The sequence below is a fragment of the Aulonocara sp. 'chitande type north' Nkhata Bay genome, linkage group LG12, assembly GCF_057382095.1.
Source record: "Aulonocara sp. 'chitande type north' Nkhata Bay isolate Kocher_YH1m ecotype deep benthic linkage group LG12, A_spYH_male_GT1.1, whole genome shotgun sequence".
NCBI classification, from domain to species: Eukaryota; Metazoa; Chordata; class Actinopteri; order Cichliformes; family Cichlidae; genus Aulonocara; species Aulonocara sp. 'chitande type north' Nkhata Bay.
Window position 1 is genome coordinate 26,810,060 of NC_141355.1, and position 54,261 is coordinate 26,864,320.

At 38.4% G+C, this 54,261-nt stretch overlaps 1 protein-coding gene across 1 annotated transcript; it reads right to left on the reverse strand.

The window, feature by feature from the left end:
- Positions 1 to 359: 359 nt before the first annotated feature.
- oxct1a (3-oxoacid CoA transferase 1a) lies at positions 360 to 54,004 on the reverse strand. Its single transcript, XM_086314692.1, has 17 exons — positions 53,808 to 54,004; positions 52,685 to 52,793; positions 50,649 to 50,739; positions 47,823 to 47,958; positions 47,545 to 47,694; positions 46,959 to 47,065; positions 46,346 to 46,406; positions 34,179 to 34,286; positions 33,807 to 33,921; positions 33,276 to 33,370; positions 32,619 to 32,667; positions 32,146 to 32,218; positions 28,614 to 28,689; positions 16,602 to 16,691; positions 15,194 to 15,274; positions 1,619 to 1,720; positions 360 to 1,516 (listed from the first exon to the last, which is right to left on the reverse strand). Exons 1-17 carry the CDS (start codon positions 53,901 to 53,903, stop codon positions 1,481 to 1,483), a joined length of 1,575 nt encoding a protein of 524 aa, XP_086170818.1. The 5' UTR covers positions 53,904 to 54,004; the 3' UTR covers positions 360 to 1,480.
- Positions 54,005 to 54,261: the final 257 nt, after the last annotated feature.

A 54,261-nucleotide genomic window follows, 5' to 3' on the forward strand; every position in this document is an offset into this window, starting at 1 on the left:
TGCTTTGGTCTGACTCATGAAGGAGTGTGCTGGATTAACATCAACAGCCGGTGGCTGGAGCCCCTGTCACTTTCTTCCATTTTTCTGCTTGATGATCCAACCCAGTTGATCTCCTTGAACCCAAAAGCCTACTGGCTGAATTCGCAGGTTATGTAACGGGCCTCTGGTTATGCCAGCACCTCTCTGCCCGAGTGGAAAAATCAAATCGAGAATGTAAACATTAAGCCCACCATCCATACACACAAAGCTTTAACCTGTAGTGCGTCAAAAACTCTCGATGAGCTAAATCACTTGAAAACACATCTGCTGGTTTCAAGATTCTTATTCAAAAAGAAAGAAAAACGTAGTTTGCTTCACTCTGCACGCCAGCTTGTATTTTATTTTACACACAATTGCATCTGAACAGCAAATGTCTCTGTAAAAATTATTAAGGTTTCATGTTTTCTGGTTGAAATATCTGACAAGCCCACCTGCTTCAAAACACCTGAAGTTGAGAAAAATAGACAAGTCTACATTACGGCAGAGGTTGATAGTAAAATAATGGCTCATCATCTTCATTATTAAAAAAAAAAAAAAGACAAAACATATTCAACACTGGAAGCCTCATCTACGAACTTTTTTTTCCGTTTCATGTCACAGCACAATTTAAAACAACTCCATACATATTTGTTCTACGATAAATGAATACTCACTTGACCTATAGGACATTGGTTTTCATTCATTACATTTCAGTGAGACACAGGCATGCCTTTCAGCTTATCAATCATATTCAAGTTACAGTTGGATAATATGTAGTCGTTCAACCAAATAATAAATGGTGTCGCATATTCCACTGTTGTTCCTTCACCAATGAAGCAGGCGGGAGAGGTCTGGAGCTGATATAAAAAGTTGCAATGTTTCATATTATATATTGTGATTCTTGAATTACTGCTTGTTTCCACTTAACTGCACACCGATTGCTACTTTTAACATCTACTGTTATAGTGTCGAGAGCCAAAACACTGGAAATTGTCTCACGGTTCAAATATTTGACCTTTCTTATTTATTTCCCAGAAAATCTGATTCAAAAGAGTTTTTGCATCATTTCTTTTAAAAATAATAGTAAAGTTGGAAAAAACAAAATAATATCAATATTTTTAAAGCAATTTTCAAACTGATGATTGCGTAAAAGACTCGCGTAAGTAAAAAAAAAAAAATTAATAACTTAAATGTGTAATAGGTAACAATGCAATTTTCTTCATTCCTTCTAAGAGCACGAAAATAACAGTGTAAAGGGACTTCTGTTAATCAAATTTAGTTAATAATACAGAGGTAAATATTTGACAGCTGCATGCTGATTGCCAAGAAAACATTGGCTGAACCAGGTATGTTTTTTAAAAGCTTATTTGACCCATTTCAGGCTGTTAAATAACCTGATGTTTATCACAGAGAAATGAAGTGACAAACCAAAAACACATCTCTGAGGCCAGTGGAAGCTCCTCTAAATTTGCTGCATAGGCTTCAGGTTGGGAGACACCTAGAAAAAATTAGACAGAGGACAAGTAGAAGTTTCATGTTTAATAAACCCAAGTCCAAAAACACTTCATAGTGCTAGTAGCCTAACTGTTACATTACTCACCTCAAAATCTGTGCCAGTGCATCCCTTGATATCTTCGGGAGTAAGTCCCTCCCATATTTCTACCAGGGTCAGACCTTTTGTCTTATCGACATCAAACACAGCCTGGCAAAAAAAACGAGAGAAAGAGGATAGAAATGAGCGAGAGGAATAAGGGGGGTAAGGGAAAAAGATGGGACATTTAGAGGGAGAGAGATGAGAGAGGGTGATGAGACAAACACAAAACAGGCAGAATGAGCACTTCTGTGATAGACAGGTTTGAGCCTTATGGCGTCCGGTCACTGGGTCACAGTCAAGGATGTGGGGTCCTCATTTATCAAAAAGGACCCAGAAGAGACAACCTCCAGAAAAACACATCAGTGCCACAGGCAGAGGGCCAGAGTACCACTTTAGTGTCATCCATTCAACAGATGACAAAATAGCTGCAATTATTGGTGACACATCTAGGAAAGGCCTCAGAGAGCGGTCCTCAGCTATCTGAAGCTGGACTACTACAAAGCAGTAAGCAGTTTTATTTTAATTGGTGCATCATTTTTAACAGATTACTGTGTTATTGATTAAAATATGAATTTTGCTATAACGTTCAAAATAGTGGTTGCTGTGATGATTTTACATTGTACTTATGCACACTTGTCTACATTTAGGAATTTGTGAATGTGCACTTTGAGAATTTGTGAATAGACACATAAAAATTGATAAACAGACTCCAGGCTTCGAAACAAGCCAACACAATTTGCGCACACAGTGCACTCATAAATGAGGCCCTTGGAGATGTCAATATCTGATTGTAATGAAATACAGTAACAGCCAAAGGCATTGGCCCTGCAAAACAGAACCGAAAATAACCATGTTAAATCCCATCAAACTTACATGCCGAAGGGAAAAATACAGTAAATGTGAATATTTAAAGAAAATTTGACTAATGTTCTGTCTACCGAAAAGTAGCCAAAAGAAGACCCATTAATAGCTTTCCTTCTTTTATAAGCCAAAACCCTTTTCACACATGCACTGTAGCCAAGTTTCCAGACACTGCTCATAACAGGTGCATGCCACAAAGCTAATGAGAGTGGACATTAGCCAGTCTTTAACCTTCCAGCAAGCACAAGTCTGGATGATGTCGGATTACTGTGATGTGTAAGATCTCACCACTAGGTATCAATAGATTGTAGTCAAGTGAATTCTGTTTTCTTACCCCTCCTGTTCATCTGTCAGACAAATATGTGTCCATGTCTAAAACACATGTTAAACTTTGTCAAAGTAGTCTGATAGAAGTCTATGAGTCAATAAAAATCACTTATATCCTATAAGAGCGATACTCAGGTGAGTTGTTGAGGATATCCTGAACTTTTTTGTTGTTATTGAAAGTGGATCTAACATAGTTGGACTTGGACACTTTGTGCATAAACTCTCATTCTATATTTGGATGTATTCAAACTGGTTACTAGAAGTGAAGTGTGATTTTAAGGACCCTCAAGCCTACATAATAATAGCTTCTAACCAGGTAGTAATTTTACTTAGCAGGTTCATTGTCAGATATCTGGAGATGGAAAAGTCGAATGTCTAATCTGCTGACCAAAAGTATGACAATCAGGAATAAATCAGCATATTTATGTTTGTGTTAAAGACCTGACTTCGTTTCTGGACATGAGGTTTGAGTTTGGGAGGAACAGGTGGAAATGAGGTCGGAGAGAAAAGAATGGTGGAGGAGGCAAATTAAGAAGAGAAGAAAGACATAAATAGAGAGAAAGAGATGTACAAATGCTAAATGGTACAGTTAAAAAGAGCTATTTATAAGGTCTACCACATATGTGGCCGTATGTAGCCCATCTACATGTTTTTAAGATGGTGAGGCAACATGGTGGCTTCCACAATCTGGCGCCCACTCCTGTGTATTTTTAATAGATTAATTTATTCGTTTATGAGAAGGCATTGGTTTGTTGGAAGATATAATTACACACTAAACAATGTATATTAATGAGTAAATTTTTTTTAATTAAACAACCTAACAAAAACATATTACTGTTCTTGCTATTCTATTCTTAAGCTTTTAGGCTAACTTCATATACTTGTGCATTCTTTTGTGTGTACTACAAGCTATTTTATAAAATGTGTCAAATTTGTCTTTTCAAATTGAATGTGACATTATCGTCAGTTAGCAGACTGCAACTTCTCAACACATGTCTAAGATGACAGCTTAAGTAGGGGTTCGTACTGTACCGTTTATATGATAGCTATTAAAAACTGATGCAGGGCAAAATGCCATTATCCTATGCCACTATTTATGCAAACAACGCAAAAATACTTTATATAGACACGCACACTCTTCGAGGCTGGCCCTGTTACTTCCCTAAGCAGGGCCTGACAGACTAAGTCATATTCACATTCAGGCTAAGCCTGTCAGGACTCTCAGCTCATTAGAACTATACACACAGTAACAGGGCAGGAGGAAGATATCTCACTCCAGTATTAGCAAGACAGATGGAATGTCACAAGGAACAGGGGTCTATGGATAACACAGACACTGACATGTATCTCTAATTGTGACACATGTCGCTAGTGATTAGGGCAAATTAAAAAATTGTCAAAATGTGCCAAAGGGTATATTAAAAGATGCAGCACTAATGTACTCGTATGATAGGTGCTGTGCTATGTCAATGTGAAACTCCCTGTTTGCTTTACAATGCAAAAAAGCTTGCCACATAATGGCTTGGGTAAGCACATTTTAAAATGAACTAGGAGCTGATTTCATTTATAATAGCCACACTATACTAATGAATAACCAACCGTGCCTCCATTTGCAAAGCAGCCTTTTGTTATAAAAATGTTGAGTCACCTTTCTTCACAGTCTTCAAAGCCAGCACCATCATTAACCAGATTGATGCAAGTTAGTCATTAAGAAGCCGGTAGTCTTCCCCATGTGCTGTCTGGCGAGACGTGGGCTGAATGTCATGCAACAACACTAAGGCACACTCTCTCGGTCAGCTTAACGTTTTAGACAAATACAAGAGAAAAGGAGGAGAAATTAGCACCTGACCTTCCAACAAATAAACAACAGCTTATCCAGCATCCTGTCAATATACTGCAGCAATTACAAGAAGTAGCTTTTGAGATGTTTTCAGACAAAAGCTCACAGGAGGACCATAAAAGAATTTCAATTTGGTTGCTGAAAAATAATTGCCATCACTGGTATTGCTGTCATTAGGTAATGCCAAAGGTAATGATTTTATGCTCCCATTAAATGATTGAATAATTCAGGAGTCATTGTGTTTCATTGGTAAATGAATGGGCAATTATTGTTTTTTTACTTCCTCATTTTTAAAGAAGGATTTAACTGATAAGATGAGAAAAATACTCAAAGCTAGTGTGGAGACCTTTGTCATGGCAGCATATAAAGCAACAGTGGGAACAGAGGTGATAAGAATTACTCACACAAAATCATTGCAATAAACTCCTGTAAGTCAACTAACTGTTAAATGAAGCAAAGTAGTAAAGAGTGAAGAAGTGGCAACATGGGGTACAAAAATGATTCCAGCAGCAGAGACACAGCTTGAGGCAATCGATTTCCTACCACACTTAGCTTTAAATCATAACATCACTATTTAGGACAACACTTGAATTGCTATCCCTCCTGGACATGTTGAGCCAAGGAGGATGCTGTGTTTGTGTGAATATATGTGCTAGGTCAGCATGTGTCTGTGCGCGGAGTGTATTTGGTTTTAAAGGTTTTAGTTTCTGCTCTTATTTTAAAAACAATTTGGAGCAGAATCATGCATGAAAAGAAATCAATGGACAATAAAGTACAGATGAGCATTATCGGCTTTATTAAAGATACTATGCATTACTTATGTCCATATCTTCTATCGCCTCTTGTGATCGTCAGATTTTCTTACAGTCCACAAACAGGATTATAAAATCTTCTGGGCTAAAAAAAAAAAAGAAAAGAAAAGAAAGAAAGTCCACCTTTTTACTGGTTGGATGCGGTATTTAATTTACCCAACCAATGGTTACAGCTTACATTCAGGTCTGTAAGTATTTGGACAGTGATATAATATATAATTTTGCAAATTCTGAGTAAACTGCAGAATTTACTTCACAGGGTTTAAAAAATATTTTATGAACTATTTAGGAATAGTCCTCCAGACATTGGAGTGACAATCAGTTTCATGGCCAGTTCTCTCCTTAGATAAACACTCTTGAGGATGTAGGTGCATCATTTTCTCTAATGCAAACTCTAATGCATTTTCTCTCAAGCAATGCTTCCATAAATATGAATAGAGAAGATTTATGACAAGTTGCACAATCACAAGCAGGAAGGCCAGATTAGACTTTACCAATAAATATCGAAGAGAGTCTGCACAGTTCTGAAAAAACAAATAAATCTTTGAAGAGATTAAATTTAGATTATCTCACACCATTCTGGTAGGAAGAGAAAAGTATTCAGAGGGTTAGGAACAGCTCATGATCTGAAGCTGTCAAACATTATCTGTCAATTATAGTGGAGGCAATGTTATGGCATGAGCATGTATGGCTGCCAGTGGAAGCGTTAGTTGGTGAGGTGAATGCTGACAGAAGTAGCGGGATGAATTCTGAAGTGCACAGGGCTATATTCTCTGCTCACATTCAGCCAAATGCTCCATAACCCATAGCCCTGGTGATTCACAGGCAGTGTTGGGGAGTAACGGAATACAGGTACCGCCGTTACGTATTTAAAATACAAAATATGAGTAACTGTATTCCGTTACAGTTACCGTTTTAAAAGGTGGTATTTAGAATACAGTTACTTTGTTGAAATACAGTGGGGCAAAAAAGTATTTAGTCAGCCACCGATTGTGCAAGTTCCCCCGCTTAAAATGATGACAGAGGTCAGTAATTTGCACCAGAGGTACACTTCAACTGTGAGAGACAGAATGTGAAAAAAAAATCCATGAATTCACATGGTAGGATTTGTAAAGAATTTATTCGTAAATTAGGGTGGAAAATAAGTATTTGGTCACCTCAAACAAGGAAAATCTCTGGCTCTCACAGACCTGTAACGTCTTCTGTAAGAAGCTTTTCTGTCCCCCACTCGTTACCTGTATGAATGGCACCTGTTTGAACTCATCTGTATAAAAGACACCTGTCCACAGCCTCAAACAGTCAGACTCCAAACGCCGCCATGGCCAAGACCAAAGAGCTTTCGAAGGACACCAGGAAAAGTATTGTAGACCTGCACCAGACTGGGAAGAGTGAATCTACAATAGGCAAGCAGCTTGGTGTGAAAAAAATTAACCTAGGGAGCAATCATCAGAAAATGGAAGACATACAAGACCACTGATAATCTCCCTCGATCTGGGGCTCCACGCAAGATCTCATCCCGTGGGGTCAAAATGATCATGAGAACGGTGAGCAAAGATCCCAGAACCACACGGGGGGACCTGGTGAATGACCTGCAGAGAGCTGGGACCAAAGTAACAAAGGTCACCATCAGTAACACACTACAACGGCAGGGAATCAAATCCCGCAGTGCCAGACGTGTTCCGCTGCTGAAGCCAGTGCATGTCCAGGCCCGTCTGAAGTTTGCCAGAGAGCACATGGATGATACAGCAGAGGATTGGGAGAATGTCATGTGGTCAGATGAAACCAAAGTAGAACTTTTTGGTATAAACTCAACTCGTCGTGTTTGGAGGAAGAAGAATACTGAGTTGCATCCCAAGAACACCATACCTACTGTGAAGCATGGGGGTGGAAAGATCATGCTATGGGGCTGTTTTTCTGCCAAGGGGACAGGACGACTGATCCGTGTTAAGGACAGAATGAATGGGGCCATGTATCGTGAGATTTTGAGCCAAAACCTCCTTCCATCAGTGAGAACTTTGAAGATGAAACGAGGCTGGGTCTTCCAACATGACAATGATCCAAAACACACCGCCCGGGCAACAAAGGAGTGGCTCCGCAAGAAGCATTTGAAAGTCCTGGAGTGGCCTAGCCAGTCTCCAGACCTCAACCCCATAGAAAATCTGTGGCGGGAGTTGAAAGTCCGTGTTGCTCGGCGACAGCCCCAAAACATCACTGCTCTCGAGAAGATCTGCATGGAGGAATGGGCCAAAATACCAGCTACTGTGTGTGCAAACCTGGTAAAGACCTATAGTAAACGTTTGACCTCTGTTATTGCCAACAAAGGTTATGTTACAAAGTATTGAGTTGTATTTTTGTTATTGACCAAATACTTATTTTCCACCCTGATTTACGAATAAATTCTTGACAAATCCTACCATGTGGATTCATGGATTTTTTTTTCACATTCTGTCTCTCACAGTTGAAGTGTACCTCTGGTGCAAATTACTGACCTCTGTCATCATTTTAGGTGGGGGAACTTGCACAATCGGTGGCTGACTAAATACTTTTTTGCCCCACTGTAAATGGATTACACGGCGGTACTTTCCTGTTTCATATTGTGGCGGGTCAGGACTGTTTGGTTTTGTTTGACAGCTACGTTCTGTTGTTCCAGGCGGCAGCGTTACGGTTGCCATGGTTACAGGGTGACGCTCTCTCTCTCTCTGTGTTTCCTGGGTGAGACAGAGCTTTTTGTTGTTGTTGTTGTTGTTGTGCTAAGCTAACAGGCAGAATGCTACAGGTATAGCTCTAAAGAATGTAGCCTCATGGGCAGTGTAGTCCGTGCTGCAGGGAGAATGGACTGCCACACTCTATATGTTTCTGTGAGCGCGAGGAGGGAGAAAAAGGCGAGTGGAAAAGTCGGAGCTGTCACCGAGCAGAAACGGGAGCTGGAAGCATGTAAATATAATAATAACCACTGCAGCCAAGAAGAGTGCCTGACGAGCCCAGTTGTAAGTAAGCTATTAAGACTCGACTTACGCTGTGTTCGTGTTTATCTCCGAAACAATAAGTTCCGTTGGAGCAGCCTTTCAACGCCTCTCTTTGCCTCTCGCAAGCAAAGCTGACCCAGACAACAAAGTAAAACTATTTTTCGGCTACGAGCCGACAGGGACCCCGCCGTATTAGTCAGAGGTTCCTTTACTACGGTTCGGAGCCGTGGACCTTCAGTAATAGTAATAAATCACACAACAATAGTACAAATATGTAGTTGTAAAAAGCATGATAATATATTAGGTAATCCAAAGTATTCAGAATACGTTACACTCACTGAGTAACGTAACGGAATACGTTACAGAATACATTTTGGGGCATGTATTCTGTAATCTGTAATGGAATACATTTTAAAAGTAACCTTCCCAACACTGTTCACAGGGTAAATGCAATATGACCCGAACCTAAAAGAGGATAGAGAGACCCACAAACAAGTAGCAACAGAAAGAGGCGGCAGTAAAGGTCTAGAATTTGTTGAAGTTGACAAGTTCTAGACTTCAGGAAGTCGTCAGCTGTGAAAGTTTTTATACAAGTACTATATTAAAAACAATCCTTATATTTATAATTATATTAATTTTTTGAAATATCTTTGAGTCTCTAAACATGAGGAACTACATATACAATTGGTGTTTGCTGTTTTTAACCATTGTTATTATTATGGAGAACAATGGCAGCAGAGCAGACTATTGACCTACTTTTACAACTATTGCTGGTGAAATTATAACTTGTGAAAAAGCAAGTTTGATTATGCTGAAAATTACACCAGGAAGAAGAAACTGGTCTGGAAGACTACCAGGCATGATAGCATAACTGATCTGGTTGATCTTCTCTGCTCTGTGTGTGGTGGAGTAAAACAGGTGCATAAATAGATGCACATAAACTCACACACTTAGACTAAAACAGAGAGCAGAGGAGAAAACTAGTGCTGATGCAAATAAAAAAGTTCTATTGCTGGAAGTAAAATAAATAAAATCCCTGTTGTGTATCTTCTCTCCCTTCACCAATATTCCCGAAGATAAGAGATAGAACTGTTGCATCTATATAGTTCTCTCTACGGCACACAGTATGTGTTAGGGCAGGTGGATGGTGATACATCAACCATGTGCAATGCTAAAAGTTTTTATCCCAGATACATGGGAAAAGCAAAAGAACCAACAACAGCACAAATATAAATTAGGTCTACATTCCTGGATGTTTCAAATATTTTTTTAAACTGCTCCCAACACAGCTAACAACTAGGCTCTGCCTAATGCAGTACCATGCTGAAGCCTTCACAAGCATCTTCTAACTTGTAGCTAAGGAAGGACACCAACATCAGTTGACAGGCACAGAATACTAGATAATTCCCAGAGTACGCAAATGTTATATTGCTCAAACTTGACCACACAACATGGACAAAATTAATGCATTTGATTCAAGAGGTTTCCTTTATCTGAAAGTCACACCAAGATCACATGTTCAAATTCAAATTCAAATTCAAATTTTATTTGTCACACACACACAACCATACACAGTATGACATGGGGGTGAAATGCTTGTAGCTGTAGAGATGGACCGATCCGATATTACGTATCGGTATCGGTCCGATACTGACCTAAATTACTGGATCGGATATCGGAGAGAAATAAAAAAAATGTAATCCCATCCATTAAATATCAAAAAAGCACCTCACAAAACTTGCGACACGGCGTAACTCTCCTCCTAACCGTAGCACGTCGGAGCAGTGTGCTCACGTGATAGAGCGGCTGTGTGTATTTGTAGCCTCGCTACCAATCCGGCATTTCATCTCCGAGGAAGTGATCCCAGAGAGAAGCAAAGCAAGTGTGTAAGTTCATCTCTGAATGTTTATAAAGCATTCCCGCGTTAAGCTGAACAACCGATATATGGAGCGACTGCCTCTTCTCTCCCCCTCCGTCTCCTGCTGCTACTTCAATCATGAAACTGATCAGTGATCAGCTGATCGGCTTTTCTATCGCGAGTCCATCGCTCTTGTTTGTTTATCTCCCACTTTGCACCAGAAAGAGGAAACCAGGGGCTGAATAACAGCAGCACATTTAACCTTGATAATCTGTTGTTAGAATTTATTAAATATTACTTTCTAGACCAGGATCCTTTTCTACGCAGCTGACGGCTGGTAACTGTGCAGGGGCGGATCTAGCAAAGTTTAGCCAGGGGGGCCGATAGGGCATGAACAGGGAGAAGGGGGCACAAAGGCATACTTTTCTTTCTTATTCTCATTAAAAATGTCTAGCTTTTAATAAATATTTATCTGAATCTTACACCCAAAGTTTTAATCTGATGTAAAATGAATAGAAGTCCATTACTGTATACAGCCTGTACATACTTATAGTTATAGAATATTCACAACATACTTCATACCGTGTACATTATAACATACCATAATAGACCCATTTCTGTAATATACTTACATATCTATACTATTGCTAATATATATTGTAATATATCTATATCACTAAAGCACTTCTGGATGGATGCAAACTGCATTTCATTGCCCTGTACCTGTGCATGTGCAATGACAATAAAGTTGAATTCTATTCTATTCTATTCCATTCTATTCTATTCTCTATAGTAACTATTAAGTCTAACATACCCTAGTAAGCTATAGTACTTTTTCCTTTGGGAAGGTACCATCTGTGCAGTCTGCAGTTCTGTTGAAGAAAGATGTTGAATCTATTTAATTATTCTTGAAAAATAATTGATTTCTGTGCATTTTTTCCCCCACACTGCATCGAATTAAAGTTGATCACGTCGATTAAGCATCATGAGGTGGTGGGTGGGGGGGTGGTTCCCTTTTTTCTTTTTTTCTTTTTTCTTTTTTGCTGGGAGTTTTAGAGCCCTATTAGTTAGGTTGCTTACTCTTTAAAATACCAGAATAGGGAGGATGGAGTAGGTTTAAGTTTATTAGATTGATCAGTATTGCTGAACTATGAAATATTTTGGGTGCAGTGCATTTTTTTTTTCATACAGATATAACAGAATAGCTTTAGTGTTTTTTTGGGGGTTTTTTTAATTTTTTATTTTTAACTTGAGTATGAACTTATACAAAAAGCAGCAAGATATTAAAAAACAGTTTTATTGATTAAAAAACACACTATATCGGATTCCTATCGGTATCAGCTGATATCCAAATTTATGATATCGGTATCGGACATAAAAAAGTGGTATTGTGCCATCTCTAGTATAGACATCCTTCAAGATGTACAAATACCACACCTTGCAATGTGGGACACATTTTAAGGTCACTTAAGACTGATGTTCATTTGGTAGTTGCAGCACCTCCATCCTCACATCATCACTAATCTCACCCTCTCACAATCTGTTAGCATGTAGGCATAAGGAAAGTTGAGTTACTTTGGTATTATTTGGTCCATAAAACATAAAAAAGGAAAATTATATATAAACTTTGCTTTCATGGTTTCAGCATGGCCAAAATGTTCCATGAAATAATAATAATAATAATGGATTGGATTTATATAGCGCTTTTCAAGGCACCCAAAGCGCTTTACAATACCACTATTCATTCACTCTCGCATTCACACACTGGTGGAGGCAAGCTACGGTTGTAGCCACAGCTGCCCTGGGGCAGACTGACAGAAGTGAGGCTGCCATATCGCGCCATCGGCCCCTCTGGCCAACACCAGAAATCTAGAGATGAGGCTTGTAGAAATCTATAACATGAAGTTACACACCTCATCTACTCTAGTCTGATCTTATCAATGTGAACTCAAACAAGCCAGACTGATTTTATTTTCTTCCGTCTCAAAAGAGACAATGACGTATATAAATGTGCTGATATATGTGTGTCAAATAGGAAGGAAGTTGAGCACTGGCTGCAATTTTGCTAAGAGGAATGGATGAATGCCACCATATATTGTTTTCTTTCATTCTATTTCTGAGAATATAATACAAGAGTACTTATGTACAGAGTGAAAGAGAGAGCGGCATAAGTTAAAATGAGGAGGATGAAAAGAAGGAGGTGGTACCAGGGCTAGTGGGTCAATACAAAGAGCTTTAACCTTTATAAATGTTGACAGAAATCTGCTTGCTGAGAAATGTTGTGCAATCACAACAGCAGCCAGTCGAGCAGAAAAGAACTGGGGGTGGAAGCACGGACACACTGTCTGACTTTGCCCCTGACAGGTCATGTTTTCAATGAACAACCTCTAAAGGCAGTAACCACCAGAGGGTAACACGGAACTGACCGGAGTACATGAGGACACAAACTGCATCAACACCAAGCTCTTCTACTTACTGGAATCCCTCACTGTGCTTTTCTTCCTCAACTGCCACAGACCTTTTTCCTACTCAGCATTTATGCCACTTCCTTTCTCCTTTTTACATTCCTTTGAACTGTCATCCGTTCCTAAATTCTGTGATATCTCTATCAGATAAGCAAACGTTTTCAAATCCTTTCATCACGCACACGCCAGAGAACATAAACTATAATTAACATAATCACGTAAGAACCAACACACTCAAAAGCAAGCTCAGAGACTTATACCTCAGCTCTAATGGAAGTTTGAAATCTACCCAAGAAAATATTCCAGAAAATGACAATGGCACAATGAAGTTAACCTTTGATCTTTTGAATGTGAAATTCCATGACAACATCATCTTATCCTATTAGACACTGTGTGTAATTTGGCATAATTGGCATATTAATTGAGAAATTAACTTAACCTTTGACCTCGCAATTTAAAATCAGTTCACATCTGAGTCCATGTGAACAATTGTGCCAAAATTAAAGAAATTCCCTCCAAATGTTTCTGAAACATCATGCTCAGGAGAGTAACGCTGACCGACAGATCGATGGGCATGCTAAAAACTAATGCTTCTGTCTCAGCCTGTCGCAATAAAAGGCTGCTGATGCAGCTCAATGGCTTCCACCATCAGTTGTAGAGACCAATAGGTTCTTTGGTGCATGAGTCTGTCAGTGGAACCTGAAGAGCCTACGGACAAGAACCAGATGTCTTTGTTCTGACTGTGTGCCACCCTTTAAGCATAAGACAGGGTGCAAAATATTCAGCTGCATCAAACATTAACAGACAAGGATGAAGATTAATTAAAGATTAATTGAATTTAAAGGGAAACCCAAGCCCAAGAATGAAAATCATAAAACCATAACAAATTAAATGTTTAAAAAAAAAAAAAAAAAAAAAAATCACGTGATTGCTTATGAAAATCAATAGACTGAATTAGGGTTAAATGAACAAATTCAATTTCCATCTACTAGTGTCACTCTCTTTTATCATAGCAATGTATCTGCTGCTTCTGTTTGCTCATTTTTGAATTGTGTTCTTGTGCTTAACAAATTCATTAAACTACCACCAAACGTAAGGTTTATGCCACAGCTGCCCTAAATTAACAGGAAGGTAATTACCCAAATCCTTTTTTATGATTCTGTAAAAGTTAATGATATCTTTAATGCTAAAAGATTAGTATTATTGTTATCCATGAACTTTCTAATTTACTGTTTTACAAAAAGCTTACAAAAAACAGTAAAGCACATAATTATTTTTTGATTGATATGCCAAATTACAACAATTTACTGAAAAGAAAAAAAAAGTTTTAGCGGTTAATGTTATGCTTGATTCATTTTTGACTTCTCACTGGAGTCTAGTGTGCCAGCTCAATTTTGGGTATAAAATGTGGATTCAGTTTCTTATAGGCCTAATATATAATAGTATAATTTAATTTTTTTTAAAAATAGGTTTTGGGTAACATTTGTGTTTTCTTGTTTTTATGTTAAGCACATTTTCCAAGATCATGCAACGCATATAGCTTGTGCTTTGCGGCACAGCTTTAGTCCTTTGGTATTAGTTAGTTAGTGTGTGTGTGTTAGTGTGATGTAATGCACAGTGTAGGCACTTGTGTTTTATTCGTTAAGGACTTCTGTGTACCCCTCGTTGTTACTAATACTAATTAGCTGTGGTAGAAAAGGAATTGAAATCACTGCCTGCCAAAATGATAATCACTTATCAATGGTGAATAGTTAAATTTCATCAACACTCAGCTTCTCCTGGGAGAAGATCTTCTAGTTTACGTGTGCTTTGTGGACTTTTGTGCATTATTATTTTTTTCATTATTGCTAATGACACAAAATGTGATTCCAACCTGTGTCTGCAACACTATTTACACATAGTACATTTCTGTTCAGTCAGACATTGTATTTGACATCAGTAGAGGTGGACCTTCTTTTTACTCTGAGTAACAAGCGTGGCGTTTACAGTTGTACCTCATGACATCATCTAACAAATAGATTCTGAAATAAATCTGTGTTCAGCTGCAGTCGAGCAGGGGATTTAGATGGATTTTTGTGGGTTGACCATTCTGTGGCATTAAAAAATGAATTTTACATTATTCTATTAACATTAAAATAAATTCAAATCACAGGTATCTAATTCATATAATGCAGTATATTCCAAAACCCCAATTTTTAGAAGATATACTAAAAAACTAGTTCTACAAAACACTCTCATGTCCCCCATGTAAATCCTTTCTAGGCCAGGAGTCCTGTTCAGTCATAGCTTACTCACTTGCACCGTCTATGTAGCAAACCTTAGTAAGCAGTCGAAGTTTATGACGAACAGCTCAATCATCCATTCATCTATCCATCCACTATTCACATTTGCATCCATGGAGGCACATCTGCATCTATTATGTACATATAGAAACAAAAAGATAAAAGTGCACCTTTTCTGTGATGATCCGATCCACACATTGTTTCCCTGTCAAAGGCAGGCTGCACTTGTCCAGTATCTTGTGTTTTCCTCCCTAAAAAGAACAGGACAACATCATTGCCTTCATTTAGTATCTGGATGTTTTTGGAAGGGATCTTTTATGTTGTACATATATGTGTATATTCAGTGTTTCAGCTGGGTATGTATATTGATCCTAAAGGACATCCAGCACAAATACAGTGTGTGCCTCAGTTTCTCCATCAGACATCTTCAAGGAAAAGGAGGGAGAGAGAAAGAAAGAAGGAGAGAGGGAGAGAAAGAGAGAGAGAAGCCTCCAACGATGTCTAAGAGGCATACATCACACACCCTCTCTCACTCTCCCACTCCCCTTCCCCATCATGAATGAAAGCAGCCTTCAGGGCAGTAAATTTATGCTCACCTGCTGCACCATCTGGTCTTTAGCTGGGCGCCAGACAGAGTCCCATTAGCAAAAAACAGCATGCTTTTGTAAATGCAGAGTGTTACATTGCCCTTGCATCACATTGGTTTGGACTTTCTAAAAGTAAACCAATTCAGCTGGATTGCGTACTGCAAGTGTCAGAACCCCTGTGGGATTAGTCATCTCTTGCTGCAGTCCCGGTCTAACTATCAGCTCGTCTCAAAACACTAAGCCCAATTCTAGACTTGTATTTAAATTAACTGAAGATGAGCAAACAGGAGGTGGATTGTGTGCCTCACTAGAATGAGCCAGCCCTCTCTAGTAAAAGGATATTAAGCAATCCATTAGCAGAATTATCCTTAATCAGCCCTAGCACTCACATTCATTACTGTAGGAAGCAGATACAAGTAACGCTGGTGAAGATATAAACACGGGAAAAGGACGCTGTTAATTTAATTTCACTCACAGAAAGGAAACAAGTCTCTTGAGTGACTCGTAAAGGCAATGTTAGCTAGAAAAACCACAATAAGAGTTCATGCTAACACACCCTTAAGGCCTCAATGGTCGCTTCTATCACCTCCGCAACCTCGTCTCACAGTCACTTTAAGCCACTGCAGTATTCTCCTGAATGATAGGTGTCGCCACTCGGACAATATCGCCACATAAGCGCTGATATAGGAGGAAAATAAGTCAAAACCAGAAGTCAAGGGGGGGGGTTGCAAGTTTTTAAACTGTTAAACTGTTCTCCCTCTGTATATCTGTATATCGCTGAGCTTAAATTGGCGGTAAAAAGTGTCACGATCATACACTCGTGTCTTCAATCCAGCTCCTACTGCCAAAACGCAACACGCCAAGTTACACAAATCTAGAGGTGCACAGGCGGCTGACAAACCACAAAGATTGTGTCACACGACACGCGATTTGACTTAAAAATCACTGCGTGACACAGCGAGCATATTGGCCCAACTACATGTTTACACACCTTAGCTGAATGCTCCATGGTGACCACCACCTTAGTTCCAGCGCTTGCCACCAAATCCATGGCTCCTCCCATTCCTTTCACCATCTTACCCTGAGAATAGAAGAGAAACAAACAGACTTTAGTTATTCCATCTAATCTTGGACAAAATGATATTTTCACTTGACTGATTTTTCACAACATTAGCTAGAGAGTATAGTACAAAATTATAGTCGGTCTAATCCCTAGTTAGGATTACCAAAACATTTTACATTTAAGCTTAATTGACAATAGACCATAAAACAGCTACACATACGTTGAAAAAAAAAGAAAAAAAGGGAGAGAGAGAAAGACCATTTAGCTACATTTATCTATAGGATCACACCAGTTAGTGGCACCAATGTGTTTTATGCTGCATTCCATTTGAAGTGGGAAGCCAGAAACCCTTGATTCTGAGTTTGAAGTTTCAAATTCAAAAAAGCCCCGCAAACCCTGACTTTACAATTCAAGATGGCAGAAACTGAGAAGTAAAACCTGCAATCTGTACTACTACTGTTGTGTATTTGTGACTCTGTAAATAAGTCATAAACAAAGTACTAACACGCTCCATCTATAAATGTGCTGCATTGGTGTTTGTAAGTGCGAAAACCCTAACATTATAGTATATTGCTAGTGATGGATAAATGGCTCTACCTTCCAAGGGCGCAAAACAAAGCCTGTCTTTTCTTGCGTTCTTGACTACTACTATTGGAACGCATACCTGACTTCCAACGTAAAAGTAATGCAGCATTAGAGAAAAAGAAACAAAAGAAAAAGAAACACCAGCAGAGTACTCCAAGCCACCTTTTCTGATAGTCCCACCTACGGCATGTGTGTCCCCAGAACTCCATTTTGTATAGACTGAATCACAAAGTAAAAATAATTCTACCTTTAATAATGATGCTTCACATTTATTGAGAAAACCCAAACAAGTGCCACAAGAAAACATTGACCATTTCTTAAGCCTTTTCAGTCACGGCATAAGTAACGTTGAAAGCAGTATCAATCTGTTGAAGTGACAGCATTTTAAAATTCAGACACGGGTCACATTTATGTTAATGTTTCTAACAGTTTCATTCACACATTGCCATTTACTGACGCAATGAGTTCTTGGTATAATGCAGTGCAGATCTCTGCTGGGGAACCACGCCAAAATCTAAGGTCTGAAACCTCTAGTCACAGGCTGGTGTGCAGGTTACCTAACAAACCTCTGCCTGAGGACTGCAAATTCCATACCTGGGTTTAGAGTTGGAGGTCTGACACGTGCAGAGAACTAAGGGGCAGAGAAGGGATTAAGTATTTTAGGATTTTGCACAAGATAAAGGATTCCAGTGTGACCCTTTGAAGATATATAGGGGCTAGTTGTGCTGTAGTAATGTACTGAAAGACAGAGCAACAACAGGATTACAATGTTCTGAAGTCAGAACCAGCATAAGAATTATTCTGGTGCAGTGAATGGAGGATTCTCTCAAGACAGAATGTCTCATTAGTAGTACAGGTAAAGACTTGTGCTGTTAAAATAATTCAGCCATAACTGCTCATGACCGGTCTGTTATTTTCAACAGAAAAACACAATGACAACTGCAAGGAATGTAAGCAATGCAGAGAGCAGGAAGAAAAAACATTCTGCATTAGAACTGCACTAAACATAACTGAATGATTCTGTGCAGGAATCCAGTGTACTGAAGCTTTGTCATGTCACAATGGATATTTTCTTCAATAACAAATAAAACCAAAACCGTTTTCTTTTCTTTCTTTTTTTTTTTTTTAAAAGGTGGGAAAGAAAAATGCTAAAAAAAGGAATCTGAGATCCGCCAGCCGGGGAAAAAAAAACTGTCTTCAAGTTAAACATTGGCCACAATAAGGAAGGTTTCCGAATAAGGAAGGTTGATGTGCACATATGGCCGCAGGGTGACGGCTCAATAACTGAATTAGAATCCCATTTCCTCATCAATCATGTGTAGAGCGTGGTTTGCTTTTTGCTCAATAACCGGAGGGTATGTATGCCAAGGGTGACACATTGTAAGGATACTGTTTGCCTGTGGGAAAGGCCAGCTGGGGAGAGAAGATATTAACTGAGAACAGAAAGGAGGTTTGGGAGACAGGAGGTGGGTTAGAATATTGGATATTGAAGAGGCAGCATTTAATTTCATTTACTTGTTTGTCGTCCAATTGAAAGTGCCTGCTGTAACAGCATATCAATACCCTCAAATAAACTACCAATATCAGGTTTAATACAACTGTATCCATTTTGACTTTTAATCTCCAAACTGTCTCACCAGCTTTTTTCCTTCAGCGTTTTTATTTATTACACAGACACTTGAGATTAAACAGTGTTGTTTTTCATATAATCAATGTTAATGCACTTTATGACAGCCAGTGGGCTTAGGTGATGGGTACACAGGCCTAAGGGGATAAGACTGTCTGACCTGCTAAATGCAAAATGTGACCTTGTTGTATATAAATTGTGCAAGAAAATAAGATTTGATGTGGAAAATTAAAGAAAGGTTGATGCTCTGTTTGTCAGTGACCTATGTTGCTAGGAGGATTGGCATTTACTTCCCTCTCATTCACAGCTTTGCACGAGGTTATCTGAGCCTACTTTGATCTAAACTGCTGCATGCAGCAAAACTCAAAATTAACATGATCTGTAAGAGTGTAAAAAAAAAAAATCAAATTAATGGAGAGTTATGATGGGAAAAGCAAATCTATTCCACCCAGAAGGCTGTATTATCAAGGCATGTTGAACCTTGTGTCATGAGGCTGGCTCTTTTACTTACTTAGCACATTCACCATGTTAACAGGGGTCAGCCCAACCTTGTCTGGAACAGGTTTTCCTTAGAATTCAGTTAAAACTTGCCTCTGAAGTTCGACATTACATTAATATATATGCGTTAGGTTGACTTATGTTCCGGTAAACTGCCTAACCTTTGAGTGGCACTCGAATGTTGAACTCTCACAATAACTTGCCTCTCAATGTTAGACGTCTTAAAGACTTGTGTTTTGCAAAATCAACGCTATGAAGATGACAAAGCTACACACAGCATTGAGCCTCTGACCAGCAGATGCTGTAAAGCATACTTTCAGAACAACACCCATGGAAATATCCTCTTTTTAAGCAGCCAACAAGAGCAGAGTAATTTAGTCATTTAATTAACAAAGCTTTAATGATATTAACCTTGTTGGTCTGACTGAGGCTGGTTCCTTTTAAATTTCCTCACCACTCTTACTGTGTCCATTTGTCTGCTATAATCGTAGCACCACAGGGCCACTAGGACACTTAAAAGTATGTCAGGAAACAATTCAGTAGCAGAAACACACAAAAACACGAAACATCTCTCTTCTAAACAATGTTCAGCTCCCAAAAACCCTACAGCTGTACAACTGTATATAGAAGAGAACAACAAATTCTACATAAATGAACATAAGGAACAGACTGTGTTAGGTTTGAGATTTTTAGTAGTTCTACATTAATGGCCTAGTTCAACTGTAGATGTTATTCATCATATAAAATCCAGGCAAAATAAAAGCTACAGCAGCCAGTCAGCCTGGTTCCAAATAACACACAAGATCAGAATGTTAAATAACATGAATCTTCCTGATTGGATGTGTACAGTCATTGAGGTTGATAAAAAATTAAACAGCCAATCAAAACTGACAACTAATGTCACATGTAGGGTGATAACCAGAGACTGGTTTGAATCTAAATGTGTAAGAAAATAAAATAGACAGGAAACATGGAGAAAACCTGCCATTCATTTCCATTGCTGCATAATACTGTTTGCCCTATATGAACAAACTGACAACTCACTTGCAAGTAAGTTACAAATCTACCAGTAAGCACACATGCAGTATTTACTGTATAGTGTAGCTGAACCCGACATATTGATTTGTTTCATCCCTCAAAAGGTTTGTTGTGCGTTTCTCAAGTTACATTCAGCATGAAAAGTTTGAGAACTTCAATCCAACAACAGATGGCAGGTTATTTATCTTGTTCTTCCCAGTGCAGTGGGAACAGGCTTTACGGGAGTAGGTGGGCTAATTCATTCATTCATTTAATAATTTACTTAACAAAAGACCTGGTAAAAATATTCTAACACGAGATAGCACACAGACTCACGAAAACCATCTCACAACTATAACAATGAGTGATTAATGGTGGGGTGGAGGGTGTGGGGCTGCCGGGAGCAGTATAACTGGTGCAGAAACCTGATAAGACCTCTTAAGTTGAAGCTTTGCTAAGATGACACCTATCACAATATGTAAAAGCATAGACAATGACAGTCTATCTCACTAAACCACCGTTCAAAGTGAGCCCCAGGTGCCAGAGGACTAAGACTATTGCTGTTTAGACCAAGTATGGAACAGTTTGAAATGGCTATATATTCTATTCTAAAAAAAACTAAATAAAAAACAAAACGAAATATAATTTAATTGTACATGTAGAATGACAACAAAGGGCTATTGTATTCTATAACATTTTTACACTGTGATTTGCTGTACATTCAAAACTGTTGGTCCATCTCTCCAGGAACATGGGACAGCAGGGCATGGGACAACCTAGTACTTAATGTCATCTGTCCTGTGAAGACATTAGATTCTTCCCAAAACAGGTGTAAAAATATTACATAGTAATATTATTTTTCAACTTTGAATGATGAATTGAAAATTAATTTTAATTCTTTTTATTTTAACTCCTTATTTTTTCACTCTTTAAATGCCATTATGTTTAGATATCTCCACTGTTTTTTTATAGAAAAAAACAACAACAAATAATGTCTAAAAACTTTATTTCAAGGAGTGTTTGACTATTATTTTATTCTTTTTATTAGGCCCGGCATCAACGATTGGCAGCAACACTGATTTGAATGCATTCTTATTTTTTTCTACAGTGTCCGATATTTACAAAAACTCAACCCAACACCAACGGCTGTAAAAGTACTGCATAGTAATACTTTAAATGACAGTCTTTTAAAACTGCTTCAGCTTGAAATATAAATATAAAATATTAATTATAGCCTTTGGATTATAGCTGTATAAAGAAGAGGGACTCCAGCTGAGCTAGAGCACAGTTTGCAAATGTACAGACTGAGGTCTTTGAATCTAAGCTTCCCACATGGTGCTGCCAGCTCTTCTTTTTTTGTCCGTGCAAAAATCACTGCCCTTACATTTGCTGATGAGAGGGGCTCATCATAGCACCACCCTACAGATTTGAATTAATTAATTAATTTTTTGACCTGCAAAAACTGTCCAAAATGAGCACTGTGATGACCCACTCCACCCTGCCGTCCTTTTGGCCTCTTTGTGTGGCATGTCTCGTTTGCAGGCATTGGAGGGATGGAGTGGTTCATTCCCAATTAATGACACTGGCAACACCTGGGCCCGGTGTGCCAGTGCTCTATAAAAGCTTTCAGAGCTCAGTTGCTGGGTGGCGTTTTCCCCTGAGACATCCCTCTGGATTTTGCTTGCATTTGGTTTGGTTTTGCAAACAAACAAACTTTGCATACACAATCCTTCCAACCATGCACTCATCTACACCACTGATTGTACTGACTACACACGCCATGGTTTGTATAAGGTTTCTTTTTTTGGTTTTATTTATTTAAAATAAATAGATTTTGGACAATCCGGGTTTTTGCCATGGCTGTGTGATCCGGTTTGTGACAAGCATCCCTACATAAGCCTGCAGTTCCTCTGTGTCCATAAGCCACTAAGTGTTTCCCATGCAGGTTTGTGATGGCCACAATTTGCTGCAAGATTTCATCCATCAGCAGCAGTGCATAGCTAGTGGCAGGGTGTGTGTGTCCCAGGATCAAAACTCATCAGAACATGTATCTAGTGCCTAATGTAACTTTTTAGATACCATTTGTTACTTTTCAAATTCTATATTTATTAAGTTATGCAGGCTTGTTTGCACAACAAGGCTAAATAATTACATAAACTTTTCTGAATCTAAATAGTGGACTTTCGTAGAATTAAAAAATAAGCGTAGTGCAGGTCTATGATGATTTTTAGTGCTACTATCATCTAGTTTTTATAGTCTGTCTTGGTTAAGTCCCAAATACTCCTGATTTTGAACTGTTGTAGTCCTGTTTTAATTCCAGATCAGTTCTTGGTCTGGTTGAATTGGGGTTTAGTCCCTGTGTCTTGATACAGCCCTGACTTTGTTCTGCCTTGCTGCTTAATTAAAAAAGTAGTTTAAGGTGTCCTGCATATGTGATATATATATTTTTTTCTATATGAAGTCATTCTTTTTTGAACAAAACTCAAAACAGAGCCTAATAATCTTTCAGTCATTTCTACCCTCACTTAATTTCCTTTCGCTGCTCAGCTGTCACACAGTGGCTCAGCTATGCTACAATCCCTCCATATTGTGGCCAATCACATGCGAGGATATAGGATAATATCATTATGTGAAAAACCGAGAGGGTGAGAAACGCGACAGTCAAGTGGAGCATGCGTCTGTCCTCTCAGTAAGTGAGTGAGACAGTAGACAGTAGTGAGGAGGGCTGTGCGAAAGCAAAGACACATAAATATACCTGACACCCGTAAACGAAGCAGCATCTGGCTGCAGTTTAAAGACTTTTTTGTCTCGGTCTTGGTCTCGTCTTGGTCTCGGATTAGGCGGTCTTGACTACAAGTCTATAGAGAAGTTCACCCTGTGACTTCAACCATCTCCTCTCTTCTCTCACTTTCAGGTGAGTCCCCAGAGGAGGATGAGGCGCCATCTTTACACTCATAAATCGCCTCCTGTGTGCTGTAAAGTCTTGCATCTCCAAAACGCCTGTACTTCTAACAATGCAGTGCAACTGCATAGTCTACCTGAGGAAGAACCACATTAAATTCCAATTATTGTTTTATTTTATTTGCTGCTGAGATATCTTTGAAGATCTGAAAGGTTACTCATCATTTATTATTACTGAATTACTTTATAACACAGAGTGTGGCCTTCTAAGGGAAAAGACTTGAAGGTGAACATCACACACATGCACACACACACTCACACAATTATCCAACATCAATAGCTTCGCGCATTTATCATTTTAGCAGAAAACAGAAAAATGTAAAATTTTGGTACATGCCTTGGATAACAAAAAGAAGCGCCACCTGGGAGACAAATATAAAAACTAAAAACTGAGGGTTAGGTTATCTTAAAAGAATGAATTAGATGATGTCATGATAAATGTGTGATTAAAAAAATGCATTTTCAAAGATTTTCAATGGGGCATTTTTTGGCCTTAGGATAAAATGTGGAGGTTTTTGCATCGCTTAGGATTTTTCAGCTAATTTAAGGAACTGGGATGACAATTTTATAATAACATTTTTTTAAATGAATATCCTCTGGCAAATATGAGCCATACTAATTCAGCAAAGCCAAAATAGCATGAAAATAAAAAACGCAATGACACAAAAACCCCAGGATCATCTAAGGGCTAAGGCACGCTTGCATTTTTTTGTGTTGCCATGGCTACAGCATACAATTTTCTCATTTGTTGTGCGAGTGTTCGCTTTCTAGTCAGTGGCAGAAACACCACAGAAAATGACCCCCTTCACAATCCAAGAGTTCCCACTTACCAACTGGCTTCCTTTCTCTCCCTTCCAGTTCTCTGACAATCTCCACTGTCTGATACAAACGGCTCTCTATTTAATAACATAGCAACAGACTGCCACAAGCCTTCGTTACCCAGACAACTAATGACAAGAATCAGAGAGATGGAACTGACAGCAAGACAATGCACAGCGTGTTCAAAGCAACCGAAAAACACAACTGTTTACAGTGTATAATTGGTAAATATGCTCCAATCCACTATAAGTAATGCAATTTATTTCACTGTAAAGCTGAAATTTTAAGCAGAGAAGCCCAAGTAAAGTAAAACTTAAAAAATATATACACAAGAAGACACAGAGAGATTACAAATATCCATTAGGACATTTTTAACTTCAGTCATGTCTAAAAAGCGCTATACAAATGCAGGCCATTTATATGTCTAAGTTAAATTGTTGTTATAAATATATAAAAAAGAAAAATCTTCTTAAGCAGCTTCATTAAAGCTGCCACCAGATCTTATGAGCACTTAGGAGAGTAACTGCATTTTAATAGTAAGTAGTTTGTAATATTGCTGCACTTAGCTGCACTTATACTGAGCCTCTGGGGTTTTGGAATATATGTCTGAGGCAGCGGCTGTTTTCTCCATTTAAGCTCAACAATGATCAATTCTAATTCTGTTCTGTAAAATACAAACTTCAATGAACAAACAAAGGAAAGGATAAATCATAATCATAGGCTTTTAATAGACTCATAGTTAGTAACAAATAAAATGAATATTTTAAAAAAAATAGATAAATACAATTAAAACTTCACTTCTGACACAAGGTTCTTTTCCTACGCTGCCATTGGTTCCTTAAATTAAAAAAAGAGTTTAAAAACATCTCTGTCAAACAACCATCTTAGTTACTGTAACAAGATCGTAGTGTTCCAGACAAAATCACAATAACAAAATTACACATTTATCATTCTACCAAAGCACCTATTTTCAATATGAAGACGCAACATAACCTACCATCACTTGAGTGGGCACGTTTTTAGTAAAATAAACATATGTAGCATCACAATAAACATGAAACTGTAACTTACTCTAAACCTTATTACTCTTTCTTGAACTTATTCACATACTCAGAGAGATACAATTTATCACTTTGAGTGAGAATTCTTCTTCAACTCTATACTTATAATAATAATAATAACAGCCAAAGTTGTGCATAATAAAAAAAAATCTAATAAAAAAAATTGTTTCTCTTGCCTTATCAATTAAAAGCTATATCAATTAAACTATTTAATTTAAAAAATCCAATTAATCTTCACACTGCAGTAAAACCCAGAAAAAAACTTTCTGCAAATACTAACAGCTTTTTTGTGAGTGATTTAACTTTAAAATGTTTTTGTTGACCAGATAAATGTTTATGCTTTCGTTAACCTTTATACGATTGCCTTGAAGTGCTTGTTTATTCATTTCAGTTTTAAAGGAACGAGTAAAACTAACGACAGAGTTTGGTCAAAATAACATTGGTAAAAATAAGTAAATAAAAGAGAGACATGATTCTCAGAATGGGCTCACTGAGTGCAGCATGGTTAAGACCTTGGAGAAGCTTACAGCTGCCGTGAATACTCAGAATAACACCTCTGAGCGTATATTGGGTTACATCAAGGAGAGGTCTGCTCAGAGCAACACCTCTGCGCGAAAGCTGGATTACATCGTGGAACAGCTCACTGCAGTCGTGAGTTCTCAGAATCGGCTCTCTGAGCACAAGAATGATAAGACCACGGAGCGCAAGTTTGATAACATCATGGAGAAGCTCGCGGTTCTCCAACAGGAGATTGCGAGACCAGTGTCGGAGTGTTAAAGAACAGCTTTGAAATTCTCATGAGCTGCTCGCATAAAAGAAAAATCAACAACATCAACATCATAATGCTGATATCCCCTCGGCGCCAGCTATGGGCTCAAGGCTGGAGCCGAACGAAAACTCCCTGATAACGACTGTGTTTGACTGTTCTTCCCACTCTATGCAAGGCCACCTGGGTTGGCTGGTAGACTTTACTTAGCCTGATAGGGCGAAGGACACTGTCTCAGCTGAACTATGGACACGCACACACATACACTTACACTGATAAGCACTCACTCATCCCCCCTCCCCTTCCAATGCCTTCGATGCTTGTTGCCTCCTGGGAACACGAGGCGGGCCTGGGCCCGCGCTGGAGAGTCGGCGCAGTGGCAGGATGGCTGCTGTGTTGCCTGGGATTACTCCTTATCCCCTACCCAACCCTGTTGCTGGTCACGTGCTCTATAATGTTGTACTGTGGACATTTATGTGCTTTCTGTGCAGAGGAGTTTTTTTGTTTCCTGTTCTCATACTGTCCTCCTATAGCCCAGCATGAGTAGAGGTCTCTTTTTTTCCACTTGTACTTTCCCATTGTAGTGTACATTTCAGTGTTTTTTCTGTAATGCAACCGTTCTCTGACTTGTAACCCCATGTGATGTCTGTGTCGTGTGTGTAAGGTTGGGGGGCGGGTTCATTCCACTGCAGGGCAACCTGCCACTGCATGTGGTGAATAAAATTTGAACTTGAACTTGATTCTCATTTTGAAACCTGGAAGGATGTGCATATAACAAGAAGTATTTTGTGTATCTCCTGTGAAAGACCTCTCCATGTAGGACAACTTGATAAAGCTCTCGCAGCCAAAGATAAAATAGCACAACAAGTCCGAATCCTGTATTCTATTACCCCTTTTCACTTCATCTATTGTTTTTCCAGATGTTTCAGCCTGAGTGGAGATGTAAAAGCGTTTCAAAGCCCTCAACTGGAAAATGTTCATCTGCATTTTGCATATTAAAAGCATTTGAAATCAACATAATCTCACTGAGAGTACTGCATCCCCAACTCCTACGTAAAACATTTCCAATTTCACGCTATGCACCCATCTTTAGATAGTGAATAATTTTCATTATTACAAAGGGTTGCAAATGTAATTCTCGTCATCCATCCTTTCTAAAGAGGGGATAATGAAGATTGAAGCGTAGGTGAGGACAGAAGTATGTGTGCCAATGTTCCGCATTGTTTCGCTTTTCAAAATGTCCAGAATTACACAAGAGAACAAAATAAATAAATTCTTTGTCTATGAGCAGCTCCACTGCAGGGCTTCAAAATCTGCATAGCATACTTAATCAAGCACTGGTTAATTAGCAATTACCATGGACAAACAAGTATGAGTGAAGTGGTAAAAATTAAATTAAGTTGCAAAATTTACAAATCACCATCAACAACAGTATTCTATTCACCAAGCTGTTATGCAGTCATTTACACTGTTCAAAACAATTAAAGGAATACTCAAATGGACATCGGCTGTTGATGAATGAAATATTGAAACTCAAAATCTTTACTGATATACGTTGTTTTAGTTTGAAATGATGTAACAATGGTTAGTGGAAACCAAAGCCATCAACCCTTTGAGGGCTAGACTAAAGAGGAAAAACTAAAAAAGGAAATAACACAAGAAATTGCATGGTAAAATTGCATGTCTCCAAGACTGTGCCCGTTTCTAGTTTGTCGCTTAGAGGAGATGTGTCTATAAAATGATGTACATGCTGAAACAACTCTGCACGTACACGTCAGCACTTCAGTGCAAAAAGACAAAACAAAACAAAAAAAAACTCTGTGGCCAGGGGGCATTCTGGTCCCACATGGCAAAGAGGCTTTTAATGGGTTCTTGACCTTAGTAATCATTCCCAAGGTCTGAGGCCACTGTGGTCTTAGTACCAACTGACCTGATGTAATATCTAATAATAATGTTGTACACCCATTATGCTGCAGCACTCACAAACAAGAGAGTGAAAGGCATTTCCTCGACAGTGCAGTCTAGGCGGAGTAGTCGAACACATATCCACTGAGCTCTCAACACAGACAGCATCGTCAGAAGAACAGTTGATAAAGTAAATTAAAAATTTTGTATTGTTCGATACATATGCGTACCGAACTGAAACCACTATATCGAACGGTTCAATATTGATACAAGTATCGTTGCAAGTATTCTGAAAGAGAATTCGTAGTAGTTACATGTTTGAACTAATATTACAACAAGTAATTATTTATATAGTGATGGATTATTCAGTGTTTTAGATCTTGAAAGCCAGATAAAGACAAAGAATGAGTATGAATATGTACTATACTGACAGAAGGATGTATGTATACAGTTAGAATAATGTAACAATAAAACCGTACCACAACTTTTACATTATCAAACACCCACCTGACACAAACTCAATAAATAAAAATAATTAAATAAAATTACAAAAATATCAGTAAACCCTATCAGCAAACCCTCAACAAATTAAACATTTGGAGCACGCTCATTATACTGCTGTGCTGAACCACAGCAGGTGCTGAAGAAACAACAAATGTGGAAAAAAGTTAACAGCTGTGGGCAATCAAAAGCAAACTTACTGGGATCATCCAGTTGGCTAGATCTCCATGTTTTGACACCTGCATGGCGCCCAGCATTGTCAGGTTGATGTGACCCCTGATGAGAATGACACAACAGAAGAAGACAGCTGTCAACTCCAGAATCACTTCCACTTATGAACTCACAAATCCGCCCATCAGATATAAAATAAAACACAACAGTACTGCTAGAGTGACTCCATTTTTGTGACAAGACACCATACAAGCGTATCAGACTGATTCTCACATTAAATGCCTTCACAATAATAATCTTCCCATCTCAGCCTTTTTTTGATAGCAGTACTTGTCATAGATAAAAGGTCTGTTCCAATGTTTTATTCACATCTTTTTAAACAAACACTTATCTGCTATAGCAGGGGTCGGCAAACCTGGACACGCGTGCCACAGCTGGCACGCAAAGGGTTAACTGATGGCACGACCATAGCTGGACTGGCCATCGGGCATACCGGTGATGGTGACTTTTTGTTTTCATTGGCCGATGTTTTTGTTTTTGTTGTTGTTTTTGTAACGGTATAAACAATGAAAGGTGGTGGACTGGCCGGATGCTGGTTGATGTGTAGAAATAACTCAGTTGTTTGGTGGTGACTGTGGCGGAGCTTTTACAGAAGCCAGCAGGTGGATGAGGGAAAGGGGAGACAGGAGGAGGAGAGATCCGAGGCGGCTGCCGGTCCGAGTGTCAGGTGAACTGAACTTCAGGTAAGAAGTTATGACCTGCAGTCTATCTGAGTCAGATATAAGCCAAGTTTAGGTGGAGTTTATTTTCGTTATACTGACTTTTTACAGTTAGTTACAATAACTCGTACTAACTAGCATGACCGAGTTTCTATATAGCCAATGGCTGGGTGGGTGCTATGATGTTACTGATAGTGAACTTTATTTCATTCATAAGGTTAGTTAGTAGAGTTGCCAACTGTCCCGTAAAAAGCGGAATCGTCTCGTATTCAGAGAAAATATTACGGGTTTCGTACTTCGCATTTGTCCCGTACTTCAGCTAGAATGAAAAAAAAGACACAAAGCTTTAGTTATTTGTGTTAAACAACAGCAGCACGTTTAAGCTTGATCAGCTGTTGTTAGAATTTATTTAATATTAATTTCTAGTATCAGCTGATGTTTGCTAGAGCCACAGCTGTAAAAGCTGCTGGTCATGATATCGGCTTGGATATGTGGTGAGAGGGAAACATGAAGATGAAACCAGGAGATGTCCTTACTGAATCATCAGAGCTGAACAGGTGATGGAGAAACGGGTTTACCTTTAGGTGACATGAATGAGTTGAAGGGAAGTTATGAACTGTTTCTGAGAGACAAATAACACCAGGATCCTTTTCCAAGCAGCTGACAGCTGGTAACTGTGCAGGGGCGGATCTAGCAAAGTTTTGCCAGGGGGCCAGGTAGGGCATTAGCAAGGAAAGGGGGGCACAAAGAAATACTTTCTTATTCTCATTTAAAATGTCTAGCTTTTAAAAAATTATTATCTGAATCTTAGAACCAAAGTTTTTATCTGACGTAAAATGTATAGAAATCATACATATACCAACAAGACAGTGTACATAACTGTCACAACAGTGTTTGGTTTCATTCAAAGGCTTTATGGCTTTAATACCTGGTGGGCCGGTCTCTAGTCAAAATGCCCGGGCTGATTTTTTGTCCCAGTCCAGCCCTGGGCACGACACGCAGTGAATTAATCTGAGAAGGTGCATTAAAAAAATAAATGGCTGGGCCAGCGGTGCACATCGCAAATTAACTTTCATACACACATTAGTTGTGCTGCTTCTTAATGACGGTATCTTAGCTAACAACCCCAACTATCAGATTCAACTTGTAATTGGCTAAAAATAACTTAGCTTACCGGTGAGAGGGACACTGCTAGCTGGTAGTTTTTTCAAGCAACGTTGAAATTTCTACATTCCGACACTTTAAATTCTTCAGGAGCTGTTTGCCCAGCGCAGCATCAGCACCACGGAAATACAATGATACATCCGTAGACTCACACTCTGTGGGGATCAAAGTTTGCAGAACGACGAATGCAGCTGGAATCCATAGCTGTGCGTGTTCACTGAGCTTGCATTTTCACCTGCTGGACATCACTACCTGACAAGTTTAACTTTCTTCAGAATATTGCAGAGGCCTTATTGACAGTGTTTGGCTCTACATGTCTGTGTGAGCAGATTTTCTCTCACACAAAGAGTGTCCTCAGGTAGCCGTCTGAACGCTGGACACTCGGAGACCTGTGTCTCTGAGTGGGAGACCAGAGATCACATTAACATGTGTATCTCTGTATTAACAAACATGCCATATTGGCCCAGTTTATTTTTCTTATCATTGTTGTGAGGAGACCATAAATAGCATTTGCATTTTCTGTTGTACAGTTCATTTGCTGTTATGGAGTTCTTGTTATGGATAAAAAGTGTCTTTTTTTTGTTTCAAAATAGCTGATAACTATTTGCTGATAGCTGCCAACATCTGCGAACAAATATAATTCTATAAAGTTGGTCTATATAGTGTGTAACTGTTAGTATAGAGCGTTATTAAATTTATTGCTAATGCAATTATATGGCACACTGACTTCTGAGGAAATTTTAGATGGCACTCATCATCAGAAAGGTTGCCGACCCCTGTGCTAGAGGTACCACTATAATCCACTATATTAGCAAATTAAGTTTTACTTGTCTCTTTATGTGTGATACTTTCTTCACTAGAAGCAATCTCTGCTTCAGAATAAGGAGTTTAAAGTCCAAAGTAAAGTCCTGCAACAGGCAGTTAGGGGTATCACTAGGATGTCTACAGCTGCACGGATTAGTGCTGCTGCCTACTGTATAATCATAAAGCACTTTAATCCTTTTTGTTTCTGCAAAAGAATGTAGCAGCTCATGGTGGGTGTTGGCCACACACAAACACATACAGACTAAGAAGTGATAAAGTCTAAATGCCCAAGTGTAACATAATAAGTGTGGTGTCTGAGGTAATGTGGCTCACAGCACACCATATGTTGAGTAATTCTTTCCCAGCATATCTGCACAATAGCAGACACACTCACACATGGACAAATTTAGCGTTGTTCCATTCGGTACCTGCCAGTGTGACAGGACAGTATTATTTATGAGCAATATTGAATTCTTGCTGGGAGGACAAAAAGAATTGATACTGCAGGGAGTCTGGGTGGGCAATCACAGTGAGCTGGCAAATCAATAAGAACCGAAGACCTTGGGAATATTTGGAAGGCTGCTGTGTAGTTGTACTGATGACAGTGTTGTCCAGCATTGTGAGTCATGGTTTTGGCCTCTAGTTACAGGTGTTTGGTGCAGGTGATAAGCAAATATGAAATTATGACGACTCTAAAATTCAGTAAATAATAGATTAGAAATGATGTTTTTAAAGGTCTCACTTTATGTATACCTCCAAGCTATAAGTGACTCAATAATTTTTAAGGGACTTACGTTTAAGTCCACCACTGTTAGGCATATCTTACTTGAATTCAACAAATAAGTTTTGAAAAGCTTGTGTGTTATGGACTTACCCTCGGATCATAGCAAATGAGTCATCACTGGAAAAATACGCTGCCCCAGGGAGCACAGTGACAGTCTCCTTCCCTGCAGAAAAGCAACACAAAGCATTGCAATTCATTTATCATAGCAGTGAATTTAACACTCAACACATCAAAAAGCAACGCACTTTAGAGATGAACATGAAGACAGTAAATAACAAAGAAAAACATACAACAATGGCATTAAAAAAAATTAATGGAAGGCTGAATTCGAGAGGGAAAAACGATGCTGGATAACTGGACACTTGTCAAATGTCAACAAACAAGTATTATCTGAGTAAGTTTGTGCCAAGCATGAAGCAGGCAGGGAAAAAATGGTAAAATAAAATGCTCTTATTTTCCCTAATATTTTACCAGACCAGTTTTCATACTTAACTCTCTTAAATAAATTACCTAATTTTGTCAGAGGACGTGGGAAATTAGATGTTCATTAGGATAACCCTTACCAGCATTAATCAGGTCTGCGTCTACTGCATCCTCAGTGGGGTAGGGACCCTATAAAAAAAGAAATAAAAGGTAAAAAGAAAAAAATGCACACATGCAGGCAGGACACATGTCACTCAGCCTGACTGGCCATGGTCTTTGAAGAAAGAGGCACAATCACATTTCTCCGATTAGATGAGGCATCGATTTTCTCTGCTTTCAACAAAGAGAGCAATCTTTTGAGACTGAGGAGGTGGAGAGATCGGTACCTTTTTGAAACTGGCAGTCATAAATATAACATTGACAAATAAGAAATTACCATAGGCGCCTACATTCTGTCAACACAACTGATTGGAGAGCCACTCTATAGCAGCGGCAGCGGCAGCCTTTGTTAAAAGGCTCAGCCGGCAAATAATGAGAAAGAAAAATGGACGAAAAAAAGCGTCAAATTGCTACAATCTCTTACGTAACAATCGAAACACATTTCAAATGAGGGCCCCAACTAGGAATGATGCTGGTTAAATAAATGGCTATTCAGTTTGAAACATGCTTACTGCCACTTCAAAAAAAACGTCTCTGCAAAGAATGAAGAAATATGTAGCTCGTTAGCTTGTTTAGTCAAGATTCAAAGCGCTGAAACCTGAGGGAAGGCAAAAAAAACTAAAACGTAGGTGTCTTACCAGCCCCAGAATCCCATTTTCACTCTGGAGGTGTACAGTGATGTCTGGTTTTATAAAGTTGCTGGCCAGCATGGGGATACCAATACCAAGGTTAGCTTGTATTATTCTTTGTTAAAGACAGTAGCTTCGATATTTGTATTTCTGACAGGGGAAAAAGGTGTTAAGATTAACAAATGCATGCATTGTTTAAACAGTCACTAAACAGTCATGTTAAGTCCAAAAAACACTGAATGGTTAATCACAGATCAGTCGATCAAAAACTAAAGATGATTTCACAAGGAAGGGCAGAAGCTGTCACGATAAAATGTAACTAAAGACCACAGGGAGAAAAAAAAAAAAAAGCATAGCACATTATGTGCATCATTTATTATGCAACTTGATGATAAAGGAAGCCAAGGTAAAGCATTCTTCTGTGGCAGCTGGATACTTTTTGGTTTGGTTTTCCTGGTGGGCGTTAAAAGTAGGCCACTGCTTCACAAATGTATATGATTTTTTTATCCTCTCACTGCTTGCATTTCCATCAAAGGATACCATACATGCCATCCTCAAATTCCAGAGCAGCCCTGCGAATGATCCTCTCTCGAACAATGTCAGATTCCTTCTTTGGCTTGGGCTTCTCTTCTTGGCTTTTCCTTACTGTGCGTTTCTGGAAACATATGGAAATATAATATAATCTTGAAAAGTTCATTCTGGTTGAGTAACACGACACATGAATAAAACAACAAAGGCTATTTCTGAACAGTGAAAGAAATGGCTTGGGAAAGGTTCATCTCTACAGTTCTATCACTGCAGGATTGATCTTTTTTTCTTTTTCCATTACAATTTCATAATCCAGAATGCTTTGCATGCCTTCCAAATGTAATGTGTCTACTTCTCTGAACTCTTTAATGTATCATTTTGTACCTCAATCCTTTTTTCACAACTGGCGCCCTGGACAACCCTGTTGACATAGATGCTGGGTATGTGGATATCCTCTGCAGCAAAAGCCCCGACATCCACCACCTCTTCCACCTACACAGAGACACAGAGTGATGAGCTCTGACTTCACTTGCAAGGTGTCCCATGATCCTTGAGATTAAAGTTCGGATAAAGAAACCATGCACAGATGGAATTACACCACCAGAAAATAACCTTTGCCTACCAAGCTATGAAATTCAAAAGGTGAAATGATAAAAATCCAGTAGATATTTTCGCACTCTGCAGGCAAATCTGAAGATTTCTTCTTGATTTTTGGGTTACTATACAATTTCTTAAGGCTTTAAAAATGCAAGTACTGTAAATAAATGTAAAAACAAATGAGACAATTTAAGTTTGTTACTAATATAATTCATAATTGAGCTTCAAACATCAGTGGCGTTAATGCTGAAGAAAACATTTGTCCTAATATGGCCTCAGAGGTTTTGAAATTATTCTACTATCATGTCTTTCACAGGGAAGAGACAGTAAATATTTGTGGAAAAGTTGCATTTATTCTTCTAGCAACTCCACTGAGCCCAGTGAAAGCTGTCTGTGTACCCAAAGTCAGCTTGGCTAACAGAAAATAGGAATCGTCTGACACACCAAGCCCAGGGGATGCAGCTTGATCCTAAGATCAAAAGCAGCGAGAGTAGGGGTGTATGGAGGAGATTGTATTCATGCTGTGGGTATGCTGGCCAAACTAAAAATAGAGGTCAAAAGGAACCTTTTCACCATTACGTGGAAAACAATGGTTAGTTCCAAAAACTTTTTTCCAAGGGTTAAATTTCAGATCAGTTTATTCTGATAATATGGAATAAACCATCTCGATCATTGTCGTACTTAACATGACAGCAATATAAAAATCGTGTACATGTAGCAGGCAGTATATTGCTGACTGTGACAGAAAGTGCACCACCTTTATTTAGAAAGTGTACAGCAGCAGAAGAGGAGTATACATCTGGGATTCTTTCTGTCTGACTAACAAGACAGTGATGGAAATGGCTATTGATTTCAAAAGAGTTGGGTTATCATGACTAGGATAGGAACCTAACAACAAACCTGCTTCCTCCTCCTTGCTATAAACTGAGCCTGCAGTTACACAGGTGTTCAGGGAGACTTGTACGGCATGTGTGGGATCCATTAAGCCTTGCTGCCCATGCAGGTCTTCTCTAGGTCTTTTTGCAGTATCCATATTTACAGTAGGCTGTAGCATTAAACACTACAGTCCTAGAGATTTCAAATAAAGGACTCAAACAAAGCTGGGACTGACAAAAAGCCTTTTTTTGAGAACCAATTTTCCTTTATCAAATAGATGAGACTTCAATGGGACGGATGTGCTGTTTCTTTCTTCCAGGAGATTCTTCAAGTGGTTGAAATAATAAAATTAAAATGAAAAATGGAAAAAAATAAAAGTGTTCCCACACCTCTGGGAACCAAAGACGACTCAGCCGTGACAACATAATTCTCGCCCTCATTTCTACTTTTCAGTGCTTTACTCCTGTGTAGTTCAGAGTGTAACCTGCTCATTCTATTTACATGAGGGGCAAGCAGCCGTTCAGAGCAAATTGAATTGAATCTTTCCTTATCTCTATTTCCTCCCTCAGCACTCAGCCCTGACTGAGAGGAGTCAATGGCTGAGAGTGGATCCCATCTTAGCGTTGTCATGGATACACAGGCTTTGGTCTCTCATGAGCTAGGGCCACTCAGGACCATAAAGTGATTTTAGACTCTTTTGCTGGTTCTACTCTGGTTTATGGTAAATCTCTGATGCTCCAGAGTGGAAACGAGGCCATGCAAGATGAGACTGATGCAGCAGTCCCACACACTCACCCACATCTTTCTCTGGGGGCTTGATCTGTCTTGGTGAGAAGCATGATTTTCTTAGACATCTTCATTAAGCAAGATTGTGCTTGTCATGTTATTAAAAAAAAATGTTTTAGTCTTATGACAAGGGAAACCTGGGGGAGGAGGATTACAACAAATATCTGGGGTGTAAATTTCTAAGAATTTTAAGATGCATATGAAAACAACATCAATCCCTTAATTAGAAAAGTATATACAATTGTAAGACCCTGAAAAACAAAAAACGAAAAACAAACAAACACAGAATTCACACCCAAGAGGCTGGATTTCCTCATATTGTTTCATTGGTCTCACACATGCAAACAAACCATGTATTCAGCTCCATTTTCAATTACCCTCCCAAAGCTAAGTCAAAGCACAATAACAAGCTCATACAATTTAAATGTGCTGTGTACATAAAAAAAAAGCCTCTCTTCTTTTCATCTATGTGATGTGTCCCGGCTACACCACTGCTCAGATGTAGTTCAGACAGAAGGTTCAACGGATGTGAAAGGATAAAGCACTAAAATAAAATAATACACACACACACACACAGACACAAACACACACACAATGAGCAGGTGCGTAACACTAGCAAGCAGGCACACATGGACAGACATTGATATTCCCGTATCTGTAGAACGATTTTCACATCAATGAGAGCGGAGCGAGGCATGAAGTGAGCTGGCAGGAGGATAGAGGGAATCAAAGTGCCCTCTGGGGACGTGGCAAGCGTTTTTTCATGAGTTTGTGCTTTTTTAGGCTGTGAGCTTTGTCAAATCTCGTTAATCTCACACTGATCAGTGTGCAGTGCTATCAAATTCCTAGAATAAACCATAAACGGTGATGTGGTGCACACCCCTCGCTCTTCATTCACTAAACGACACTTGAAATACTATGCCAAGCTAATGAAATATGATAAACATTTAAAAAGAATAACAAAAATAAAATAGATGGATCACATTTTTAAGTTGATTGAACAAAAAGTACTGCAAGATAAACTAAATATAACAGAAATGATTTTACGTTATATCGTTTTAGTGGTTACAATAGTTGCAGCAAGTGAAAATATGTGCACAGTATTAAAAAAAAGGTTACACAATAATAGGTCCGAGACGCTACAATGTTCATCACACCCTTGATTACAAAGGCACTGAGTGGAATAAACAAAGAGCACTGGTAATTGCCCCTTTTTAATAGCCTAAGTGATGAGTGCACAAGTACAGCTGCATTACCACTCCTCAGTGTACACACACAGCATGGTCCAGTTTCTCCATTTAGAATACCATAAGAGTGCAGACAACACTCCCTTCTGTACTTAACACATCAGATACCTGTTGCTGCTATCGTGGAAATTTTATACTACTGAAATAAAAATCATTAAATAAATAAAAACAAACAACAGATACTATCGTATATCCTATACTACTGAAATAACTTGTAAATAAATGGAAATTCCTTATATTGTGCCATTTTTATAGAAATTGTTATGCAAATACAAATTCTTATATACGAGTTACAACAACAGCATCTACAGACATCTACAGCAGAGACAGTAATTCCGCTGTGTAGTGATATACTGTTGTTTAGTTGTTCCCCACATAGTGAAAACTTACATTTGGAGTCAGTATTTTTGCCAACTGAACACACCTTGTGAATATTGTCTTAAAGCTGCGTCCAAACTGGAAGCAATGCTCGTACTGATGGCTGATCGCTTGCAGACATTCCAGGCTCCTGTTGCCTAGGTAACACTTAAATGTTTTTATTATCGGGTCGTACATCAATCAACAGTATCCTGCGTTGTCACCTGGAAGTTGAGGGAAATTCATCTGGGTGGGTAACACCCACTTTGCTTAGCCAGTGGTTATTCACCCTGCAGTCACTGAATATCATTCACTTTTTATGGTCTTCCAGTGTGACTCTAGCTTAAGACTGGTTCCAAAGGTGAATTTTGATTGCATGGTTATCCTTTCTTAAACCTCAACTTGACTTCCATTTTAAAGATAATGACTCGATTTAATGTGTTATTATGTTTTGGGGAGTTTTTTGTGGCAGAACTTGCTAATATATGTAGCAAAACTATAGATAAATCACTATAGTTACACAGTAAACTGGAATTATCAGTGTCATTTCAGCCAGAGTTCTAAATATTACACTCAAAGAAGTCACCAAGACTTTCTAAACATGGGATTTGTGGCAGCTGGAGAAAATTCTGCAGTATATGCTCCTTCTGCACCAGGGAGCAGCTGCACCCCTCTGTGACCCACAGTGCTCTCATGCACTGCGAGACCTTGAGGGAGAAGATTCTAAAATTGAATGTCTAATGTTATTTTAAGAAAAAGACAGATCAGAGATTTCGGTGTAGCATGTGTTTGTTAACTAGTTAGCATACAGGCTACTGTATACCTAACTAACTTCCCCAATCAAATGGCTTATCAAAACAACTAAAAACTAATTTGGCATTAAATTTTTTTATTTCGTTACATCTCTTTATTTTATTTAGGGATGCAAGAACTGAAACGTGACAGTCAAAAGGTCAAGGGAAAGAAGGTGTGGCTACAGGCAACCGGCAACAGGGCATGATGATGACAGTGACACCACACTCTCATTACTGTGTTTATTTATAGCCTCTCAATCTTCCTCCTATTGTGCACTTGGCCACGCATGGTTTCCACTTTCAGGGCAAAGCTCCGGCTATATCCCCTGACCTAGTGCACTGACATCACGAGCAATCTGTTTCTCCTCCGTGGAAGCTTGCCTTGCCTGTGACAGATTTTATGCTATCCAGGAAATGGCAGATAGCCAGCCAATGTAAACCTTGACAACATTACAGAACTAAAAATACATTTTTCAGATGCCACACATTGCTCACCAAAGCACCTTGTATCATTTGGAATGGATTTCTGCACTCACAGCTCAAATGGCAATGTTTACATTTCAACTAACACATAAGCCTTCTTGCAATGTGCTTCAGATTCAGATGACGGGCAGTTGCGAGGAAACTTTAAACTTACAGTCAGACATTCGGTTTCTGCATATGTTCAGCAAATCTGTCTTCTATCACACTTTCACAGTGTCTCCCTCTGCTTTTACATTCAACCAGTTCATCAGACCCTATTGACTGTCAATCAGTAAAGTATATTATAGACTGTCAGTGACATTTTCTGATGCATTTATATAAGCCATGAAAAATGTCAGCAATGTTCTTGAAGTAATGTTTATGTCAAGCAGACCTACTCCTAGAAATGTCAATGCCAGCCTTTAAAATGAGGCATGATGTATTCTCTTATGTTCAGGAGAAAACTTCAAAATTGGAACAATAACAAAAAACTAAACAAAAGACACTGCTGGCCAGCTGCTATTGAGCTGTGTGCAATATGTTTTGAGATATCAGTTCAAAACAAGTATGACTACAACAATCTACATTAAAGATTTTTAGTCAATTAGCATTCAAATAACACATTTCACCTTGTGGCAAATGTATATTCTAAATCCCCATAAGCTGTGCAAAATGGGAATATAAAGAATAAACTGCACATCTTTGCACATAAAAGTCAATTCATGAACCTCCTTAGGCAGGAAATGATGGAGAAAACAAGTGGTTTCTAATTACTAGAGAACAGTAGCTTGAGTAATGATGTCAGTGGAGGGCACAAGTCAAGAACAAGACTAGAAAACTCAACAAGGCATTAGAAGTTATGCAAAATAGCTAAAAGGAATGTTGCCTGTATCAAGTAATCGAAATTTCAACAGTTACTAAAGGAGACAGAAGGCATTCTGATCTACAGAAGACCACAGCAGCGGCTTAAGATAATACCCATCATGCATCCATCGATCAATCTTTTTCCACTTATCCAATTCAGTGTTGTGAGAGAGGGGGACCTGGAGCCTATCCTAGTTGTCATTTAGGCGAAAAGGCAGGTTACACCAGCAAGTCCCCAGTCTATTGCAATAATCCCTATCATTTCAAGGAAAAACACAGTAGTAAACTAAAACTGACACCTTGCAGCTTTGTAACTCTCCAAAAACAGTAAAGCTGCAGTTTACAACCATGTTTGTCTAGAGCCTCCAGTAAATAAAACAAATCACTTTATCATTTAATTATAAAAGATATATTGATCATATCACAAATATGAGGCATATTTTTGAGTTATGGCCAAAGACATTTTATAATCAGTGACTTTTACCTTTAACCAACGAATTCTATACCAATCACCCTCGAATCCAAGTGAACGATTTCCTGAATTAATTGTATTCACAACAACAGCCAGACATGAGGTCACAGTGACCTTAATCTCTGACCTTTAACCGCCAATTCATCTTCATTCCAAGGGAATATTTGTGCCAAGTAATTTAACAGATATAGTGTTTACAAAAAAAGGGAAGGATAATCACAAAAAATCTAATTATCCAGCCAATACAAAACATGTTCCCAAACTATGATTGAAACTAAATTCCTTTTTTAATTAAAAGGTAAATTTCAAAGAGTAAAACAATATACACAAACAATGTTTAAACCCTTAGTTATTGCAATTTTTGTTTCAGCAAACATCCAGTGGGAGGCTGACCTGGAAATCTGAGCATGGGGGTTATTTATTACCAATTAGACCTCTTGCCTGGCTAAAAAACAAAAAAACAAAACACACTTCCAAATACCTTAATTTAGTTCATGCATGATTGGATTGCTGTGCGTGCATAATAACACCCACACAACTACACTGCGCTGCTACAAGAGAACATCTGAGTCATTTACTGTGACTGATGATCGAACAACTGCAGAAACCACTGCTTGATTCAGTCTCTGGTGCACTGAATCCCACAATGCACTGGGGCCTTTCACTGTACCTGTGATAAGGGAATAACCGGACCAGCTGGACACCCTGGAACACAGAAGAGTTTGGTTGCCTAGCAACCATGGAAGGAGCCAGTGATGATAATGGTAATTTTTCTTTTTTGTGTGTGTAATTTGCTTTTGTGTTATCTTGTTTACTGGCACCCTTCCAATCTCCAGGATTATAAATTCCATTAAAAAAAGTAGACGGCATAAACTGGCACATAAACTACAATCGTCGGTCAACGATCAGCGTGGAGCACTAATGTTAGCTATGTGTGAGACGGAGTTACAATAATGTGAACCATTAAAGAATATAACAAGATGTTAATCAATTTATCTCCAAGATGCGTGAAATGAACTCAGCCGGGTACCACCGCGGGATTATTGATATATACCAGGAGATCATTTGAACTTGCTTTCCATAACTGCCGTTAATTTCTAAAAAATAAAAAAAATTGAGCCTCAGTAAATTTGACTTTGATGACTTTGATTCCTGACAGTATGTAAATAGTTCAAAGAGATGCTTTTAATGAAAGCTATAATTTTATGTGCATATTAAGTATAGATATTCCAGATACTTCAGGTTTCTTCTTTTAGTCTGCGAGTTAAACGCCGTTCTATCCCTTTCAAGCACAGGAAAGAAAATTAAAGAAGAACGGGTTAGCTAAACAAAACTTTATTCAACAATTTAATGGACATAAGCTTTTTGCTGAAGAAGAAAGTCGCCTATGCTTATGAAACTCATTTTGAAACACTTAACTGTGTGGATGTTCTAGTAACTAATTAAAGCCAATGACCAGAATCACATTAATAAGATTTGGGTTTTAGTCTGGCTATGATTACTGGACTTAATTTCACAGATGATTAAGTATTTTCAAGACTTAAACTAATATAATCTAGCTTTCATTTAATAAAACAATCTAGTTGTTTAGGTATAGCTACAACTGCCAGAGTGTGGAAATTATTTCCCTGAAGTTCCCCGGGTTTTGCCAAGCTCTTGACTGCATTTTTGCCCTTTTTCATCAGTAATTGCTTAACAGTTTGGTCTTTCTATACACCAATAAGCCACAACATTAAAACAACTGACAGATGACAGAAATAACACTGATAACCAGTGTAATATGATGACAATCCCACTCCCCCTGCGCCAGCAGGAGGCCCCATACAGACAAGACACTCCCATGCACCACAGAAACTGCTTGGGAAATACAGAAAGAAGACTACAGAGAGCTCAGAGTTTTGACACAGCCTCCATACGCACATATCTGATCAAACATCTGTGGCAATTTCTAGAATAAGCCTAATCCCAAAAAGTCCCACCTCGTAACCCATAGTTTCACTGTCATACACCCCTAGATCCCCTGTGTCCATGCACCAGAGCTTAGAGCTATGGGGGCAAGGCCCTTCACAGTATTAGGTGGGTAGTTTTATTATTAGGTAGCTCAGTGGAAAAATACAGTAGTTGATGTGCAACACAAGCTTGGTGAAATGGCGTGAGCTAAAAAGCTGACCAAGTTAAATGAATGGCTTGAGAAACGCCTCACTCTGTCTGCTCCTTACACCAAGACAACAGGGTCAATATTGATTCCAAAAATCACCAGATTTATGATCAAATATGTCCTGAATCCTGAGGAGAAATGTATTGGCATAAGACAAGTAATTAGTCTCTATGCCAATATGCACTATGCAAGACAAAAAGGCTCTTAATAGGGCCAATCACTTTATAGTCCTCAATAAATTGTCATAATGTTAATATGTTACCTCCACTGCCATAAAAAATGGACCATAAAACTGGCCATCTGACAAATCACTGTGATAGAACGAAGCAGTCAGAGAACCATAATGGGATTTTAAGTTAGACATTTATTTAACATAAGGAACCTGTTATTATTTATCACTCTGCACACTCATTTTAAAGTGGGTGAGCAGAAATGAGGAAGGGGACTCACTTTAGGTCAGTGTCATTATTATATTATAAAAAATTTAAAAAAGAAAGAAAATCAAGTGAATCAAATGGTTAAACAAAGCAGGACTAGACTCAGATTCAAAACATGTAAATTCTATTTGATATCATTTATCAGACCACATCACAAATTACAATGAATGCCTCTTAGATTAAAAAAAAAAAGTTGATATGTGGATGACTCGTTTTGTAATTAGAGCACAATATGAAAAAGGAGTAAAGTAGAAAAAACTTCAAAGACTAGTCTGAAACTGGCAGTTGTTTGACACAGTCTAGTTGTACTACTGGCAGGCAACGTCAAATTCCATTTAAAAAAAAGATTAATTAAGTTCAGATGCAGATGCGCAGTTTTCTGTCCTAAAGCAAAATTATTTGTGTCAGATTGGAGAAAGCACTTTAGGAGAGGTTAATTGACTGACATCAGTTCTTTACCTAAATAGAACACTTCAAATGACATTTCTTTAGCTTACCCATATATGTCAAGTACTCTGCTGAAGAGTAAAATATTAATAATTTAGAATAATCCCATTCTAAACATTAAGAGTAAACTTTTTTTTTAAATTTCTCAATTCATGACAATTAGCAGATGCCATTCATGTTCATAACTGTTTTCAGATCTTGCAATGTGAAGTACATCCTGCAAGCTTATGTTGTGATCCAAATCCCACATTCAATTTTTCACGTTGATCAACCTGTCTTTCATCCAATGCCTGCTACTCATCACTATAGGTAAGCAAAAAGGTTGGTAAAAATGTCACAAATGTATCTTATGGAAAACACTTCTATTGTAGCCTGGACCTATAATTGCCAACAACAGCAGCTTCATACATGACTCGGGTGATTCTAGGCTCAAAATGATAGTCGCAATATTCGGTTCAACCAATTATACTTAGATCTTAGCATTGTGATTATTATTATTTAAATTATTATTAAATCCAATAGCTGTAGTAAATTTCTTAGTGGTAATAGGCCATCACAAACATGTTTCAATAAGTAAACCAGTCATACCAGTCAATCCGTAAGTCAAGAGTGCGACCCTTTAAAAACCAGAAAATCCCCATGGGTCACACTCAATCTAAACTCTTCACTCTAATCAAAATACAAGAGAAAGTGTATTTTCTTTCCAAAACAAACAATAAAAGTTGTTTGCTATACATTGCTAATATTACCCAGTAATATCCAAAGTGTTAAGGCCAATGTTTGACCCAACTACTTTTTATATAACTAAAAAAATGTATATAAATAAGAAAAGACCATACTTGTAATTTCAAACTAAATATCTGTTATTACTGCGGCCCATCTGCAGTACTTCTGTTGCCCAACAGGGGGCTTCAGCTCGGAATTTTATATAAATAAAATTGAATTGAGTTGAACTGAACATCGGTAATTACTGCATTATACCAATTGTCAAGAATTAACTGATATTTACACAATATTAGGTCATTATTCCATCAGTTCATTTACCATCATATATCCAGATTTTGGTCACCGCATCTACTCTTCTGGGTGAATAATAGGGCACCCAAAGCCAGGCTCTGCATTGGATTGAACATGCCTAAAGCATGACATCTTGAGATGCATGAACAATCTTAACTCTACCACTGGATTTCTACCTTTCATATTTGTGATTCTATTCTTTCAGTCACTACATGCAGCACATGCCCACAGGTGACAGCAGAAACAGAGATAAACCTGTAAAACGTCAGCTGTGCCTGCGCCCTCAGCTCTCTCTTTACTTTAACAAACCATTACAACATCTACACTACTGCAGACACAACCCGCTTGTCAATCTCCTGCTCCACTCTAGCCTCACTCCCCAACTCCTTCCCAACCTGGAGCAGGTAGTTGGCTGCTTTTCATCAGATGTTGCAGGAAAGCTTAACGGCCAGAGTGTTTCTGAACAGCATTACTCATAAATGGATAGTAAATGGTTCAAATGAAATGGGTTCTTTATTATCAATACTCAAAGGTTTGGCTGGTCACTGAAATTTGGTCTGCAATGGTAAATAGAACACATAACAGCTCCATAGTGATAAAAATGTACCCCTATGTTTTCAGACATTTCTAATCAACAGCAGATTAAATCTCCGGTCCAGCAACAATGGAATAATTGAAAATGCACTCTTTTCTAGCAATTTATTTTCAGAAAGTGCCAGTTTTTTCATGGTTTTTCACACAGTTTTTCTCCCTGCTGCTCTCTGAAGCAAGCCATGTCTATATGCGAGGTGTGAAGCTGTGTGTTAGATAGGCGGAGAAAGAGACAAACGCACATACACATGGAGGGAAGAGATACGCAATAACATTTTTCTAAACGGTTAAATGCTAGACAGGTGGGTAACCAGTCAGAATTCAATTTCACTTCAGTTTTATTCACAGCAAAATTCATCTCAGGGCACCTTGAAGACCGTACCATATTATACAGGGAAACTACGTATGTCACAGACAACCCAGAAATAGGTGGACACACTCTGATGCTCGTCACATAGCTCTAAAAACTGCATTTATTTTTAATGCCAGGACTCTAAGAATATCCCCTGTTCAAGTGGACAATTTCAGTTCACAAACATACACACATAACCTTTTACCTCTATTATACATTTTTAGTTGTTTTGTTTCTACCCAACACAACATGAAGCATTTTCTGCTGGCGAAACTTATTTCAGTGGTCTTCAGCAACATTCGATTTTAAATAAATTATTGACCTAAGCACTAGATTTTAAATAACCAATATACTGTAAACTAATAACACTGTGATTACATAACACTTAAACTGATTTAGAATTTAATTAAATACATCTGATCTAAACTGGCTTCTCTCTCATATTGGCTGTTATCCTCCCCACTCTCCTCCCCTCATCTTACTGGTTAACTCTTCCCGGCCCCGTTTGTACCTCAAGAGCACTTGGCTAGTTTCAAACTATTTTCTAATAACCTGCTAAGTTGATTCTAGTGAAGAGTTAATACTGCCATTAACTTATAGTTCTGGTTTTTACTGACCAGGCTCCTGACATGCATACTATTAATAGCACGTTGAAGAATTGTGCCTCTGACACTGACAGCACACACAGAGAAAGACAGTGAGCGAGAGGGACAGTGAGAAAGGGAGAACCAGAAATATTTTATGCCATATCAAATTTTTTCCTTTTCTAAATGTTGTTTTTGTTTATCTATTTTTATTTTATTTTATTTGTTATTGTTGATTTGTGAATAGCCCAAAAGGGTTTGAGAGTCTTAATTTGGACAGTGTTTACTCATCACTGTGTTTGATGGTTGATTTGTACAACTTATTTACAAGTTTACCTTTTTCAGCTAGTGGGCCTAGAAAATGAAAACTTAAACAATGGATGCAGTAAAACAATAAAGTAAAACTTATGTGTATATTCCACTCACATCCAATCCACTAGTGGAAATGTTTGAAGAGGAAGTTTGCACATGCTTTAAAAAGCATGTGAGTGTGATGTTGCAGTTACATACCTCAACTATTGTGGTTTTGGCTGCCTTGCACATGGGCTGGTTGAAGTTCCTAGCTGTTTTCCTAACACAAACCAAGACATACATATTGAATAAAATGTAGTGGCAGCAAATATAATATATAAACCAGAAAGTGATTTCAAAATCTCTCAATGTGGTGTCCATTATGTTATATCCTGTTTAGACTCAGAGTACCAGAGGACACTGCTCTCTTGTGGTGAAGAATTTTACTACATTCAATTTGGACATGCACTGGATTGGTTCAATGTTACTCATGTAGGGACCTATGCATAACCTAAACTTTGCTATAACTAAAAACAATATCTAAACACAAGAGTAAATTGAGAGCATTATTTAGATTTTTCTAACTTTTGCAGCATCAATGCATATAATTGAACAGAGCTATATTAGTAGTAATGAATGATAATCCCAGTACAGTTCAAAAATATTCTGTCTGAATAATTAAAGACGACGTATGCGCCAAAGTAGATCTGCAGGCTGAGAGCAAACAAGAGCTGACAAAGTTAATAAAGGCTTAAAATGCACTATGGTTTCATATGTTCAAATATCTCAAACTTAACACAACTTTAACACAACAATCCATGTCATTAATTACCTGAAAACAATGTTCCCGGCCTTGTCAGCTTTCCAAGCTTTGATCAGTGCAAAATCTCCAGTGATGGCTTTCTCCATGACGTAGTGCCTGCCACCAAACTCCCTCACCTGTGTACAACCAGGTGAGAAGTTACTTACAGGATGAACTAAACAGTGAGCTGTTTTAAAGTTCTGTTTTTAATTTTAGACTTGGTCTTTGTAGTTGTCTAAACTTTGTCATGCTATAGATTCTGTGGCATTTAAATAAATCTGCAATGGCTACTATTCAGGGTTACACATTACACCACCTGTGTGAAATCTCCAAAATATTTTTTACACTTAAAATATCAATTTTGACGAGGCTCTTTTCCTCAGTCACAAGACATGTGTCGCATGCCAGTACCTAATGGAGATTTATTCAACTCACTGTGTAATTTACTGTATAAAGAAACTGGATTTCAGTGCTGCTGTGCACTACAACAGATCAGACCAGAGCTCTTGGGAATCTGTGCATTATGAGGACAATTCAAGGCTACTATCATGTAACCCGCGAAGTTCAGCTACAGCACTTAATTCCAAAACTACAACAGGGATTACAGCACTCTCACCTCTCTCTTTTCACTGGCAATGGCAATGCTACCATCTTTGTTGTACTTGATAGGAGAGCCACCCTCTTGGATAAGAGTACCATAGCCAGTAGCAGTGAAGAAGGCTGGAACCCCAGCTCCCCCTGCCCTGATTCTCTCTGCAAGAGTACCCTGTGGGGGGAAAAAGTGACAGATTATGAGAGGCGTACAAGAGAAATCCAGATACATGTCCACAGCATGTTTGTTAAAAACTGTATAAGCCTTGTCACTTGACTTTTTTTTTTTTTTTTTAAACCAACCTGAGGCGTTAGTTCCACTTCCAGCTCCCCTGACAGATACTGTCGCTCAAATTCTGCATTCTCTCCAACATATGAGGAGATCATCCTCTTGATCTGCTTAGTCTGGAGCAGCAGGCCCAGGCCAAAGTTATCCACTCTAAGGAAAACACACACAGCACTAACTTACTAAGCTTTGTTTTGTTTATTAAATTAACTTAAGCAGTTTTTTATAAATATAAGCTGATCTAAAGGGTACACACAAGTGTCTTGTTGTGTTTTATTTTACATTTCATGTTATTATATTTCAAATGAATACATTTTCATTTTTTATTTGACATTAAAGCACTTTTCTGTCAATACTCATTTATTTCTAGCAACTATGCTTCTTTTTCCTCATAAGAAACTATCAACGTCCTATCTTCCTGCAATTTCCACCATTTCTTATTGTTAACGTAAACGCTTAGAGAGGTTATTCAAGGTTGTAACTCAGTCAAGCTGAAACGGATATGGCTCCCTTTTCTGATCTTAAGACAAAGCAAAGACAGTCACAGTCCAGCTGTGGCCTATTCACAGCCATAATCACAGTACATTTGATCAAACACAGCTGCTGAGCCTGGGGTTGCCACTGAGTCAGATTTTTCTGAGCATGTCTTTGTTTATTGTCTGTCAAAACCGCACGGAATAATTGTGCTTGAAAGAAGCTGTGAAGCTCACACTGGTCCGAAGTGTGTCTTAAACCTGCTGCACATAGGGTGTCACGTATTTAGACCACCATACCTGGACAAATCCTCATGACTCAACAGTTGTGAATACATTTTTCTAGCCTTCTTTGACAAACATAAATTGCCGAGTCCCTCAAGCAACTGTTTGATCAGCTATGAGAGGACTGGCTTTTTGTGGCTTTAAAGCTCTTTCATACCAAACAAGAAAAACAGATGGCAATCGAATCAAGTTAGTTTCAATCTGTCCAAACTGTATTTTTGCAACACAAAACACTTTAAACATGTGCTTCATGTTAATGCACAGGCAACTAAAAACTCACTTACACTGCTCTAATCTCTAACTACCACTGCTTTGTTCTCTAATTGTAACTCTAATCTCGGGTTATCTTAAAGTATATAAAGGCCATGCCTTATCAGAATGCAAAAACAGATAACTGCAAAGTGCACTTTCACATGCACACAAACCACTGGTGATGCAACACACAATGGAAACACTAAAGAAAGGTTTTGGCACTATTAACTCGTGTTAATGTTTTGTGTGTGAAGCTGGTGTGTATGGAATGATGTTTGAGGACTATAAGCTCTTCAGGCAAATACTCAGTGCTCATTCATGAGAGCAGATTCCAGCAGTGATCTTGAGCACAAGTGTCACTGCCTTTTATACAGAATCTATTTGGTTTGTGTCAAATTCTGAAGCAGCTGATTACACAGTACGTATAAAGCTGCAAGGGAAGGCGGTTCTGTAACAGCCCAATAATCTCCTTTTGTACAGCTGAATCCTTCTCAACTCATCGAGGGCATAAAGGGCCAGCTGTGTCAGTTTCATGAGAAGTGAAATATGAGGGTCTCGTTCCTCTCACCCAAAAGCAGTGAGACAAAACACTTATGTGTTCTATATTGCTACAAAAGTCAAAAGATTAAAGATTTATCCTTGATTAGGGATCACTTTAAAGAATAAAGTGACACAACACAACCAATATTTCTGCATGTTAACTTCTTACACTTTCTTTCCACTGCTGCCAAAATAAGGTTAGCAATGCCTAGTTGTCAAATAGTAAATCTAGTTTTCATTCAAAAAATAGTTTGTTCACACTGCTTTACAAGCAAACACACTTATGCAGTACTGTCATTTAAAAAAAAAAGGAGTCTTTATTACAGTACTTGATTGCCTGCCACTGATATAATTAATTTTCCCAAGGGGTAATATGAGAAACTGGGACTGTTGTGCAGGGCCGAACCATAAAAGCTGAACTCAATTCTGTTCAATATTAACTTTATCTCTTGATATGCTTCCTGGTGCAGCCCAGATCCAGTTTCTCATGTGGCCCCTTGGGAAAATTGATTTCCCACCCATGACTGGGATATATGATCACCAAGAAGGCTTTATTATAAAATGATCATACGAAAACATACACATGTAATTCTTACCCTTTAATAGTTTTGTATGTGGCATAAATACAAAGACACAAAAGGGTAAGAATTACTCAAGTTTCACTATTTCTGCATAAGCACTACAATTAAATGTTTACTGGATTGTGACACGCCAGGTTTTGATTACAAAAGAAAGCTGCAATTTTCTTTTTCCTTTTTTCTATCAACAGTATTAGAATTTTATTTGAGTTAAAAGACTGAACGCAACCTTCAGTTAGTTCTTGCTACTGTACAAAATGTACAAAAGGACAAAACGTATAATAAAGGTAATTAAGGTCATCAGCTGACTGTTATGTGTACACTGAATCTGCACTGAGACCAAATACAAACATCACACACAAGATCACCTGACCACACACACCTCTTCCTTGTACCTTATCCAATGACTTATCTACTAGCCTCTGGGCATCTCGCTAGCACAACACTGCCTGTCTGGCGTTACAGTCATAAGGTTGCCAATGCTGCAATTAGACACCATCACAGGCTCAAATCAAGACAAAGAAACACTACTATTCAAGACAATAAGCAAAACGTTCAAGTTCATATGCAAGGATGTGGTTTGGTTAAAAGATTTAAACCAAAGTAATAATTCTAATGTTTTTGTTTTTATTTAATTCTACCAAAACAACCCAACAACAATGAATGGTACTATTCTAAAACAGCACGTACAAATCATGTACACTTCCACACATACCCTGCATTGTTACTGACTGCAGTGATGCTCTTAACGCCAGTCTTCAGTAAACTGTTGATGAGATTCTCCGGAATTCCGCATAATCCAAAGCCTGAGGTGGAATACAAAAAAGTAAGCGTTGCAAACAAGAATCACTGTGAGAAAAGAAAAACGATACACATTTAAACACTACTTTAAATAAAACTGCCAAAAGTATGTATCAGTGTATTTACGTTGTAAGTAAATGTTATGACTTTGTGTTTTATCTTCACTTGTTCAGCTGATGTCTGTGCATTTACTGCCATCGCTAATTTCCTTATATTTTGCTAGGAAACAATAAGAAATGTCTAATCCAGTTAATTGGCTTAAAGCATAAAAAACATTTCTCTGAAAATGCTCAGAGAAATGAAAACGAATGAAAAAGCAGCCGATGTCCAAAGAAAACTTTAAAAGACCTTCAGAAAGCCTGGAGAACAATTGATTAAGACCAGTTACAAAATTACAATTAAGTGCTGTATGCTTAAGTGGTTAAGTGTTAACCAGATATTTTAGGCCAATTCGTTCATAGCAATGTGAGAATTAGGTTGTGATTTGAACTGTGATTCAGTGCTCTCCTCATGGACTTTGGATCAAAGTCCAAAGATACCCCGGCCTTTGATGACACAGTTGAGCTACATGGTGTGAAGGAATTTTATTCGCAAACATATATTTAAGACATTTTAAGATCATATAAGGACCTTAAAATGTCTTAAATACACATTTATATCTAAGGATTAGGGACATGCCAGATTTGGACAGTAAACTAATACAAAAACAATGATCTTGTTAACTATGTCAAACCACACAGAAAAACCAAAGTGCAATCAGCTTGGATCAAGTCCAGGTATTTCTAGACTTGTTTAGAAATATTCTTATATTGCACTGAGGGAAGGTTCATCTGCTTTTCTCTTAGACAGAAGTGCGTCACAATGGAAAACATTTAACAATGTCACTGTGAACAGGACTATAAATAAGATCAGTGGATTGCACTCAGTGTGTGGATGATACTCAACCAGCATTCTACAGACAGTTTGGAATCACTTCATTGCAAATTAGACATTACATTTATTCTAATGAATTCACCTGCCACTTTCTTACGTGCATGCGTTCAACCGCTCATTAACACAAATATCTAATCAGCCAATCAAATGTCAGCTGCTAAGTGCATTTAAGATGACACACTGAAGTTCAAACCAAGAATCAGCCTGGGTAAGAACGGTGATTTAAGTGATTTTGAATGCATGGTTGTTGGTGCCAGACAGGTTGATCTGAGTAATTTAGAAACGGCTGATCTACCATCTACCAGTATTGTTCCACACAACCATCTCTAGGGTTTAAAGAAAATATCCATTGGTTGCCCAGTGGTTCAACAAAAGCTGGATAACAGAAGACTGAAAAAACATTCTCTAGTCTGATGAGTCTCCTAACAATTGGATGGTAGAGTCAGAAAAAAAGATAACCATGGATCTATCCTGTGTATTAACAGCTCAGGCTGGTGGTGGTATAATATTGTGGAAAATATTATCTTGTCACATTTTAGGGCCCTTGGTATACCAACAGTGCACCATTTAAATGCCACAAGATACAGGAATATTATTGTTGTTGACTGTGTCCACCCCTTTACGACCACAGGTCTTCTGATAGCTGCTTCCAGCATGAGAACAAACAATGTCACAAAGTTCAAATGACCTATAACTGCGTTCTTGAACATGACAATGAGTACTCATCACTGTAACCAAATAGCCTCCACAGTTAGTAGAGCACTTTTGGGATGTGATGGAATGAGAGATTTGCATCACGGATGTGGAGCATGTTTTTGTTTCCAGCACCTTGATGAGTCTATGCCATGAAGAAAAATGAAGCTATAAGAAACAGTAATACCAAGGTGTACCTCATAGCATCCAGTGAGTGTATGTAAATATAAAGCATAACATACTGTTAGGTGAACAAAATCATCATAAACCAAGAAGTCCTATCTGACATTGTTACAACATGTTTGTGAAAGTACTATACATTACCTCCCACAAGAATGGTAGCTCCATTATGGATATCTTTAACTGCTTCTACAGGATCCGAGTAGAACTTTGAATTTTTCTGACTTGATGTGGAAAAGTAAGAGCCACAGGTCTGTAGAAAGCACAAGAGCATGAAATACAGCAAATTTGCATTCATAAAAAATGCTGTTTCCGCAACACCAAAACAAACAAACATGTAAATTCTAAATAGAAGCACAAAAAAATAAAGGCTTAAAACCTAATGACCTGCTTGCACAGTTCAAATCCAATTTATTCTGTAGAAGAAAGGAAAAGTAAACCTAACTGCTGAACAAATCCTGCAACAAATGCAGGTGAGATTATGATAGCGCACAGCCAAGAGCCAAAAACCAACAGTCAGCAGAGGATTCAGGTTTAAAATCATGTGTTTAAAACCCTGTGTCAGGCCAATGCGAGCTGCTGTCTTTTGTAAATTCTCATATCTCAGACAGTAGTTAAACGCAAGTTCAACCATGAAGGGCAGTTAAAATCTAAGCTATCACGCAGATTGCTGCAATCACACTGTGTGGGTGATAATTAACTAGCATTCAAGAGAAAGCTTAAGTTCACAATGTTCTTGTCATTACACACAAATACATTGTTAAAAATAATCTTTTTTATTAGTTAACAAAACGAGCTTCACATTTAACGACTCTATAATATTGGAACATGTTTTTGAAAGTTTTCCGCACTGAATAAAACGTGTGGCAGGTGTTTAGACCTAAATCTATGATTACTTGGTGTTGAGTTACGCGCACTTGTGATCATCCAACTACACATACCTTAGTCAGATCAAATAACCTGATTCGCTTTATTCATGCATTTCTAGATCTTAGCAGCAGTTTTTGAAAGGATTGGCAAATGTGTTGTATTGCGCGTATCCGCAAGGTTGTGCGCCCTGCAGGCTGAGGTCAGCCCACAATAACACATAAACGCAAACTGAAACAGTATAAACGACGCGAAGCTTGGTTCATAGTTTCATTCCAAATGTAACCAATACTTTAATGACAGTTGAATTATTATATTTTACTACTGTCGTCTCTTTTTTTGCAGCAACATCATCTCAACACTCCTACAACAGGTGTAACGTCGCTGTTGTTATACTGACCTTGCTCATTTGGTGGATGGCGAAGTTTATTTTGGTTCTGTGGTGGGTTTTCAAGAGTATATTTTCCGCTCTGCACAAAGCTTTGAGGGCCGCCATGATTTGGAGCTACAAACTTGGGGTGGGCGGAGATGCAGGGTGAGCGCTGACTGGATCTTTAACCGAGCTAGCTGAGGGTCACAAAATATGGCTACACGCAAGCCCAGCTCGGCGACACGACGCTATTGGCTGTTTTCAAAGAGGATGAAAGGAGAAGCTCTTCTTCGTTATCTTTCCCCCACCTGGTAAGCTAGGCATGTTTTAGTGCATTGCCGCCTACTGTTGGTGTTGTAGCGTCATAGCGTTTGAGAAAGCCCAATACTACCCTTGTTCTCTTGTTCTTTTTTAGTAGGGCTATACTGTATTCAAAGGTCCACGAAGAAAACATTAATTTCCCTGACACAGCTTGCAATGCATG

Bases quoted from the DNA above. Each gene is read 5' to 3' on its own strand.
- oxct1a (XM_086314692.1), bottom strand. From the start codon at position 53,903: ATGGCGGCCCTCAAAGCTTTGTGCAGAGCGGAAAATATACTCTTGAAA. The intron at 47,959-50,648 runs GTATGTGTGGAA...TGTTTTCCTTAG, and splicing joins GCAGTCAGTAACAATGCAGG to AGTGGATAACTTTGGCCTGG. The intron at 1,517-1,618 runs GTGAGTAATGTA...AATTTTTTCTAG, and splicing joins GCACTGGCACAGATTTTGAG to GTGTCTCCCAACCTGAAGCC.